This window comes from Rhamphochromis longiceps, linkage group LG20 (assembly GCF_057381845.1).
Source record: "Rhamphochromis longiceps isolate RC_006_pf linkage group LG20, R_longiceps_female_GT1.1, whole genome shotgun sequence".
Taxonomy (NCBI): Eukaryota; Metazoa; Chordata; class Actinopteri; order Cichliformes; family Cichlidae; genus Rhamphochromis; species Rhamphochromis longiceps.
The window spans coordinates 32,977,051-33,048,945 of NC_140576.1; the positions used below are offsets into that span (position 1 = coordinate 32,977,051).

At 39.5% G+C, this 71,895-nt stretch overlaps 3 protein-coding genes and 1 pseudogene across 10 annotated transcripts; 3 read left to right on the top strand and 1 right to left on the bottom strand.

Moving 5' to 3' along the window:
- Window positions 1–5,440: 5,440 nt before the first annotated feature.
- Window positions 5,441–44,684, top strand: bcas1 (brain enriched myelin associated protein 1). Of its 5 annotated transcripts, XM_085395068.1 has the most exons (18): window positions 5,441–5,590; window positions 17,980–18,432; window positions 29,542–29,697; window positions 29,852–29,911; window positions 30,117–30,201; window positions 31,818–32,197; window positions 37,138–37,317; window positions 38,260–38,319; window positions 38,598–38,633; window positions 38,905–39,120; window positions 39,242–39,328; window positions 41,148–41,189; window positions 41,328–41,393; window positions 41,680–41,718; window positions 42,356–42,478; window positions 42,600–42,680; window positions 43,023–43,241; window positions 43,642–44,684. In XM_085395068.1, the coding sequence occupies exons 4-18, from the start codon at window positions 29,870–29,872 to the stop codon at window positions 43,720–43,722; spliced, it is 1,737 nt and encodes a 578-aa protein (XP_085251194.1). In that variant the 5' UTR covers window positions 5,441–5,590; window positions 17,980–18,432; window positions 29,542–29,697; window positions 29,852–29,869; the 3' UTR covers window positions 43,723–44,684. The 5 variants fall into 5 exon arrangements, with proteins under 5 accessions (XP_085251194.1, XP_085251189.1, XP_085251192.1 ...); XM_085395063.1 differs by lacking the exons at window positions 39,242–39,328; window positions 42,600–42,680 and having other exon boundaries at window positions 5,444–5,590; XM_085395065.1 differs by lacking the exons at window positions 39,242–39,328; window positions 42,600–42,680 and having other exon boundaries at window positions 5,489–5,653.
- Window positions 20,750–28,073, bottom strand: pfdn4 (prefoldin subunit 4). The gene is made up of 4 exons (XM_085395069.1): window positions 27,983–28,073; window positions 24,564–24,671; window positions 23,130–23,270; window positions 20,750–21,827 (listed from the first exon to the last, which is right to left on the bottom strand). Exons 1-4 carry the CDS (start codon window positions 28,007–28,009, stop codon window positions 21,696–21,698), a joined length of 408 nt encoding a protein of 135 aa, XP_085251195.1. The 5' UTR covers window positions 28,010–28,073; the 3' UTR covers window positions 20,750–21,695.
- Window positions 33,224–34,908, top strand: LOC146645715 (uncharacterized; annotated as a pseudogene).
- Window positions 44,685–49,929: 5,245 nt separating the features above from the next.
- On the top strand, window positions 49,930–56,720 carry znf217 (zinc finger protein 217). 4 transcript variants are annotated; one of them, XM_085394160.1, is made up of 5 exons: window positions 49,930–50,062; window positions 51,908–53,257; window positions 53,429–53,536; window positions 53,631–54,977; window positions 55,103–56,719. In XM_085394160.1, exons 2-5 carry the CDS (start codon window positions 51,949–51,951, stop codon window positions 55,213–55,215), a joined length of 2,877 nt encoding a protein of 958 aa, XP_085250286.1. In that variant the 5' UTR covers window positions 49,930–50,062; window positions 51,908–51,948; the 3' UTR covers window positions 55,216–56,719. The 4 variants fall into 4 exon arrangements, with proteins under 4 accessions (XP_085250286.1, XP_085250285.1, XP_085250288.1 ...); XM_085394159.1 differs by having other exon boundaries at window positions 49,972–50,188; XM_085394162.1 differs by lacking the exon at window positions 49,930–50,062 and adding an exon at window positions 50,218–50,380 and having other exon boundaries at window positions 55,103–56,720.
- The last annotated feature ends 15,175 nt before the right edge of the window (window positions 56,721–71,895 follow it).

A 71,895-nucleotide genomic window follows, 5' to 3' on the forward strand; every position in this document is an offset into this window, starting at 1 on the left:
TGTTGCAATGTTCATAAAATTATGTCAACCATTGAGCAATGTTGACAATGAAGCTGACCTAAGTGCTTACTGTAAAAACATTTCCAGTAAATGTGCAACTGCAGAAATACTACATGTCTAGCTCCTTTCCATTGCTAGACATGCTCCTGGTTATCCAGGCAAAGATTAGCATCTTTAACTAAGCACAAACACTAACTAGTGACAGTTTTGGTTCTCCAAATTTATATAGCATCCAAATAGGGCTGTGGTATAAATCTGTAGGGATGGGAAAAAATGGGATGCTGTGTAAAATGTAAATGAAAAAATATAACACAAACGTAGAAGACAGTATAGAGTCATAAAGCACAGGTTTTTACAGAACTCTGTTTCCACAGCAGAGAAGAGCATAAGTAGTGGCCAGGTGCTGCTGATCAAAGGCTCTTGATTAATTGATCATTAGCCACTGTGACCACCTCTGTGAAAGTAGTGGCCTATTGGCATTTTACTGGTCTGCAGCATTGAGGTGTGTGTTAACACTATGCCACCATTTTCCCATGAGTGGATGTCCCACTGTAAATTCACCTCAAGTTCAGATGGAAAAATTGTTTTAAAAAAAAACAAAGAGCTAAAGTACACGTCAGACTCCACAGGCCTCAGTCATGTCTTAAATGTTAAGGTTCATGACAGTACAATTAGAAAAAGACGCAACAAATATGACTTATTTGTTTGTACCAAGAGGAAGCCTCTTCTCTTTAAAGAGAGTAGAAATGTTTGACCATAATGTCCATGGATTTGTTTTACAGTTACAGGACCTGAGGAGTATGCTGGCCCCTAAAGAAACCAGGCTTAATTTGAGTTATCTGGCTTGACAAAACCTCAAACCCCCAGTTGGAGAGAGCAAGTATAACAATGAGGGCTATCAACATTCTCTCTTAAGCTAAGCATTCTGCTTCAGGCTCGGTGAGGGTGGACTTTAAAAAAAGGAGTTTTATGCATCACATGACTCTTGTTGACCGACATCACATGACTCACACACAAAACAATCCCTGCAAGTGCCACCTGCTCCAATCGGAGATGTTATCTGATAATGTTGATGATAAAATGGTGACGAAAAGGACATAAAGGAACTGTAAAATGCAACCATGCTGCAAATAAGACGAGGGATTAATGCTGCAGAAAATGTTAATCTGGTGATTTAACACACAGAGCAGTAAACTAAATATTTTAATTCAAGTTAATCATTTCACTGATGAGTGCCCTCTCTGTGCTGCTGTTTATTCATAATGTGACAGCTGCACATTAGCACTGTGAAACTTGAAACTGGAAACATTTAAACATTAAAAGTTACTGCCCCATAGCCTAATCAAGAAGCCACGGAACTCAATTTAGCTTGTTGTGGATCAAAGATAAATTAATTTGATTTACATTTTCTGCATCACCAGCTAAATACAAGCAAATCCCAGTGAGAATGCAATGCAAAGACTGCGGTGCTGTAAACTTACAGTTCGACTTCAGGTTATAATGATAAGGTTATGTGTTCAGCATAAGTTACCATGTTATTTTTTAGCCAGGTAAAAGAGGGCCACTTTTGTGACACAGAAAACCTTCATTTTAAGCTTGACTTAGCTCGTTAAGCCATTAATCGTTCTTCATAGTATAGCCCTCAGGGCACCTTGTAGTCATTGAGTCCACGATTAACTCCGATTTATATGAAAGTACTCTGGAGTCAAATGTGAGTCCATCTGTCTGACAGCTAAATGTGGCCAAAATTAGGTGATGCCGCAGGACAATGATTCCAAGCATAGCAGCAAATCTACAATCGAATGACTGAAAAAGAAAAAGATCAAGGTGTTGCACTGGCCTACTCAGAGTTCAGACCTCAGCCTGATTGAAATGCTGTGGTGGGTCCTGTGCATAAATGAATGACAACAAATCTCAGTGAACTGAAGCAACACTGTAAAGAAGAGTGGGCCAAAATTCCTTCACATTGATGTGAGAGACGGATAAATTCATTTCAGCTGTTTTTGATATGACTGTATCTTGAAACTTAGACATAAATCTCGTTTTAAATAGCTTTAAATAATAGTTTTAAATAAAATTAAATAAATATTAAATAAATACTTATTTAATAAACCAGCAAGATCTTTCAAAGAACTTGAGACATGTCAGAGTATATTTACCACTGAGCTGCAAAATTAAAAACTTTCTGTAAAAATATTAACATTTACATTGTTGTGATGTTTTCAAAAGGTGAAAAGGTGAAAGGTCACCTATGACAGGTCACCCACATTTTTTTTTCTTTGGAGGTATTAATTTGTGATACATACACATACATAGTTTGCATTCTCTTGTTGAAATAAGCAAGGTCCTCCCTGCCCAAACCCCCTATGCTTACATTAGGCATACTTTTTTTTTTTTTTTTTAAAACTTGCACAAAAAAAAGATTCTTCACCTTCAGAAAACACGAGGCAATAATTTTAAGTATAAAAATAAACGTTTATTCACATAAAATGAATACATACCAATCATGTAAATTTGATTTGACCAGATTCTATTAAGTGCAAAATGTTACATTGTGCTTAACAAATGCAACAAAATTTACATATATTTATATTTTGGGGCAGAATTTGTGTTTGTGTGTGTTTCAAACACCAAACTAATTTTTAAACGTGTAAAAAATAATTATGATTCAGCATAAGTTGCCTCATTACAGCGTAACCAGGTTTTACAGTGAATATTATTTCAGGTTTTTGGTTGTTTTTTTAAATCAGAAAACTGTGATATAGAGAGCTGAAGTGAAAAATTGTTGATTATTCAATAGTTATGTTCTTTAGTGACCTTCGGTAAACACAATTTTCCATAAAGGTCAAATGTGTCTGCTCAAAGGGAGAAGCAAGACCTGGAGGGTGTTGAGGGGTTGAAGTTAGTTCACATAGCTTTAATAACAGCTGGACAGCAGGGTCTGAGCACTGTAGAAGCTTTTAAACAGCCGAAATTACAAGGAGATGATTTAAAATAACTTTGATAAGAAACTTAGGAAAATTTATGGATACAGCATTAAACGACTTGCTTTTTGTGTGTTCAGAAATTATGCGACTATTAAAATTACAAAGCTTTTAGTTTGTTAGAGGCACGACTCTTTGTTTAATTTTCCTAATAGTAAATTAAACTTCACCTATTTTTTTTGGTCTATGTTACTTGACAACTGGTTAAATGGTGACAGCAATGTGTTGAAAGCCATGGTTTGGGTGATCAGCTGATCAAACTACAGCACAGTATTAGAGGCTAAACAGCTGTTGGAGACCAGTGGAAAGAGAAATCTGCATGTGTCAAACCATTAGCTTTACAAATGCTAAAAACACATCCTTCCAAGAAGCTGCTCTCTTATGCTATTCATGGAAGTCAGGCATATGTTGTACTTGCATTCAGAGGTGGGACCAAGTCATTGTTTTGCAAGTCTCAAGTAAGTCTCAAGTCTTTATCCTCAAGTCTCAAGTCAAGTCTCAAGTAATGTCAGGCAAGTCAGAGTCGAGTCTCAAGTCACTGGTGTAAAAGTCCGAGTCAAGTCACAAGTCTGAAACTTTGAATTTCAAGTCCTTTCGAGTCTTTAAAAAAAAAACAAACGAAAAAATAATGTTGCAGTTATGCTAAATGTAAATATTAGACCATGTAATTTTAAAATCTGTGTTTTTCTCAACACATGACAAAATAGTGAACTTAGAAAATATACACAAATTGTGAAATTGCACCTCTTTAAAATGCAGCTCAATTAAACCTAGCTCCAAGAATAATTTTCACCGACAGTTCTGAGATAAGCTGCATGTTATTCTTGGATGCGGTTGTAGGACTGGCTTTAAAATCGCATGACAAAAATATCATACACATAAAAAAAAAAACTGTATCACCAACGTAGCCTGGACAACATTTGCTAGTTAGATGAAGTCAGCTATCTCATCGTAGCATATTTATAATCATACGGTTCTTGGAGTGAGTGCATACACTCATGAAGTTTAGTAACTTCAGGGGCCCGTTCTTCGTACCTCGCTAAGTAGGTTAGCTGGATTTGATTGTTGACGATTTCGCCTGATCTTGGATCGTTCGGTTCCCCGAAGCTCATCCGGGACTTGCTGTCATAGCAACAGAGCCGTAAGCGTAAACCTGCTCGGGAGCAGGTTTACTTTATGTAAACAGGATTAGATCGCGGCCACGCAGGTATGTCCGCTTCATTTATACGAAAGCAACAGCGATATTCCACCACTGTTTCACCATAAATAAATAACATCAATGTAACTAAAGACAATGCAGCACCTGATCCATTTATTGATTTCACACAGATACATACAGGTCATTTCCTAAAAAAGGGAAATGTACTATTAACATTCTATCACATGTATGTGATTATTACAGATGTAATTCATATTTCAGAGTAGCAATTGCAAATTACTTTGTGTAATCAAGATGAGAGACCACGGCTATAAAAGCGAAGGTGGATTTGGGAAGCCTGTCGCAGCCATGTCCTGTCCGTATACGCGAGCCACCCATTGCGGAAGGTGCAAGATTGATAAGGAGAGTCCTCAGAATTCAGCGTATATTGCGGGACAGACAGGATCCTTTAGCTCAGCGCGACAGTGTGCTCATAGAGAGATATCGATTTTCCCGTGAGGATATTATTTACTTAACCAACTTGTTGACGAGGGGGTGCAGGACCACCACCTGTCTTTTTTTTGCTCTGCCCTTTTCTTGGTTGCTGTTATAAACAAACAGATTATTTCAGGGTCTCTTTCCAAGAGACGAAAAGCAATATAAGTGATAAATATTACCATTCTGTAGAATATTCTTATATTTCACTTTTACCTGTTCCCATGTTCTAGTGGGTCCTGTTGTGGCTCTAATGTGAAAGGGGATATAATATAACATATTATAATATAATATAATGTAATATAATATTGGATAATATAGTGTGATATGATAAATCTACCCTACCGCCTACTGGTGTTGGCCAGAGGGGCCGATGGCGCGATATGGCAGCCTGGCTTCTGTCAGTCTGCCCCAGGGCAGCTGTGGCTACAACTGTAGCTGCCTCCACCAGTGTGTGAATGTGAGAGTGACTGAATAGTGGCATTGTAAAGCGCTTTGGGTGCCTTGAAAAGCGCTATATAAACCCACTCCATTATTATTGTTATTATTAAATTACTTACGAGTTTAATTTGTCAGCAACTTTCTGCCAGCCCTCTCTCCTTGCTTTTGCAGCCTTTGCAGTGTTCCCTTGCGTTCTGATTAAACTCTGAAACTCCTGAAATCCCTCACTCAAGAGTTCTTGCTCTGCTGCCGAAAAATACCGAGCCGAGCGCGCTCCGTCGACATTTTCGCCGACCAATCAGAGGGTTGCCGATCAATGTTTCCACTATCGATGCGTAGCCCCTTTTACAACACCCAGTGATGTCACATTACTGCGTCCAGCTGTACTAATCGTCAACAGCAGGTGTGTTCGGGGAACCGGATTAGCGAGCTCACGGTTAGCGCGATGGTTTGGTCTTGGATGTGTCATTTGATCTTGGATGTAGTGAGCGACGTACGAAGAACGGGCCCCAGGTCACTGCAACAAGCCCAGGTACAGTTTACCGACGGATGGGTGCAGGACCTTGAAATGCACCGTGTAGAACGAAAGACCATCGTACGTATCATAAGTTTACCAGTCTCACAAATTGTCGTCATAAATACACATTCCTTAACCGTTTATTAATAGGACCTTTGAGCTCAACGGTAATTAATTAGTAGTGGAAATAATTTCTGGTACCCATCACAGAAATGTAGCAGTGACAATAATACTGTATGCTGTAATCGTACTGGGCAATTGGTGATACAAAAAACCTGTTTTATCCTGTGAATAAAAGTATATGTTTTTGTCAATGTACCATAATAACAGAAGCGAAACGCAATATTGTGTCAGGACAATTCACTATTTATGCACAATAAACACAATAAACAAAGGAGCATAGCGCGACAATTTCTGTTCAGCGCCAGACTTGCTTGTAACCTATATCACCAATTATGTTATGAAAATGACGTATTAACTACTAAAAAACACTGACCTTCGTGTAAATGCTTGGAGCAGACTAACCTGTGAGCTGGAGTGTTCTGGGACGTTATATTTGATCTTTGAATGGCTGCAATCCAGTCGCCTCTTTGTTACTTCGGAAACATGGCTGGAACAATTTCTCTTCAATGACGTAATCCGACCGATCTCTTTACCCGTCGGCTTCCCGTGGCTGTCATGCGACCGGCTATTGCAGTTAATAATACAACAGCTTCTTGCCATTTTTGTGTTTCTTTTTATCGCTGTGTGACTGATTTTAATTGAAAGCCTGCGTGCGCTAGTACCGCTTGCCACGAGTTCCCAGAATCCTTTGCGGTTCTACCCGTGAATGACGTCACATTTTCAATCTCTATATAATATGCATGTTAAATTTTATATTTGGGGTAAAATATCAAGTCTTTTCAAGTAAACCGGTTCAAGTCCAATTCAAGTCCCAAGTCATTGGTGTAAAAGTCCAAGTCAAGTCACAAGTCTTAGAACATTTTTTCAAGTCAAGTCTAAAGTCATAAACTTAATGACTCGAGTCTGACTCGAGTCCAAGTCATGTGACTCGAGTCCACACCTCTGCTTGCATTCATATACAGTATGAGTGTATCAGCCAGTTGATTCACCGCAGGGTCAAAGATCCAGCCTCTGAAGTAGCACTGTTATGTGTATCTTTTTCTCTTACTAACATACTTTTAGCTTCAGTAGATAATACTGATAAAATATCTGCATTTACAATCATAGCAGGTACAGTAGCTGGTTTGCAGCTGCTATCCTGCACCAGATCTCCAAAACAGTATCCCCATGCAAAACATTTTCTTCACAGTTTATTAGTTGGGGTAACACCATTACTCTTATAAAACATTTAAATGTCAAACTGTATGTCACTGTCTGAATTAGGCTGTGAAATGTCTGCATGACAAAAACACAAGTTGAAGGATTGTCCACAGTGAATGACGCTTTAATCTTTTCTTTCACTCTTATCAAAGTGCTCGAGATATTATTCTTTAAAACGATGGCATGCCCTGTGCCACCGGATCAGGCTAACTAGAACAGAGCAAAAAGAAAAAAGAGGAAGAACAAAAGAAGGAGTTATGCTACAGCACTTGTTACACTGATAGTGGTAGTTTGACACGTAGAAGGTGCAACCACATTTCAACTATAACCATGAATATATTAAAGGGACTCCATGGTCTTCCATCCTTACAGCTCGTGATACTGGGCGCTCTCTCAGGCCTTCAAACTCTCCAAGGTGCAAGATCAAATCTGTAATGAGCCAGATTTTAGTTTTTATGTTCTCGGATGAGAGAACAGCTTGAAGATGATTTGTTTCATTGTTTCATGTTAGAAAATAAGGGCGGCATGGTGATGAAGTGTTTAGCTATGTCACCCCACAAAAAGAAGGATCTGGGTTTGAATCTCTGTGTAGCATCTGCATGTTCTCACTGTGCTCTATGAATTCCTCCAACAGCCCAGAGACACAAGTGTTAAGTTAGCTGATGGCTGTAATTGGTTGTAGGTGTGAACACGAACCTGTCCAGGTGTATCTTTCCCTTTTCCCAGAATGGGACAAGCAGTTAAGACATGTTGCTGTCTGTTTTATTTGTTGTTGTAATTTCTTGTAAAAAAAAAAAAATTATAAAACATCTTTTTCTTTTACTTAGTTATTTTTCAGTGTTTTAATTCTCATGTTAAATAGTTTTATTCATTTCATTTAAACTTTCCTGTTGTCAGCTGTAAGTCACGTATAAGGGACGAAGGATAACAATGATAAGATTTCCTCATTTCTGTTTAAGTATTGATAAAACAGACTGTCACACACTGTTCACCCTGTAATGACTATAACCTGCTCAGATTAAATGTGCGGAATGATATGGATGGATATAAGCTTCTTTAATTTTAAATTTTTTTTTATTTAGTCATATATTTTTGTTAAAAAATATATATTTTTTTTTTACAATACAATACAATTTTATTTATATAGCACATTTAAAAACCCAAAGGAACACCAAAGAGCTTGACAGTAATATGGAGAGTCAACATAAGTCAATAACAGAGTACAAATGAGGCACTAGCACAGACAGGATAGAGGCACTAACAGACCAGGAGAGTTCGATAAACACAAAATATGCTAAGAAGACAAAAACAGCAGTAAAATTAATAAAAAAAATAATAAATTTTATAAAATCTAATAAAAGATTTAAAAGTTTTAAAATTTAAAAGATTTAAAAGGGTATTAATTGGTCAGGAAAGCCAAGTCAAATAGATATGATTTTAATCTTGATTTAAAGGATTGGATAGAGTCCAATGCTCGAATAGAAGCAGGGAGGCTATTCCAAAGGTTGGGTGCAGCTGAAACAAAGGCACGATCGCCTCTGGTCTTCAGTCTAAACTTAGGTTGGGCCAGGAGTAATTGACCTGATGATCTTAACGCACGACAAGGAGTGTACAAATTGAGGAGGTCAGTGAGGTAGCTGGGCGCAATGTTATTCAGAATTTTAAAAGTGAGTAGCAAGATTTCAAACTCAATTTAAACTCAGTGTAGATCAACAAGAGCCGGAGTAATAGGGTCAAATTTTCTAGTTCCAGTAAGAAGGCGAGCCGCCGCATTCTGAACGAGTTGCAGCCATCGAAGAGAGAAGGCTTGGAGACCACAGTAGAGAGAATTACAATAATCTAACCTGGAGGTCACAAAAGCGTGGATAAGTTTTTCCAGGTCCCTGTGTGGTATATAATGCTTAGCTTTAGAAATCTGGCGCAGTTGAAAAAAAACAGATTTAACTACAGATGATACTTGCTTATCGAGCTTAAAGGAGCTATCCAAATAGACACCCAGGTTACGCAGAGAGAGAGTTAGCTAGGGGCCCCAGCAGGGCAACAAGCTGGTCTCGAGGAATATGGCTATCGAACACCATAACTTCAGTTTTTTTCTCATTTAAAACGAGAGAATTTTCTAACAGCCAATCTTTAACCTCTCTCAGGCAATCGTACAGGGAGTTCAGTGATGCTGACAAATCATCAGTCAGTTGACGATAGATTTGAATGTCATCAGCGTAAATGTGATAAGAAATATTGTATTTTTCAAATATGGAGCCCAAGGGTAGCACATACAAAGAGAATAATAAAGGGCCCAATACAGACCCCTGGGGCACACCACAGCAGAGAGGGGCAACAGAGGAAGAGTATCCTCCCATCACAACAGAGAAGGATCTATCTGTGAGGTACGAATTAAACCAGTTAAGGGCAGAACCCTTGATGCCTACAACATGCTCTAGCCTCCTCAAGAGTATATTATGATCAACCATGTCAAAGGCTGAAGACAGATCCAATAAAACTAAAACAGCAGGGCGACCAGAGTCAGCAAATACAAGAAGATCATCATAGACTCTTAGCAGTGCCGTTTCAGTTTTACGGTGCTTGTATAGAAGGTTCTCAATCAATTAACCTAACAGGGTCAGTCCATATCCTTCTTATAAAACCTACTGTGCAGAAGAAAACAAAAAGAACAATAATATTACCAAATTATTCACACTGTCAATCTTTCAAAATATCTTTGTACTTTTATTTTGAAAAACCAAATCAAATTTCACATTTTTATAGTTATGCATTATTCCATAGTTTAACAATAAAGATTCATTGTGTTTAATTCTCTTTATTGGCTAAATTATGAAACCACTCAAATCATATTTACTTCTGTCCACTGAAAAAATGTGCACAGTTTGAAGTGATTAATAACCCATAATAGTCTGTAAACGTGCTTCCTATATTTTGTGTTGTTAATGACTGAACAAGTACACCAACTCTGTCTGTGAAGGTTCTCAGTCATCCAGGTCATTGTAGTCTAAGGAGCTTGGAAAGAAAAGGGTCTGGACTTCTTTAAGTTGCTTTAAGATGTTTCACCTCTCATCCGAGAAGCTTCTTCAGTTCTAAGGTCAAATGGTGGAGAGTCCCAGATTTAAACCCAGTGGGAGTATCCCCCCAAAGAGGGACAAAAGGACCCCCTGATGATCTGCACTTTACTTGAGATGTATTTTTCTGAGTACTTTTTACTTTTACTCCCTACATTTTTAAGAAAATTTCTGTACTTTTCACTCCTTACATTTTCAAAACAGGCTCGTTAATTTTGGTTTAGTGCATTTGGAGGGAGTTATTATTTCAGCACTGTGAGCCTTCAAACATCAAACCGATTTGAGCCTAAAAAGGAACACATCAAAATCGGGGATTAAAAATGGGTTGGTGTTTTGGGTGACTGGATATGTTTATTAGCTGCGGTACTTCAGCATCTAGCTAGCCCTACTGAAGAGGAGCGAGCATAAAGGGAGTCATATTAGTAAGTGACGGGTGTTTCAAATGTAGCGTTTCTATCAGCATAACAAACATCAACAAACACACAAACTGTTCGTGTGCAGTTTGTCTCACAGTGTGTTGCTAGCTAAAGGACCAGCTGCTGTATTTTATAGGGAGAAACAAGAGAGAGAGCTAACTTCACTCAGAGATGGAGAAAGATAAGAAAAAGGACATGAGAGGAAGAAGAGAGGTTAGATGTAAAGTTAAGGACTGCTCAGTGGGATCTGATAAACTGGAAGTGTAAAGCTTACATGTAAGTTCTCGTGTTTTTAAATTAAATACTGGGTATGTACACGTGACATGTTTTTTCTTATTTTGCAAAACAAACTGATGTAGACTAACTGTTTTTTAAAGGTTGCATGAAAATCCTCTGCAGGTTAGTGCAGGATAAACAGGTTAGTTTGCTGTACTGTGGCTGTGGTTCATGGTCAGTTAGGTTACACAGATCCCTTTGAGCTTGAGATCTGTGGTCTATTTTAAAAAACAGCTAAAAACCCATCTATTACTTACTTTACTTACATCAAGGGTAGCAGAGATTCATCTGAATTTTTAGCTGATGATGCTGAGATTCATTGACTAAATTCCACCTTTATACCAATTTTATAATTTCTAGAAAAACGACACCATAAACAGTGTAATGTCAGTGTAGAGGATGAAATCAGCCAGGCATCTGCTCACATCTGGTTGAATTCAATTGTGTAATTGAACAAAGAGCAGCAGGTCAGCTGATCACAGCCTGTACACTAAGAAAACCTACTGGAGCTCACAATAGAAATTATTATGAGTTATGATTCATTTCCCCACACTGAGCCATTACAACCAATTTTAGGTTTCCCACCTGCTGAATCCACTTTGACCTCTGACATTTAGAGGAAAAGTCGCCCTCTATAATGTAGGCAACAGAAAATAAATTCTCTTTTTTCTTTAGATTCAAGCTGAATATAATTAGAATTTTAAAAAAACAACAACTTACTTTTACTTGAGTAAGAAGGTGAATAAGTTCTTCTATTTAAATACAGACTGTCTGTACTTTTGCCACCTCTGCTCTTAGTTAACTCTGTTAGTATCCACAAAAATGCTCCAGGCCCACAAGTACCCTACATCCAGGACAATTGTGAGATGAAATGACACAATCCAGATTGTTTTTGTTTTTAACCACTGAGCTTCATCCAATTCAACCACTTACACTAAGGCTAGAGTTAATTGTGCTCCAGTATTATGCATCCCTTTTTGATGGTATTCTCCTCTGAGCTGGTCGAGTGGCCTAATTGAATGTATTCAATAGACAATTTATTGGCGGGATGACATTAGCTTACTGGCACACATCAGCATTACATTTGCCAGTTGGAGCTGACTGATGTGTTGAAACCGAAAGTGAAGTGAAAATACAGCACAGCACCTACCGAGGTGTTAATAGCAGAGATTCAGCAGCAGGAGCAAGGTGAACAACACCCACAAACATCACAGTGTCAAGTTTTATAATGGAATTTATAAACCAGATGAATGAGGGTTCAGTCTGTGGGGACTTATAATGGAATTCTATGACACAGATGAACATAATGCTGAAACTTTTATTGCTTGTCTACAATGAACACACTTATTTCTTTTATAATAAAGTGATTCATTCTTCTTTTTCCTTCTTTTATTTTAAATAATTAAGCTATGTTTATATTTCAAAAAAACAAGAAAAGATGAACACCGGAGCGATTCCAGAAATCAGAAATGTCACCCTAAAGCGAGGTTATAAGAATATTTTCTGCTGCTGTTGTACCATAAATTGAAACTAATTAGGTGACAGTGGAGCTGAGTCAGTGCAAAACTAATATGACTGAAGGATCGCTGGTTTAAACGTGTACTTGGGGAAAATGTTCCTGGAGTATATTTGAAGCACTCATCTTTCTTCAGTAAACGTCATTAGAGTAATATTGTGCAAGACACGGAGGCCGCAATCGGTCTGCTGAAGCTGTCCAGTGGTGCATCAGCTCAGCGTAAGGTGGGGTGATCCGCCCACACTTTTATTCTTTGCTTAAGTGGTTCCTATCTAACACTCACACTCAATTTTATTTTTATTTTCATTTTTTTTGTAGAAGGTCTAAACCATGGGTCTCAAACTCAAATGAGCCGCGGGCCAATTCTGGCACTGTCATCTCATTGGAGGGCTACTTTAGTGTTCAAGTAGTGCAAAAAAAAAGAAAGAAAGAAAATCCCCACTAATATTTCCTAAAATGTAGTGTTTTGTTGTTTTATTTAATTAAAAATATTGTATAACAAGAACGCATTTATTTTCCTCACTCTTATCTGAAGCCGTTCATTGAACTACCAAATAAACAAATTGGTACGCCGTGGCAGCACTTTTGCTATAATTTTGCTTGTATTTAACAAAATAAAAATGCAGACATAAGCATACACATTAGCTTTTGACTGTAAGTGAAAATGGTTTTCGTTCCAAATAAATCAGTCACCGAACTAATACAGCCAATCCCTCAACATGTTTGTCCTCTCTTGTTACCTCGGCCAGGTCCGCGGCTCCGAAACATGGTAAGGAGACCTCTGGCTAATACTTCGGGTTTCGTGTCGGGCTTGTATCCGGGAACTAGCTTTACTGTCTGGGTCAACTTTGCTAGAGACAGACAGAGAGAGGCTCTGAAAGGCTGCTCCAATGGAACTTATTGTTTAGGAGGAAAATACGAACACAGTGTAAAGTCGAGTCTTAACAGCTTACTTACAACTGGGCTCGTCAGGCACTCTTTTTGGCTGCAGTGGCTTTTATTATATTTACATGCATCCATCTCCCGTTTCTGGTCGGTAGCACCTCATACTTTTCGACTTTGCTTTTTCTCCATCCACACACACACAGCGGGAGGGGCAGTCCCACACCTTCCCTGCAGCACAGACTACACCGCCCATGAGGCTACAGTCTTAAAGGGCCATGCCTGTAACACTCTGCTCATATTGCCTTCATGTTAAATCATTTTTCGAATAATATTTTTTTTAAAATATTTATTCACATCAATATGCGGGCCGCAAGTAAAGGTGACGTGGGCCACAAATGGCCCGCGGGCCGCGAGTTTGAGACCCCTGGTCTAAACCCTTCTGATTAGTAGATGACCTGCTCCACCTCCTGGGCTACAGGCACCTCTAATGGTGACAGTTTCAGTAAACACAGTCGCTCTGGTTCTCCAAGTGGACTATTTACATACATGCACCCAAAAGCTTGGCCAAATATTAAGAGTCAATACTAAGGCTAAGTCCACATGTATATGGGTACTTTGAAAAAAAAGAGAATTTCTGCTTTATCTTTGAAAGACACATCTGTCCACATGAAAATGTAAAAGATACCATGCTCTCTAAACTGCATACTAAAAACACCTCGCGGTTTTAAAGAAGGCCCAACCGCGTCTCCATGTTCCTGAGAATCCTCAGAAAAACGGACCTGAGAAAGGAGCTGCTGACCGTCTTCAACCGTTATATGACATATGGCATCTCTGTATAGTTCTCCAGCTGCACCACAGCACACAAAAAGGCACTTCAGAAGGTCATTAATATGGCCCAAAAAAATCATTGGACATCTTCTTCCCTCCCTGAAAGACCTGCACAGCACTCGCTGTCTCAAGAAGGCAGGCAGAATCCTACGGGATTGTAAACACCCAGGACAACCGGGTGTTTAAGCTGCTGCCGTCTGGCAGCAGCTGGTTCAGGCTGCTGCGGTCCTGACAAATAGACTCAAGGATAGCTTTACAACAGGGTAATAGCCCTAATCAATGCAAACAGCTGACCTGGACTTTTTTTGTTGGTAACAAGAATAACAATAATAATACTAATAACAATGTGCAATAATTATGTGCAATAAACATACACTCATTCTGCCTTTTATTACTTAAGTTACTGTGTTGTGTTATACAGTTTACCAATTTTATTGTACTATGTATGACTGTCCAATGACAATAAAGATTTTATCTATCTTAAAGAAAGAGTCTGTGTTATATTTGTAAGTGTATAGAAATGTTGGCTAATCAGAAGCCTAAAAACAAAAACACTGCATCCTATCTGATATTTTTAAAAGGACATAAAGGTGCACGCCTTTGACATAGCAACACAAAATCTTCACTTTCCCTGTCTGCATGTCAAATGCAGAATTCGAGTCTCTGAAAGCATTCACCTTGGAGGGACTTTTTTCAAAAGCTCCATTTTCAGTGACCCAAAATGCCTTTTATATGTGGACAAAAGACCTAAAGCGTATAGAGAAAGCTAAATTGACAATAACAATTCAAAACCCACAATCTTGTCCTTGGTCCAAAGATTCTGCATTTTCATACGCTGGTATCCAGACATTAGAGTAAATGTAAAAAGGAGTACAAAAGGAAATTTACTTGATCTTCCGGGAACCTCGAATACCTGAATAAACTATATAAACAACAGTATCTCTTGTAGTTGGTCAATGTGAACCACAGGGGTAGACAAACGCACTGATCCAGATTGTCTAGCCCTTAACGAACACGACTTCCACTGTGACTAAAATGGTTAAAAGAAATCATCCACCCTTCCACAGAGAACACGCCACATATCACACAATGACGATGCAAAAATAACTGTTACCGCTGTGAAATGGGAAGCCCCTACCAATCAGAGTGAAACATATATTGATTGACATATGAGGGTCTGGTAAATACAAAAGAAAGATGCAACCAGAGCCTCGAACATCCAGTGGCAACCAACTGTCAGCTAAATGTGACAAACAAATCCCAGCTGTTATAGTGCAAGAGGTGGGGTATATTAGACACGTTGCTGCATATAACTCAAAATAGTTCTATAAAATCCCTTTAAGAGACAAAACTATAGTAGGTTTTAAACAGTCTGTTCTTTCTTTACATGCCGTGAAGCGTGCATATGTCCGTTTCTTCAAGGTCTTTGCTGTGTAACTGACAAAAATTTTAGGTAATGATATTCATTGATATATTTGGAGTCATTCTACTGTCTTTCATATGGTAAGTTATTGGTCTATTTTTCCATGGTGGATATGGAAATGTATTTCTGAAGTAATATTCTCTGCATATTAGGGGCTTCTGATTAAAGCAGCTAACTGATGGAAAGTTACAGCCTTAGACTCCCACAGATTTTTAGGCATTCTAGGTGGAGGCTTGGTAATACACGGGGTGAAAGTTTTAATTTCCAATTCAGCAATTCATAAATGAAAGATAAACAAATCTTTAAATAAACCACTGGATGTTGGCTCTGAGACACCAATTTGTTTTCGAAGCACTTATAAGTTCTGATTGCTGCACCGATGCCCCCCCCACACACACACACAAATTCTCACTGAGGGATCAGTCCACACACAGACTTGTCTTCATCATTCAGATGATTCATAAGCCGCCGCAGTGGAATTGCGCCTTTATTGTCTCGGCTGATCATCTTGACAGACAGTAATGAAATGAATGACAGAAGATATCCCAACATAGTGCTCAGCCTCCACACATAATGCGGTCCAGAGTCCCTGTCCACAGGAAGTGAAGGAATTCATTACCATCAAATTAATTAGTCTTAAAAGTCTCACAAAAACTTAGCGTGCCGTCTACAGTTTGAGCTGTGTGCCCTACCGCTGCCTCCTAAATGATCTGTGACATTTGTTGACACAGGTGCATACCTGGATTGTGCTTCTCGCAGCCCCCGACACGAGGTCTCTTCACTGCACTCAATCTCGCTTTGTGCTTTTTAGGCCTTCCCTCTTAATCCCCATGATATAGCTTACTTGACATTCTCTCATAATGCATTTCACTGCAGCTGTCAAGGCTAAGGACTCTTATATCCTGTCCCATCATTCAGAAATTCAGTTGGGCTTTCCAATCTACTTGACTGAAACACAACAAAGGCAGAACGGTGTAAGACTAAGGCTGCAACTTGTTACTGTTTTCACTTTGCTTGGTAATTGTTCTGATTGATCAGTTAACTATTTGGCATATAAATTGACCACCGCTATTTCTTTATGCTTCACTGATGTATTCAAATATCCAAACAGTGTGTGTAATGGTGGTTTGCGTGAGATAAACTCTCCTACTTACAGAAATCTTTATCTCATCTAATGAACCTATAAAGAAATTATAATAATTATTGCTATTCTTTAGGGTTCACAGCAGAACCATTGTACTTCCTTCTAATCCCATCATACGTAAATTGCCTCCGACTTGGCCGGGGGGGCAGCAAGCAGCAAATTTGAATGAATGAATTGAACTAAACAGCAGGAATATTTAATAACAGCAGGTTCTGAAAAATGGCCGTGATAATGCGGCAAAACTGAAGTCTTTTTTTTTTTCTTAAAGAAATGACACCAATGCTAGCATTCTGCTGAGGCGTGCCTATTGGTCAATCAAGGATAACATACTGTAGTGACACCACCTTTCTAAATGAAATTACAACAGAAACTTATCTGTGTACAAACAGAGGTGTGGACTACTGTACTACTAAAGTTATTCTGAATGAGAGACAATTTTGTTGTTGCTTTTATAGCCTCATATCAATCCAAGGCTTGTGATTTCCACACATTCAAAGCGAATGTAACTCTTGCTGTTGTATTCAAACTGTCCTCAATTTCCAGAAACCAGTATCTGTGAAAACAGTTCACCGTGCCATTCATAAATCCAGGTTAAAGCTCTATGGTGGAAAGAAGAAGCAATATGTGAACATAATCCAGAAACACCAGCATCTTCTCTGGGCCAAATCTCATTTAGTGCAAGTGGAAAACTGACAAATCTATATTTGAAATTCTTTTTGGAAAACAAGGACACTGCATCCTCTGGACTACAGAGGAGTGGGACCATCTGGCTTGTTATCAGCACTGAGTTTAAAAGCCTGCATCTCTGATGGTATGGCGATGCATTTGTGTCCACAGAACTGGCAGCTTGCATATCTGAAAAGGCACCATCGGTGTTGAAATATACAGGTTTTAGACCAACATCTGCTCCCATCCAGACAGCATCTTTCCAAGGCGATGATAAACCACGTACTGCAGCTATTATAACTGTGTGGCTTTGTAGTAGAAGAGTCCGGTGCTGAACTGGCCTGCCTGCAGTCCCGACCTCTAACTAATTGAAAACATTTGGAGCATCATGAAACGAAAAAAATGACAAAGGAGCCTCAGGACTGTTGAGGTGCTAGAAACCTGTATTAGACAAGAATATGACAACGTTCCTCCCCGAAAGTCGTGCAGCTGGTCGCATCAGTTTCCAGACATTTACAGACTGCTGTTAAAAGAAGAGGGGATGTATCTGCTAACTTGGGCCCTATCCCAACTTTTTTAGAAGCTGATATTAAATTCAAAATAACCTTTTTTGGTGTTTTAATGATACACTTTGTCAGTTTAAACATGAACTATTGTGACTAAAATCATTTGAGATATGCAATTCATTGCATTCCGTTTTTAATTGACATTTTAGAGTAGCCCAGTTTTCTTGCAAAAATGATGTCGAATCTATGATATGAAATTTAAGTTCTCATATTTTTGTGAATTTTTGCCATTGTTACCAAGATATACACTGTTTTCATATTGACTATATTGCCTATGTTTCTGTCCTCAGTCAGTGCTTCTTTACAATACGGCCAAACCATCCATCCATCTTCTTCCGCTTTATCCGGGGCCGGTTCGCGGGGGCAGCAGCCTAAGCAGAGAAGCCCAGACCTCCCTCTCCCCAGCCACCTCCTCCAGCTTATCCGGGGGAACACCAAGGTGTTCCCAGGCCAGCCGAGAGATATAATCTCTCCAGCGTGTCCTGGGTCTGCCCCGGAGCCTCCTCCCGGTGGGACATGCCCGGAACACCTCACCCAGGAGGCGCATCCTTGTCAGATGCCCGAACCACCTCAGCTGGCTCCTTTCGATGTGGAGGAGCAGCGACTCTACTCTGAGCCCCTCCCAGATGGCTGAACTTCTCACCCATACGGCGAAACCACGACACCTTTCTAGGCCTCGTCCAAGTCCGCCACCAGCGTCTACACTTCCAGGATCTTCTCCTAATTCGTACCATCATTTTCAAGTAAGGACTCGGTGTTGGGGTTATATTAGTAGTCGTCTATACAGTTTTGCAGTTGAGTTTGCAAGTTTTGGACACTTTGCTTTTTAATTACTTGCATCCTAGCTTCCAATAGAAATGACTGCATTGAGCTGCTTGTTTATTTTTCTATCTTACCTTTTGGCCATTTAATCTATCATTAACATAATAACACTGTTCTATCCCAGTTAGAAATGTTCATTATACAGGTGCTGCTGTCCCACTCTTTTCTAACCAAAAAAAAAATCTAAACCTAAACTTTTACACAGGTGCTCACATTGCTAGGTCATCATAAAATCCTCAGTTTTACACGTATAGCCTTTCACCTACTTAAAAAAAAACATATACAATCAATTTATTCTGCATGTCTTTTATCCTGTCTTCCTTCTCTCACCCCAACCGGTCGCAGCAGATGGCCCCGCCCCTCCCTGAGCCTGGTTCTGCCAGAGGTTTCTTCCTGTTAAAAGGGAGTTTTTCCTTCCCACTGTTGCCAAAGTGCTTGATCATAGGGGGTCATATGATTGTTGGGTTTTTCTCTGCATGTATTATTGTAGGGTCTACCTTACAATATAAAGCGCCTTGAGGCGACTGTTGTTGTGATTTGGCCCTATATAAATAAAATTGAATTTAACTATTCCTTTAGCACTCCTCCAACAAACTTACTGTGAACGTCTCAAAACCCGAGCCCGTTTAGAGACCCTATGACCACCCAAAATGATCAAAACGCCCTCTACAAAGACGACATCCTTGTATCACCTCTGCAAACCTAATACTCCCCCCCCCCCCCAATCAGGTCTGGCCAAGCATTCTGGTTTCCTGCCATCTTACTCCCTTTCCTTTCACCATTTGCTGTGAATTGTCGCAGAGAAAATAATTCCAGTCTATTAAAAGAGAGGAAAAAAAGCAGACCCGTATGCTAATAACAACAGCAAAATAACAACACGATGTACTGCAGAGTTTTTAATTTTGCAAATTCATGTAATATTGTGTTATTGAACCGCCTGCCATTTGACAAGCAGCACGCTGCATTGTGCTTTCGAGAGGGGCTGGATTGCTCCCCCTTGTAATGAATAAAAGCTGGCTGAGACAGAACAGCTGTAAGTGATGAAGAATGGCTGTAGCTGCTATGGATTTTTCAAACCGTCTGGGTTGACTCTCCTGACATTTAGGCTAACATACAGAGACAGTGAGCAAACACGATTTTTCACTGTAGCACCAGCGCAGAAAATGATATAAAGTGTGCACAAACTCTTCATGGAAAAACAAGGGATACCCACTCAAACAACTATTTCTTTTTATTATTTAGAAAGCAGGCAAATCAAACTGTCGTATATGTAATGCATGCAATTGATTTTTATGGGAAAATGATGTCCCAGGTGCATACTGCTGTTTTTGTTTTGGTTTATTTTACGTTTCATTCATAATTCTTCTGCAGGAGACATGACGTGAGCATGTTTGGACGTATATTTGCAATGCGCAGCTATATTGAGGGATCTCAGAAAGCTCATCTCGATCCTACTTATAGATACGAGCTCACTGAAATTACTGGGGAACTAGAGACACCCACTGGTATGTTTTTGCTGTTACTTTAAATCAAAGGAAGCAGAGCCTACTACATATATGTACCTTATTTAAAGTCACAACTTCAGATCATTTTCCTCCAAATAAAGGAATTAAGATGACAGTGTTTGGTGAATTAAACAACAGACTTCATCCTATTGAAATTGTGTCCAAACACTAATGAATCTAAAGATTCTGGCAGACTATACCCGACCTTGATTGAATATTCACTCCAAATCATGCCACTTTAAAAGCTATCAATCCAGCAGCGCGGTTGATAAATATCAACGTGTGCGTCATTTGAGAGGAAGCGAGGGAATGAGCGGACAGGTAAAAACGAACAGATGCGGGGGGCGAAGGGGCAGAGACTGAGTAAACAAGGCCATGAGGGAAATAACTCAAGTCATTTCCATGCATGTTCCTCTGAGCCTGAGGTTTAACAAGCTGTGCATAAAGACAAGCTTGTGTGGGCAGTGTTCCTCTTAATCATAGCTATGAATGTTCAGCAGGAACCCTACAGGGAGGGGAAACTTGTTAATTGAGATCTCGATTCTCCTGAGGTGTCTCCTATAACTCCAAGCTCTCCATTTCTTTTATTTTTTTTCCATCCCAGACATTTTATTAGCTCACGCAGGCCACACTTGAGGGCACAATTTAATGAGGTTTGTGCATTGTTGATATTTGTGAGAGCCACCAACCATCCAGAACACTGTACATGCTGGATTAAAATGGAGGAAAGACATTAAAGACAACATAATTCATCTTTTAATTCTGCTGAATTGTTACAGATCAATGAAGTGCATTTCAGTTTGAACTGGGTACTAGATTATACTACCCCCGCCCCCCTCCTCCAACAACAAATACACTCACTCTCGTGCAGTCTTCTTGTTCTGATAATGTAATCAGCATTTTCAACATACACCCAAAAATCAAACTTCTGTGTTACCTAGTGAGTGGCTAGTTCCTTTTACCTTTTTAAAAATGACGCCCCACTGAACTGTGTTTTGTGGATGTGGTGGCAGATTTCTTGCATGTTGTTTTAAATTGCATCTAAACCGTATGGCTACTTATTAAAGCAGAGACCTCTATATTCACACACTCGTTCAGCCTGCGACTACGGGTCTCAGCAAAGCGTCATTTGCTGAAAACGCGCTTTTTTTATCGTTTCAAACTCGAAAACTCTCAGACAGAATGAATTAATGATTGATGAGAATGACGTCAAAACTTTGCAAAGAGTACAAATCAGTGTACTCTAAATTATTGATTGACGAGTACACCAGTGTGTCACAAACATTTTGTCCTACCTTTGACATTAGTAAAAAAATGACAAATCCTTTTGCTGCATTTCAGACTCTGTAAAAAGAACAAAGAGCTTTGTAATATTTTAATTTCTAGCAAATTTGTAATCAGTTCAGTGAAGAAAAATTGATTATGCGACCACTTGAAATTCATTAGAAATGAAGTACATTTATTCATTTGCGCAAAACATTTGTTTGATGACCTTGTGATCATGTTTGACAACACAAAACTGCAGACACATTATTGGCATGAATGAAAGATGCTACCAAACGTAAGAAATCTTTTTTTTTTTTTTTTCTTTTTTGGGGGGGGGGGGGTGTTGTGAAGCCGATACAGGAGGTCTGTGGAAAAGTCCAAACTGGGGCAACTGTCAAAGTCCATTTCACTGCTCAGCTTTCATCTGCCTCCAGGTTAATGTTGTTACCAAACTTGGCATAAAGCTGCACCTTCAGATCACTCAACACTTGCTGTATCGCTGACACTTGTTTCTCAAGGTCTTGGACCTCTTGCTCCAGTGTTTCCTGATTACAGAACACAGAAACTCCAATTACAGAACAGCCAGTTCAATTTCCCCACAGCAGGCAAGCAACAGACACAAGACATTTCCCAAACCGATTTCACCAAATGACTCTATTTATGTCATCAAAAGCACATTCCAAACACTAAAAGAGATCATTTTAGGTAAGAAATCATCTAAAATGACTGATATAAATCCACATTAAAATATAATCTGCCGATATAATGACTGAGCTGTCTTCGACACATTTGTCATTCAAGGTTTGCAGCAGACTCCTTTCAATCAATCAGTTCAGGGCTGTGCAGTATGTCCTATTGTGATAAAGTCACAGCAACACAAGGACAAATGGAGACATAATGGAAATTACAGAAGGGAGAAGGTTTAATCTGAAGTCCCTGTTGGTTAACGTCTCTCATGTAGCAGCCACAGAGCACTGCCATTGCTACACGTCTTTCCAAAAGGTGCGTCAGGAAGCTCTCAAACCTAAATTTGAAACTTAGACTTGTACTTTTTGTAAAATGGGAATTTTTGAAAGGGAACTGAATTATGAATACTTGTCAGGCACAGATAACAATGACTGCTTTTTGGACATAACAGCAGGACTGCTAGAAATCCTTTACCCAGTGGAGCATTTCTAAAAATACTCTCAATTAACAAATGCTTTTATTTTAAATTATGTATTATCAGATAAATGTATAAGTCTAAATCAGGTCTGAGTGATGAAAAGACTCAAAATCCTTATTGATTTATGAAGAAATTCTTGGTCTTAAGAGATTTTGGAATTAATACATTAGATTTGACTGACAAAGTTGCCGTTTTTTCATTTTGCAAACAAGATATTCATATCTGCAAAACACATGACACAGTTTTGATGAATTGTGATTCATGGCTAGTAAGCAGTAGGTATAAATGAACAGGCATTTAGCACTGTTTGTCCACGCACTTCTGAAAGTAATTATAAACTACACAACAGGCACATTTGTCAAACTGTGCTCAGTGAGTCTGTTTAGATGAGTTCTGAATGTTGTGCATGCAACGATATTTTCAACTCTGCACAACAACACATTCGAGAAAGCAAAAAGCATGCAAAATTCACTTTTCCCTCAACTTTTTGGGACTGCACTGGCCTCCAGTACTGATAAGCTGACTTACAAAGGAATGACACGACAAGGACAAATCTTTGTGTTTACAGAAAGGAATGTCTTTGAAACAAACCGTGATCGATAAAAGCCGTTGAAATTTGAAAAGAAGCTCACAAGACAGTGATTTAGAAAAGGTATTGAGAAACCGTCTGCGTTACACTTACCTTTGCGGATTCCAGCATCTCTTGCGTTTCGTCCTGGGAGTGATTTATAAAGACGTCGCCGATTTGATAAGGGATAAATAGAGAGTTGTCGTCAAACAGCATTAGGTCATCACTGGCATCCTGAAGGTTCTGAAGAGTTTTCTGCACGAAGACATTCACAGTCAGTCAGTTTGAGGTGGTTGCAAATAAACCTCGGTAGTTTAGGCGTCATTTAGCATCACAGTTCAAGATCGGTTTGTGTAATGCATCATTCAAACAACAAAACTGGATGAACTGTAAATGTTAAATTATCTTGATGTTGCGAATTGGGGGGGGGGTATACACAGCAAATTAGCAGCTCACAGCTGACCACAGCTGATGAGGATGTGGGTAACAACACACAGGGACAACACAGGGGCTGAGAATATGGTGCAAGCCAAACTTTTCACATACATTTCTCTCTAGAATACAAATGTGAAGGATTTGAGGTTTATTCTGCGTTTCTTCAATACTGTAATGATTTACTGAAGTCAAAAGGAATTTGACAACTGCAGGCAAACAACTCATCTACTAATGTTTCTACAAAATCCTGAATGAATCCTTTATTCTGGAATGCCTGAAAGACATCTCGCAAGATTTAAATCTCACAAGAAGAACAACATTAATGCATTACCCTTCAGATCTAGGATGGAGGGACTAACAGCATCTGCAGCTATCTGACAAAGAGCTGCGCATAAAGGTGAAGCTGTCAATTCCCTGGCCAACTGGTTCTTAAACTGACCTATAACAAGATCAGGTACAAGCAACAGAAATGAGCTTCCTCATAACAGCATCTGGTTTCAGCTTTAGAGATTGAGGATGAGGAGCTCAGTTACTCAGGAGGAACTTGGTACAGCTGCTGCTCTGCTGATCATTAGGAGCCAGTTCTGGCATCTGATTAGGATGCCCTCTGCACACCTCCTCGGAGAGGCATTTCAGGCATATCCAACTGGGAGGAGATCCCAGGACATGAGAACATCGATTGAGTCGGTTCTGGGGTAATTTTAAAGTAAGATCATTAGAAACATCTCCATGGATATTCGTCAATCATTCACCAGCAACACAATGTTTAGCTTCCATAATGACAACTAATTAAAGTCACTTTTCCAGCAACTAGGCTAGAAAGTGAAACCAGTGCACAAGTGACAAAGGAATGAGTCTACTTTGTGTTGAATTCAAACACAAGCCCATTCAAATAAAAAGCTAAATAGTCAGACTTCTCCTCCAGTCATTAGCCCAGTTCAAGCTTCCTGATCAGAGTGCCAGTTGTCATTTTGAATTTAATGTAATAATTTTATCTAGATATAAAAACTCACATCTGGGTGTAATTTGACTTTTGTAAATTTAATTGAACGCTAAATCCTTGCTCGGATATAAGACTATAAAACATGTCTTCCCAGCCCCGGTAACACTCACCCTCTTTTCCAATATCTCATTCTTCAGCTCCGTCATCCGATTCGTGTTCCTGGCAAATTTATTGATCTTCTGCTGGTCTTCAAACGTTACATTCACATCTTCAACTGCCTGCAAACAATGAGAAATGACTTGAGGTTGCAGTTCATTTTAGCCTGTTAAACATGACAATCCTAGATGCGCTGACAGAATTTAACTTATTCTGCTATGAGTTATAAGTATTGATCAGCAGCAACTTTTCCAAAGATGAAATCACAAGCATTACAAAGACATGCTGTGTAGGGGTGCAACGATATTCGTATCGATATTGAACCGTTCGATACAGTGCTTTCGGTTCGGTACGCATATGTATCGAACAATACAATTTTTTTTTTTTTTTTTTTTTTTTTTTGTGTCCCGTTTGGCTCTATAGCCATCAGAATTGTTGTCTTGAGGCCAAGAAAGATGCCAAGAGGATTTATTTTAAGTGGATCATCATATTGGTCCATTTGATTGACCTTTATTATAATTATGAATTTATTTTATTTTCAGTTGCAAACGGGACAGACATGACTGTGGGATAGGACAGGGGGAAAGAATGAAAGAAAGAGGGGGAGAGAAAGAAAGAAAACCAAAGGGGAGAAAAAAAAAAAGAACAATACAAAATTTGTAATTTATTTTATCAACTTTCCTTCTGACGATGCTGTCTGTGTTGAGCGCTCAGTGAATCTGCATTTGACTACTCCGCCTAGGCTCGAGAGTGCAGCCTAGGCGGAGTAGTCGAACGCAGATTCACTGAGCACTCAACACAGACAGCATGGTCAGAAGGAAGAGCGCAGGGCAAGCTAGCGAGACAGAAGTGGACCTCCCCACCCTCATTCAGATCTGGCGTTTGGAATTATTTTGGTTTTCATGTGACGTATGACCCTGAAGGTAAGCGAGTCATGGACTAAAGTAAAACAGTATGTTGGATGTGCCATGCAATGCTCAATTACATGGGTGGGAGCTAGTGTGTTAGCGCAGTTAGCTCGTTAACGTGTTGGCCGTCTAGCCCCTCTGTATAGGGTAGCTCGTTAACGGAGATTTGCCGTGTTGTGGCGTTAAGGTTATTTCAACGAGATTAACCTGAAAGCACTAGTGGGAACACAACGAATATGACTGCACATTTACACCGACATCATCCTAGTGCAAAGACAAAAACAACAAGCATGCATGCTACAAACTTTAGCCGAGTCATTTAGACAGCTGTTAGCACAGGATTCTCCTTATGGAGACCTGATATGTTTAATATGCTGCTGAGAATATAGCCCAGAAGAAGCGGATAGTATAGCTTTTATTTTGGAAAGAGACATTTCTCTGTAATAAACTCTCTTTTCCAAAGATGAGTGATTCCTCAATCAGATACAGGGCTCGCAATATCGCTAGCCCGACGTCCCGGGGCTATCTCTGTCGGGCTATTGTAGGAAGGAAAAATATATGTCAATGCTTTTGCATTCTTTCAGAAATGTAGCTGGGTAATTATGTCATTGGCATCGGTGAGCCACTGTCAATATGTGACATATTGAAATCGTGTTTGAATTTGCGCTTGTTTTTTTGCTTTCACTTTGCAATCGCGCGAACTGTGTATAGAGAGCGACAGCACTGATCTGTGAGTGATGATAATTTGTGCACCAATTCCTCTGACATCGTCTTATTAATTGTTAGCTTACTATGCAAACATGACAAGTGAAATCTCCCGCAGCTTAAACATGTGAGAGGTTGATCGCGCAGAGAATCGCTGAGCTTATGTGAGTGCGGCAGGATATATATTTGACTACGATGACCTGGATGACTGAGAACCTTCACAGACAGATATATATTTTAGTTCTGCTGAGCCAAATAAGACAGGTCAGGGTGAAGAAGTGACAGCCAAAGAAAAGCTTACCACAAAACGGAGAAGTTATGACAAATCAGACTATAAGGCAAAAAGAAAGTGCAGCTTTATGGTTTCATGGACAAAAGAATTTCTGTGGCTGCAATATGACGAGCTAAAAAACAACACGCACAAGGGTTAGGGTTAAATTTAAAAACTGTACTTTTGTGTTAAAATATATATTTATAATTTTAATAAATGACAAATTAAAAAGGCATGAACATTTTTTTTGTATCGAAAAAATATCGAACCGTGACACCAAAGTATCGAACCGAACCGAACCGTGAATTTTGTGTATCGTTGCACCCCTAATGCTGTGTTAACTGAAAAAACAAAAAAAAGACCCACCACCTTATGAATGGAGAAGCATTTAGTAAGATTAAAGCAAGCCTTATAAATAAAGAATGTGTGGTGGTGTTGTTTTAAATCAAGCGTAAGGAATAAAACCAAAGAGCTGTATTCAGTTTCATTTAGAGTGACCAAGTGGCCTACTTTATGCAGGATTGCACAATGTTTTTATTTTTCACCTCCTGTCCTACATTTCGAATTGGCTCCAATTCACCACAGCACAGGTCTGGCTTTTGGCTGACTATATAACGAAATCTACCACAAATAAAAGTTATGTGGTGTGTTTTTGCTGGCACTAGACTGCAATTTCCCTTTTGAGAGAGTAGAATCAATAAATAAACTATGCATTTTTCATTTGAACCTCAAATACATGTAATCTGGTTGATTTGTCCAGTGCTAAAATTAATTTATTCAGCGCATCCCTCCTCAACACAAAGATTATTAGGAGGGGAACAGCAGATGAAACACCAGAACAAATATTAAACAAGTACTGCCAACCAAGACCATTGCATTAAAAAAATAAAAAGCAACAGCTGGAAAATTGGTTGTAAAGGTGCATATAGATTTGTACCCGTCAGTTACATCCTCTGCAACCCGCATAGCTTTATCAGACTGCCCTCTTAGCATTAGCGTAACCCACATTGTCCAACACATGAAAACTATTTGCTCCACATTTGGCTTGTTGTGATATGGTCATCCTACTGTGCTGTTGGCCCCTCAGAAACATTTAAATATAAACTGAGTGAGACTGAGCAGGGTATTGGTCATTTATTGGGGACATATACTGCTTTAGCTTGTCGTTTCTTAGACAGTTAACTACAGGCCGATTTTTATTTTGTTTGCTAGCATGCTAGCTTGGGTGTCCCATCACCTGCAGCGGCCACTGCCCTGATCTGGATATTGAGCTCATTGTTTCACCACATAGTTGTTAAGCTCGCACGAACAACAGCTGCAAAATTACAACGTATGTCGAGCTAGTGTTTTAACCCAAGGAGATATCGCTTTACGGTAGCTACACGAGGGTGTGACGGCGCTTTCAAATATCACCGCCGTGAGAAAGCTCGGCGTCTTACTCGCACACATACACGATGCCACCTTCTTTCTGCATCCCCTGTTAAAACAGCGATAGAGTAACGCATATGCAAGACAAAAAAGTGGATTTTTGTTTAAAAATATTGCTTACCACGGATGATTTCATGGTCGCTGCCATCTTTGCTTCTTCGACTGTTCACCCGCAGCGTCGCTCAGCGGGATAAATATCCCGACACTGCCACCTATCAGCAGGCCTGATCTGGAGTTTGACCCCCACAAGTTGGCCAGAAAATGTGTTTACTTCTCTCAAACTGTTTGTTTAGTTCTTTTCCTTCTTTTTGAGTTTTCGTGTGATTGATTTGTTTATTTAGTTGAGTTCATGTTCTGGTAACTATAGTTAGATATGTCGCAAGATGCTTTCCCTTACATTTACATCTAGAAGCTGAAATTTGACTTATTTAAAAAATAATTCAGCCATTTTTTTGTTCTGTTGTAGGTAATTATCTCAATAAATGTGCAATCGTGCTTTACACTGGTTGTGTAAAGCACTTTGGGGTCCTTAGGGACTAGAAAAGCGCTATACAAATACAGGCCATTTACCATTTCAATACGCCAAACAAGTTATTATGCCAACCGGAACTGCTGTTCTGTAAATATTTGCACACAGTACTGCACCCAAGTTCAAATATTTAATGAATACATCTGTAATGGGAGAAGACTAGAAATTCATATTTGTCTAGACCGAATTACAATGCACCACCTGTAGTTTTAAGCATCACTGGCATTTTAGTCTGAGTGAAAAACAAATCATAAATATGCAGGTTTTTCTGTCTCAAAGTCAGCAGTCTTTATCTAACTTTGTAGGAGCCACTAGCATACCTAGTAGGCTGTTACGCGTTGGTGCACCATGAAGAGTTTTCTTGAGGCCCCTCAGCTGCAGGCCTTGCATGAAGTCACCAAACAGGGGAATCCAACTCCCACCTCAGCATGCAGTCTATAGGATACAGTCGAGCCATTGTTTTCATGGATTCCAAGGCTTGCCATAATAAAGTCAATAAATAGTGCACATGTTATAGTCTTTTTTAGTTTGTTTCTTAAGCATGCTTGTTTGTGATAAAACGCTTTCACATACTTTGGTTGACATCTTCCAGGAGTCAAATGACTTCTAGAAGTTAAATCCAATAAACAAAAGCCTTTGTCAGCATTATCATGGCCTAGTTACAAAAAAAAAAACATAAAGATGAGTTCATCTTCAATACCATATTGACATACACTGGTAAACAATAGTATCTAACTTGTTACCCGCCTTGATGACCTCTTTTCTTTTTTTATCACATAATACCAAAACAACATAATGGGTATGTTAAAGCACATCTGTGTGATTAGATTTATTTTTTATCAATCAACTGCATCTTTAAAAACTAAATCAGTAAGAAAAAATGCTTAAAGTGTTATCTTCAAATTAACCAGTGCCAACATAGTTATTTTGGGTTTTGTCAGTGTGGATGCTTGCCAGACCAGTATCCTTAATATACATCCTGTTAGGTCCCCGCCAGATTGGTCAACAAACTGTTTGGACCGCCTTATCACAGCAGGCTTGGACAGATTCACACCTCATTATGATCTCGTCAGGGTATGTTCAGGATGCCACATGGAGATTACTGTGAGTTGATCAAAGTACCAATACAGCGCACTTTCTTTTTTTTCCAGAGGAAATCCAGCTGCCAACTTGAAAACAGACCCACCCATTTTGACACACACATAAAGTGTCCAGTTAACAAAAGTCTATATACATAGTTGGGCAAAAGGAGGAAGTCCATCTCAGACAGACACGCCGTATCCTTAAGAAGGAAGTCAAGTAACAAGGTAAGACATTTCACTGAAAGCAGTATTAAAATGTTTAAATGGCTTTGCAAAAGTCTTAATAGATGTTAACCATTATTTGCAGATTGTCTTTGCTTATCAGTACAACATAACAATATGACATTTCTATTTCATTTAATTCTATTGCAACCTGCAGATCTTAACTGGGAAAAAGATGGGAAACGAGCAGTCAGTAAACATAGAAGAGCTATCCAAGGTAAAACAATGCAAATTACATGGCAGACATTACAGGCTAAAAGTTGCACGTGCCATTTTCTATATTTGTTGACATCAGTCACAAGATGCACACTTTTCCAAAACTCTAGCATGCACAGGTGACAGGTGAAAAAAACTCTGCTTCTCTTTAAAGATAACCCATCTAGACTAGAAAGCACAATGCTGACGTTGTTATTTACTCACAGAATGGGACAATTCCTGAAAAGCATGAGAATGGAACCGTGAATGGCATCTCTATAGAAGTCACGTCTGGCGGACTGGAGATTAATGGTACATGAGTTTTATTTTATAGGATAAATAACATCCAAGCAATCTTTGATGATGTTCTGCCTGATCTACAGTGGTGGTGCCACTGTAAAGCATGAGCAAATCAATGCTCAACACTGGCAAATTAAATTCTTACTTAAGAATGAATTTTATTAATGTCAGACTGTTGTGTTTTACTGTATCACGCTTTATGCTGATATACTTTAAGGTTCTCCTTCAATGAAAAAAAGCAAATTAATTTTACAAATTTATTAGTGGTGATTAATCCTTTAATCCTTTTAATACTCTGCAAACACAGTGACTCCCAGTTGCACGGTGTCTGAGTAAACCACAGGTGTTTTCTCAGGAATTAACAAGGAGCAAGTATTTGACTTGTCAAGGTGTGGTGGTTTGTGTCTTCACTATAAAAATAAAATACTGTGGGAATCCCATGGCTCTTGACTGTTGATTCCTGAGATAACGTTCTCACACTGACTTGCCCGTGTTTACTAGCTCGTGGAAATTTTGCTGAATTTTATGGCAACTGTTGAAATTCTCTTTAAGCTAGAAGTAAAAATCACTCTATGGGCTAATACTAAACAAAATGACACTTATGTTTAAAAATAAATTCCATAAAACCCAGAAATGTTCATTTTGACCCTTTTAAGCTGACTCATTAGGGGGATGTTTGTTAAGGTGGAAGTTCATAGAAAAGGTCCAGAATCAGAATCAGGAAATCGCTTTGTAATAGACATTTAATTAAGGTGTAATAAGGTGTGTCATTCAAGCTGCAAAATATTAAATAAATATTTCAAAGCTAAAAAAAAAACTATGTGCAGTATTTACAAGATTCAACAAATGATGTTGCCAGGTCCAGATGTCGCAGGGAGGAACTGATACATTTTAACAGGAATGATGTGCTTTGACGTTCCATGTTGCATTGCTGTGGTATTAGCCTTTGGTGAATGTGCTCCTATTACTGCCTAGCACATCATGGACGCAAAGTGAAGCATTATCTATGAGTTCACATGACTTTGACATTTTTCGCCAAGCTCCACAATTTCCAGATTTATGGGCCTTGAGGATCACTTTGTTGAGTTTGTCGGTGTCCATAAAGGTGCTTAATGTAGTTTCCTTTAGTTAAAAGTAACAAAACACTTTCCCCAAATTAACTAAAGCTATGACGTGATGCACTTGTTAAGACTTTGGGTTTAAAATCTCTATATATTGTGTTGAAGAGATATCAACTGAAATGGAACTAGAGCTGGGCTGCACTTTCATGCAATGCCAATTTGTACCACTAGGTGGTATAGTAAGTCCATGTAATCTTTATTTAAACAGACAAGTAATTTATTGTTGTTTACAATGGCAGCCTGGCAAAATGCAAAATATCCAAAGAAAGACAGAAAGAAAGAAAGGAAAAGCACCACCACACATCTGAAAACATCTGAACACACCCAGTGGTAAAATGTTGCTGCCTGGTCTTTAAGCATATATGTCCAACTGTTATTTTATAGTAATTTTTTTCCTGAAAAAAAAAAAGAAATTTAGCCTGGGTTTAACAATAGTTTCAGTCCTTTGTTTCAATGTTTTTCCTGTATGTGGCATTTTGCTTATTTTGCCACTTTTTTATTTTTCAGGTAAAAGTGAAACTACAGTCTGCCAAAATGGCAAGGCCCACTCTTTAAACTCTGCCATAAAATCAACTGATGTGATCGTCAAATCAGAGTGTCAACCTGATATTGCCCAAGCTGTTTCTGAAGTTCCTGACACCAAAATCCAAGCCGTTTCTGAAGCCTCTGACACCAAAATCCAAGCCGTTTCTGAAGACCCTGACACCAACACCCAGAAGGAAGAGGTCAAGAAAAGCAAAGGAGAAAGAGGTCGTCGTCATTTTGGCAAATTGTTCAAAAAGAAAACAGAACCTAAAGCTGAAGCTGAGACTGTTGAAGAGAAAGAAAAAGAGACACAGAGTGAAGATCAAGTGGATGTAAGTGTTCCTCCCACTGAGCCACAGCAGGTGAGGGCACTTTTCATGTTTATTCTCATCAGATGAGTCTAGTTGTTTTTTTCTATTTGCCAACAAAACTGTGAAGAGACAAGCAGAGCAAGTCAGGTTACTTTGCATAGCACATTTTACACACAAGGGCAATTCAAAAGGATTTTCTAATGTACGGATGAATGGCCACTGGAATCTATGATGTATGAACTGCAATGAAAGTATGCAAAAACACAAATAAACTCATAGTAGAATTTTAAAGGTAATGGTAATGTTGCCATATCAATTAAAAGCAATGGGAAAAGGAAAAGTCTTTAGCTAAGTTTTAAAAACTGATCAATTATGGTAAATTATGATAATGCTCATCTTGTGCAATAGACCTCCATTGATTCTGAAAAACAACAACAATAATGTAAATACATATAGCAGATACAATGCTTGCCCTTAATTAAAAAAAAATAAAATGGAACCACACACCTTCCTTTATTAGAGCGAGCACACACACTGTGTTGTGTTTCTGAATTATGTTATTTTATCATTCTGCAGCTAACATTAACTAAAACAGAGTAAGCAGGAGTGCATATGCCCAAGGGTATAACCCTTTTTAAAAAAATAAATAAATAAAACAAGATAAATATGTCACACGTTGTTTGTCTTTGACAAAGATTAGTGGGCGTGGGCCTCTGCAGCACTGACGCCGACGCCCACGACAGGAAATTCAGAGAGCACAAAGATGTGCCGCTCACATTGTTAGTTTTGATCTTATCATGGGATTTCCTGAAAATGTCTAAAAAGGGGGGGGCACACTTTTTTATGTTGTGCTGTTTTTGTCAATTATCAGTTGACCAGATAGCCAGAAGACACTTGGCATAATCAAAATTCCCTGATGTCGACTTTTAGCTGTGCAAAGAAAATTATTTTATTTTGTCAGCCTGCCAAACACTCCAAATCATTTTAGCAATGTAATGTAGTCCAACACACCAAGCATTCTATGCATTTAACTATGTTTTTCCTTTTTGTTTTTTTGTTTTTTTAGCTTTGTTTACAATGGGCAACATAATGTAGAATAGCGCTTATTTCAAAAAACAAACAACTAAATAAGCAAGTAAATAAATACAAATGTAAGCATGTTACACTACATGACTAATTTTTCTGATTACTCGTGATCAACCACACGATTATCATGAGTGCCTTGGGAAATAAACACAAGTTGTATGTTGGTTTACATAATTTAATACAAGTGGAGCGGAAGCTGGCATTATAACTCACATTGACCATCAAGACGGAAATGAATGAACATTAAAAAATTGAATTAGCAACATAAAAGCAGATATTTCAACACAAATGGGTGATGGTGACTTTACAGCCACAACTGTGGAGGATACACTGAGTGAACATGCCATTAGCAAAGCTGAGGAGCTTGTTAGAGACCCTTTAAAAGATTAAACATCAACGTTCAGAGCAGAGAGGGTTGAGAAATCTGACTCAAAAGATGATACTGTTGTAGAGGGACAGATGAGAGAGAAAACTCTGGCAAAGGAGTTCACTTCCACCACTCCAAAAGCTGCAGCAAGTTGTGTTGAAGCAGTTTTGGCAGTTGCCTCTGACTGCGCAGTAATTGCGTCAGAGCTGGGAGTAGGTGAAGCAATTACTGAAGACAACAGTAAAGGAGCTGCAGACAAGTCAGCTGATGTAGTGCTGATTGAAACTGCTGAACCCGAATCTAATGCTGTCACTCCTGAGACCGGGGAAGCAAATGACATTACCTCCCTAGACAAAGAGGCTGTGACTGGAGTGACGGAAACAATCTCTGAGGTTGTTCATGAGAACCCAAACTCCGCAGCCGTAAATGAAGACATGCCTGTAAAAGAAGCCGCTGTCCGTTTTCAGAATGGAAATCTAGTTAAGGTGGATCTGGCCCATGAGGAGGTCACTCCTGATGATGCACCACAGCTGAAGATGTGCTACAAATAAGTGAGCAAGACAATATTAGCCTTATAACTACTAATGAGTCTGGAGAAATGTTCGGTAGTTGTCCCAAAGAAGAAATTAATGTTGCAGAAGCCTGAAGCTACTTTAAAATCTCCAGCAACTGAAGTCAATCCACATTGTATTCTAGAGATTATTATAGTAGACATCGAAGTTGAAGAACATGTGATAACTGAGATAGAAACAGAATCAACAATTTGAACCACGCTTCAGGAGCCTGCAGTGGATAACAACAGCACCGTCAAAGAAGAGGATATTGTGGCAACAGCTTTTGTGCTTCTCTCTGGAGAACATGAAGAGCGTCTTTCCCATTCAGAACAAGCTTTTTCAGATCAAGCTTAAACAGTGGCAGACAGTGTTGAGGAGAATACTTCAGTCCAAGGTTTATCTACTGAAGGAGAGGTAGAGGTTGCAAGTTCTGAAAAAGCTGTAGAAGAAAGTGACATAGAAAAGGTTAAGAATCTAAAGATAATGAAAGCCATGACACACCTGAACAAACCCTTGTAATCTTAGAGGAAGCAGGACGAGAACCCAAGCCCTTTGTAAAGAAGATGGTAACAGTGAGGGTTAGGGTTTGTTTTTTTTTTCAGAAATCCTACAAATAATTTAAACAAACTTGAAGAACTAACAACTGAAGGACACCGCAGAAGATTTAGAGCCTTATGTTTTAGTCTAAGAAGAATACTGAGGAGAATACTGCCCTGGAGAATGCTGATCAAGGATAGATGTTGTCATGTGTGATTTATATGTGAGCCTTGGGATTAAATCCTAAAAAGATAATCCAACCTTGTTTTTGTTTTATTTCTCCAAATAGCCTGGGAAAGATAGTAGAGAACAAATAAAAATGAGTCACTATTTCTCATCCTTGAGACAACTGAAAATGAACATTTCACCTCTGAAGATTCTTAAACTGCCATCTGATGAGCCTGTGGCAAAGTGTGGCGATGCACTCCCAGGCCAGAAGTTAAATACACCTCTAGGTGGAGAGTGATACTGAAGAGACGCATGAGAGGCGGTGCAAACCGGATAGATTCAACATGTGATGTACAGAATTTCCTTAAGGCGTCTCAGTCACAAGCTCAAACATTGAACATTTACCTCTTAGGTTTCAGTCACCTATAGCTGTTGAGAAAAACAACAAGCCTGGTGACTGAAAGATAATTTCACCAGTCCTCCGTATTATTGACATCCACGAGTCTTCAAACAAACAAATAAATTATGAATGAGCAGTGATCAATAAGCAGACACGGAAATATTAATTTGAAGTTTCCTTTTCTCATTCATTCATTATTTCAGTTATACTGTGTTTAATGACAAATAATACTTAAAGGGACATATTGTGCTCATTCTGTGCTTTATGTTCTTAGAGATTTTATTCAATTCAATTCAGTTTTAATGGTATAGTGCCAAATAACAACACTTACTCAAAGTGCTTTATATTGTACAGAGAAAACCCAACAAATGAGACGACCCCTTATGGGAAACACCCACTTGATAGAAGTGGGAAGGAAAAACTTGCTTTTAACAAGGAGAAACCTCCTGCAGAACCAGGCTCAGGGAGGGGCAGCCATCTGTTGTGACCGGTTAGGGGTTACAGAGAGAAGCCGGGACAAAAGAAACTCCCTGACAGAGAGCCAGTTTGACAATTAAGATAATAAAGAAGAGAATAAAAAATGATTAAATGCAAAGTGGTGTATAAATATAAAGAGAGTGAAAAGAAATGAGTGAAGATTATCTAACATGTCTAGTCTTCTTACACACAAAGTCTTGGTTTTTTACACTTTCACACATACATATGTATATATATATATATATGACTGCTGGATTCAGTCATTTAATCTGAAGCTGGTTCCTTCATTTACATTTTAAACAAATATCCCTCTATTTACCTGTTCTGTATATAATACAGGAATGTTTAATAGCAGCCACAATACATTTACGGTTACATAAAATTTAGCAGTACTTGCCACAGGGTCCACACAATCCTGATGGTCATCAAAAACATCTTCAGCTTTACCAGAACTAATTATCATCTGCTTAGATATATAACATAGATACAGATTTATTTGTAATTCTTCATTCTGTACATTTTGGTAACTGTTCAGTTATGTGTGGGCAACATTCATTAAGCAAATGCATTCACAGGGCTAGGATGAACTGAACGTTATATACAGTATATGAAAATCAAGAGAACTGGTATTTAGAATAAATCTTTTTAAAAAGCAAATATATGTTAGTAATCACTGCATGGGTTCATACAAAGTCTTGTTCAGACTGCCACATTCGTTTAAGGACGAGATAGGCTGCATGTAGGCATACATACACTTTGATCATTATAGTGCTGAAAATAAGGGCCCTCGTGTTCCTCACTTCATCCGCTACTTAGAGCAAACGTTTATGCTCTCTTTCCTCTGATTTAAACCTTCTTTCTTCTGATTGGCTGCCCCTCGTAAGTAGAAAGTGGGTCTGGCTACTGTGAGCTGACCTGTGTGACCTGTCTATGTTGCTGGTCTCATTAACTGAAACTTTGGCAACATTTATTTTGGTGCTTGTAACAGAAAATATGGAAAAGCAAAATAGGCCACCTCTACAGTTTCTAATGGGATAATAAATTGGGCCAAAATAATGTATCAAGATTGCTGGAAGAAAAGGCAAAAAATGTATAAATGAATTGACATTGGTTCAGTTCACATATTTTATAGACACACACCATACGGGCATAGCTAGGTATTTGGTTTTCCTGACATTTCTCGAGAAATAACTCTCACACATTGTTGAATATCAATGACTGAGGGGTGGGACACACACATTAATAAAAGGGTGATTGTTGACAATGCCCCGAGTAGGCAGAGGCATGGTTGGAATTGTGCTCCCATCTCAATACTGCGATTAAGACACTCACTGCTTACATATCAGCTCCGCTCTGCTCTAACATAATTCTCAAAGGCGAATTCTTTTGTCATGGTGTACAGGAGACGGCTAACCTAAACCACGAGCCTGAATCATTAAAGGAGCCAGAGAGGGTGACTCCAGTCTCCAGTCCCAAGGAAGAAAACGTCCCTGAAACTGACAACGGAGACAGTGAGCCCGTGGAAAGCAAAGAGGAGAGTAACCCAGAAGAGAATCCAGTTATGAACTTCTTCAAAACCCTAGTAAGTGGCATCATTTGGCAATTTAAGGTGACTTTTTATGCTCCTGCTATTCCTGTTTATCATGTCAAATTAGACTATTTGGGGGAAAAGGGAAAGAACATATGTGCTTTTTTTATCTGCTTCTTTTTCTGAAGAGAAACAGGCAAAAAAATTAAAAATAAATAAAATGAGGTTAATGCGTCTTCCAGTTGTGCCCCAGTCAAAGTGAGATGTGTGGTCTTTTTTCCAATCATTTAGCAGTAATAAGTAGTAATACATTGAAAATGTTTCATTAGTTTGTGTGTATTTTTGATTTTTTTTGTTCTATGTAGTGATGTGGGAAGGCGGTATAACTGTATATGACATTAAGTGTAACCGTAGCGAAATCTGCCATCATGACAGTGCCAGATGGAAAAGTTGCAACAAGCAGCTATTGTATTTCCTCTTCATCATGCTGTCTTTTGGATTCATGCCGTTTTAAAGAGTTGCCATTGCCCTAGCCCCATGCTAATCAAGTCTTTGAACATGCGGGAATGTGGTGGCCTATTGTTCATCCCATAGTGTGAGCTCACAAGGGAGGCCTGTGCGGTTGGAAGTCGAGATTTGTGAAGATAGAGCGAGGGCAGGCCTACGCCATCTCCGGAGCACAATGGCTGTCACAATGGCAGCGCATGTACTGTATGTGCTCTGTCAGGGACCTCTGTGGGCCTCAGTTAGCTTACCATAAAGGCCTATGTCTGCATTCATGAAAGGCTTCTGTTTTATCCAAATAATTATTTTTCTGTCTCATCAACTGTATCCCCTGGCATTTTGCTTTTCACACTGCTTAACCGCCACATACATAGTGCTCCACAATGCTTACACAGTTCACATTTAAAGATTAAGATTTTTTTCTCTTGTGTTTTTATGTGGATCACGGCACAAAAAATAAAGACGGTTCATTTTTATTCCTCTGTTGCACAGGTGACCCCTACTAAAACGTCCAAAAAGGAAACGGCTACTCCCGATGCCGCTAAAGACAAGGTGAACAGAGGTTCATTTTAACCTATCACTCTCTGCTGCTTTTATCAAACCATATCTCTGATTATCTAATACAGACAGCTATACAATGAGCTGTCACACCCTCATCTGTTCTGTTTCTGTTGCTTGAACTAAGGATGTTCCTGAATTTAAAAAGTAACATTTATTTTTAAAAGGTGATTTATTTTTGCAGAATTTGTGCATAAAGCTTTTTTTTTGCATCCTTTGTTTGCTTCAGTTTAACCTTTTTTATAAGTGCTTTCTTTTCTGTTGCAAAATAGTCCCAGAAGGAGACCCAACCAGCGGCAACCACTACTGTGAGCATATAACCCATAAGTTTTGATTCCCATAACCATTGCACTTCACGTTAAATGTATATATTTACTGCACATGGTGAGTTTATTTAATTTCCGGATATGATGCCTTATTTGCTCATTTTACATAGCAATGCATTTTTATTGGGTGAAACTGGAAGGAAATACAGTTGCTGATGTCATATCTGACAAAACTGCTACATCAAAAATGTCTTTGCAGTTTAAGAGGGCTGTGTAAACCATTGCTTTAACAGCCCCTCTCTTTCTTCAATAGGTTGCACAAATATCTGAACCGCCTGCAGCACCCAAAGGAATGTCTGTCCCACCACCCCCACCTCCAGAGCCACCGAAAGTGGAAATCAAAGGAGAGCCAACTGCCAAACCTGTAAAGGCCTCTGCGAAAGAAGAACCTAAAGCTGCTGGAAAGGAGCCTGTGTCCTCGAAAGGAAAATCAGCCAAAGATACTCTGAGCAAATTTTTCCGCCAGAAGGTAAACAAACAGCTTTAACTGCAGATTACAAGATCCAATCACTATTTTAAGGAATAGCTATTCATATAGACACTCACTGCATGTTCAATGAGAACACAGTGTGAAACATACTGTATGTCAGTTTGAGGTATTGCTAGGAGTCAAGACCTCCAAAAGCAATGGTGCTTCAGCAAGTGGAGCCAAAGCCCCGGGCAAGACTGCAGCAGTGGTACAGTAAATGATCATATTCTCAAACTGACCATGGCTCATCAGTTACTAACCGAACAAGAGCTCATTTGTCCAGAGGCACCAGAAATTTGCAATTTACTGTTTCCTAATCGGAGCTATAGTTTTGTGAAGTAGCATTAGTCCTGTGCTGAAACCTTTTCTCTTGGGAGAATCAGGTTTTCTTATTTGTTGAGAATAAGATAAGAAGAATGACGTCGTCCTTACGTTTTTGCATAATACATAAAGATCATAGCTTCAGCATAAGGAGCAGAAGCAGGGACAAAGGGCTAACAAGGCTCATCAGCACCCACCAGCACCACAAATGCTCACCCACAACACTGCATCTCCTTTCTTTTAACCGCACTGACTGTTAAGTCACATTTGCATCACTGTGAGCTCAACGAGAAGCCATTACATTTAGCTGCTGCCCAGAGAAGGTGTTATAGGGCATAACTACAACAGATTTCTTTTTTTAATTTTAGTTTCCGTAGAGCCAAAATAAACAACATGTGTATTTTAAAATAAAAAGGCTTTAATTTACAAGATCAAATCGTTATGTTGTTACATTTTTGAGCATCCATGTTTTTTTTTCTTTTTTCTTGCTGGATTTTGTCCCATATTTAAACACAGATCAACCAATTCAACCCAACACCTTTCATTTACATACTGAAGAATTACAAGCTGCCAAGACAGCAATAAACAAAAAATAAATAAATAAAAAGTTAAAATGAACAGACAAACAACATGAAGAGGGTAAAATTTCCAACATACATGCGCTAACAGTAAGTGGAGGAAAAAATTAACTGCTATCTGAAATAATTAAAAAGACAAAATTTCATGAAAAAGAATCACATTTACAACAATCAAACTAAACATAAGTGAGTAAAATAGATTACAACACACACACACACACACACACACACACAAAACAACAACAAACTTCTACTTAGTAAAATAAACTAAAACAAGTAATATCCCTGATGAATATTTTAAGATTCTCCCAGATTCGATCAAAGTGGTTTGGAGTACACAATCTATAAACTGGTTTTGTCCTGCACTTTGGACTCATGCCAGAGGAGCTGTGGGGCTGTGCCATGGGCGTAACTATGTGCTGAACATTGGGGGGGTCAAGATCTCTGTCTAAATAAATAAATAAATCTGGGTAAATTCCCAGATGATTAAACATGCAACTATTTTGCTGGTAATAATGGAAATGAGTAAAGAGAATCAACAGCCTATTTATGCAAGATAATTCATAATTTCATTGGGGGAGTTATATTGGCTGGGTCTGATTATTGGGGGGGGGGGGGTCATAACCTCCCTAACCCCCCTGGAAATTACACCTCTGGGTTGTGCTGACATTACAGTGTGGAGCTCTTTCTGACTCTTCTAATGCATTTGAACTTCCTTAACCAGTTGATACAAGTCACCATTCATTGTCATGTTAACATAGTGAGTAGTCCATAAATACAACTTTTCATCTGTTTTGAGGTTCTGAAGTCCTTTTGCATTTCGCTGTCCTGCAGACAATCAGTCATGTGCAACAGTCAGCTGTAGGAGCAGAGGTACAGCCAGGTGTAAACTTACATGTGAACTCGAGCCTGTTTAATCTTCCCAGCTGCATTCAGGGAATGTTACATTAATGTATTAAGATGTGAACATGAATCTTCCGCACACAAGCCTTGCTGGAGACGACTGGATAATTACAAACCATCTTGCCTGAGTTACATAACAAACATGCTTTATGGTTAATTACAGGGTTTGAAATGTTCATCGCAATTTGCATCTGTGCAGAATAAAATAACAGTTTTGCTCTACAGGAGACACCAGTGGATGTGCCAGCGCCTGTTGTAGAAGTGCAGGTAAATGAAAGGCAACTTCTCACTCTTGGGGCTTTGTACTCTTTTAGGGAGTGGAATGGTCTTTTGAGCCTCTGATTACACCACGTACCCTCTTCCAAAGCTGTTTTTGTATGTAAAGATTCATTTCTATTTGCTTAGATTCAAAATGAGGTTGAACCTCAGGAGGCAGCAGCAGTGGGGGAAGAGCCTGTTGTAGAAGTGCAGGTAAATGAGCAAGAAGTGCTTAGGAATATTAATTCCTGATTTTCTTCACTCTGCAGGCACCTCTGCAATAATGTTGCCACACTTATATGGTACCATAACATTTCCCACATTTACTCTTTGTAATTCATCCATTTTTTTAAATAATTGTATCGCATCACATCCCAAACTGTACAGATTAAACAACCCCCATTATGGCACAAAATGAGTACGATATAAGATTTAATGACTATCACTATTTACGCTCTTCCAATTCAGGATATAACAAATAACTCTCCCTTTTCTGTAGATAAAGGAAGAGGTACCACAACCAGTGGTAGAAACTGAGGTAAATTAGTGGTGTTTAATGTTCTGGGAAAGCTTTTTTTCTTTTCTTATGTTTCTTTTAATAGTTAGGGGAGATGAGTGGCTATAAAATAACCATATGAGTCACATTGATAATCACACTATGTGTGAGGCCAAAGTACCAAGATGGCTGACTGAGCTTTAGCAGAAAGACTACAAGTACGAGGAAGCAGCCTTGCAGCCTTGCACTGTTCAACCGTGACACAATCAACCCAGATATCTGGGGTTATGTGACTCTTCTTTTCTTACTTTCTTGAAGAATTAAAGTTTTCCCAAAATGTTTAACTAGCTGTTTCTTTAAAAGTGGACATCTTTGAAATGTAAAGTGAATATTGATGGGCTTTGCCTTTTTCCTCTTTCTTCCTCTTTACAGATTTTGGCTTTTGCGCTTGACAATGTGGGCTTCCTCACTAGTTCTTATCTTGATCTGATTATACGCTGTCTCTCTACTCTGATCACAGATATCTTTTTACTGCTTTACCTCCTCTTTCATGTCACAGATGGAAGCTCCTACTCTCACTCTGTCACCTAAATCGATGAGCATCCCTTTGATTTTTTTCCCTTTTTTTTTTAGTAAATATTCATGATACATATTTTTCTTTTTCCTGCTTTGGTTAAAGACGGTGGATTCCTCAAAAGCTGGCACCCAGGAGGCTGCTGCAAAACCAGAGCCGCCACCACCTGCTCAGGAAGAAAAGAAAAGCGCCTCAAAATCCCCATTCCTTTCTTTCTTCAAGCCCCAAGTAAGAACCTATTCCCATAAACATTTATAAGATCTCTGAAAAGAAACAACTCTGAAATACATTAGGTATGAATTGTGGTGAAATTACAGAATGGTAAGTAACAGGTTAATGTGAATTTGAGGTGCTATTAGATCACATGACCACAAAAGTCCAGGCAGCCTCCACAAGTGGAGCTCGGCTCCTCAGGAAAACTACTGGACTGGTAAATACATGAAAATACGTTGCCTCTTGCAAACAGATGCATTATTAACCAGAGTAATTTCATCAATTACGTCTGGTATTAAAACATGCTCTAAACAACTTCTTTGCCAGAAGCATTTTTCTCCATTTGCTGTTATCTTTGAGCATATGTCACCGTCCCTCGTGATGTTGCGCATGATGTCGTATCCTAACAGCAGATGTACATTTTAATCCCACTTCATGTGCCACCTCAAAGTCCATCTGCACTTAACGAGTGAAGTGTATGAGCCACCGGTGTGTGAATCTCAAGCCTGTCAAGGACTAAAATAATTGAATGCTTCATTATGTGCCGCAACACTTTTAGGCTGCTGAGCCCAAGAAGGTGACCCCAACCCCACCTGCAGCAGCGGAGGCAGCTCAAGCAGTGAAAGCCAAGGAGGAACCTAAAGTGGCAGCCAAGTCTTCAGAGCAAGCTGCAGATAACAAACCAGCCTCTGTGCCTTCCCAAGCTGGCGATGATGCAGCCAGTGTGCCCAAAAAACTGGAAAAGAGGAACTCCATTCAGCTATTCTTTAAAAATCTGGTAAGAAGAACATTACTTTCCCCAAATATTAACATTAGAAACATGCACAATATCCTTATCACTGCATAGTGCAAAGTATTTTTGTATTATCCCCACTAGATGGCAGCAGACACTTAAGGTGTAGGCTCCACATTACTGAAAACCAAGCGGACTGATATAACACATCTGGAAATGCAGTTTAGTTATAGGACAGTTACCGTTACTTAAATGTAACAAATTTAGTCAGAGTCCAATTTAATACATTTGATGCCTGTGAAAGAAATTAATAAAGTTTTTGTTTAACTAAAAAAACAATTAAAGCTTATAAAAGACAAAAATTAAATAAAAATAGATATTGAACGAGTTGCATTTTCTAAAGACACTGCAACAAAATGTACCATTTTTTCCCTGCAAACTGTAGACTCAGAAACGTCCTTCTACAGACGCCGGAGTCCAGACAGAGCCACTGACCGCTGCTCAAGGAGCTGAGAAAGCCAAATGAGACCAGAAGCAACCCTTACGTTTTCCTGTACAGTCTCCTTCCCTCCTTCTCACTTGTACTCAGTCCTTCTTTTTCTCTCTTATCACCTTCTTGAATCCCCTGAGTTACTTTGATTACTTTGTTTTTTAATTGTTACTGCTTAAAAGTCACAATAGCAAAGGTAAGGTTTTGGAAGAATAAAGGAAAGTGGACAGAACAGTTAGCAGGGAGTTGAACTTGTGGAGATTTAAAATGGTCAGAGGTTGTTTGGACATATTTTTTGTCACATAAATGTGACATTTTCTACAGACGTTTAAAATGACTTTTCTCTGTTTTGCAATCTAACATACTGGGCTTATGCAATATATAGTGCCATGCTTTGCCTTGAACAACTATTTTGTGTTAAATCGATAAAACTCAATGTCATATAGGTTCTATTTTTACACTTCACACCAGAGAATTCACGCAGTTAAGGTAATGCAGTGGTTAACATGAAGGACGTAGATATGAGTCATAGAAATGCTCTTAATGGAGCTGGTCTAAGGAGTATTAAAGTTTATATAGCAGAGTGTGCTTGCAGATTTTTGAACTCTATGCAAGTTATATGTGGACTAAAACAAAAAGGTACATGCCAGAACAGCTATCTTTTAGCTTATATGGGACATCACAATCTCTACTGATCTTTGGGGAACTGATTGTAAATACTCAACAAATGCTTAAAAATGCATCCGAGGTATTGAAACTGTGTCTTTGTGCAAATGTGTCCTTGTGGTATGCTCTGCATTACTCATAAATCACAACCGAGAAGCTTTTATTTTGATTTTAGCACTTTGTGTCGTGTCAACTAACAAAAGTTTTCCGGTGTAAGTAAACTGTGTCAGGCGTATGTGCAATTAATGTGACGCTGTAGTTTGTCGTTATGTAGTGTGTATGTGAAACTTGAGCTATCCTGAAGACAATAAATGCAAATAAATATACCACATGCCTGTTTTGCTTCAGAGTTTTCATTTTTAATGTAAGCTATAAAAGCATGAGGAGTGTTATCAAGAATAATTGGATGTTCCAGCAATTTAAAAAACAAAGAAGAAGATGACCAGGCAAGTCTGGCCAAAAAATAAATAAATAAAAGATGCCTCTATTCATGAGCAATGTCATAGCAACCATTTTTATGCATATAAGAGTGCAGCAAAGGTGTAGCGTATCCCGCTACACCCAATCTGGGTGTTAAGCCAAATACTGTAAGTCTGACTCATGTTCATAAAGATCTCTGACAAATCAAAGGAAAAACCTGATCCAATGACCCCTTTGGTGAGAGGATCTGGTGGTTGCATGGCAACATTTTTATATAGGGCAGAGACAGTGCAAATCATTATAAGATTATGGGGAGCCATCTTGACCCTTTATTATGATTAAATGCTTCTGTTGGGAGTGGCCTCTCCCAAGATGGCACCTCGAGCCACAAGTATGTACAAGAATTCAAATCGCATTCTGTGGCCTTCGCAGTCAACAGATCGTTTTCCATTTGAATGAGTGGTCTAACATGCTAGACAGCTGGCTAACGCGCTGCCATGGTCAAAAAAACAAGTTAGGGAGTGTGTTTTGGAAATGGTTTTCCTTTTTTGTTTGTTTTTCCTTTAATTTGTCACACACTTGTATATATTTGTAATGCCAACAAATAAATGTTTGTTGACTGGAGAAAAAGCAAATTAACCAGAGTAGAGGTCATATTTTTTATTTTAGACAGACAGATGGCTGTTGGACATTACTGCTGAATTTTAGTGTCTGTGAGGTGTACCTTGGAGATAAAAAATGTAAAATAAGATCTAAGGAATTTGATATTTCAGGTAAAGGAAGACCTCAAATCATCTTCTCCTTTTATGATGTAATTTCTATGATTGATGGCGTAGTGTGCAGTCTCTGGAAGGATGTGTTTTAGATAGAAGTGTCTGAGAACCACTATTCACCCACCATTAAGTGATGAGTCGCAGCCCCCGAAGGCATAACTCACACTGCTCCTTTGTTATCAATGAGGCACACTATTCTTGTATTACTGTCTATAATAGGTGTGATCATTTTAAATTGTGCATCAAAGTAATTGCCACGGCACTGAGGGAGAAAAAGTGAGGTACTGCTGCTTGCACAGCTTAAGACATGTGCTCCATTGTCTCTCCTTTCCCTGGAGGAATGTCTCAATTAAGATACACTGTGACGACTTTGCCAGCAGTTTTGTTTATGTGTGAAGAGCTCATTTTCATTAGCAAACAGAGTATAGTGTTGATGAATCTGGGAGTGAGGAATTCTGACTGAGTTTTAATGAGACGGAAGTGAAGGAGAAAGCAAAACTACTCACACATCTCGCTTAGATTACTAAAACTAATTGGAAGAGTGACTAAAAAGATGCCCTTACACAACACTTTAACTGGAAATCACGAGCAACTTTGTGGCCTTGCTAACAGTTCCAGATGTTTTAAACTTCCGTGTGCAGTTATTTAGAAATCTGCTCAGCCTTTTCTGTATTTAGTGACTTGTCAAATAACAGTGAAGACGATGATAACAGCTGCATGCCCCTACACGCAGCGTTCCAGGAGTGAGAGTTAAGGGAACTCTTTTTCCATACAGTTGGGAAAGTGATTGTGCGTCACAAGGACTAGTCGCTCCCTTTTTTTCTTTTTTTTTTTGCACAATCACATACGATAATGACCTAAAAAGGCTTATTAATAAAGAGATAGTTCCCATATGGATTTAACAATGCATGGACTGTACACAGTGCAGCAGATTTTCTCAGCCACCATGTTGCTGCAGTTCATCCTAGGACAATGCATGTGACTGTGTGAATGCACTGAGCTCAGAGGGGGTGAAACAGGGGAATAGTGGGAGGAGAGGCCTGATAGGAGACCTCCTGTCAGCACTAATGTGCATCATGGCAGTGCTTGCTAGTAATATGGAATATGAGAGGTTAAAACTATTCTGGGTACTAATGAAAAGAAAAAAGAAAACCGTCATAACCGGTTCTGATCCCTTCACAAACTGATGGAATTTTTTTTTTTTTTACCTATAAGGAAAAAGCAAGCTAAATATCTCAATGTGTTCCCCCTGCAGTGCTTACGGGGACAACACATGCATGTGCGTGTCTGTTAGGGAAGTTTTGTAACGCGGATGCTACCAACTGTGTCTTTACATTTTTTGTTTGTTTGTTTTAGTCTTTTGAACGGAAAATTAGATTATACTGCTGTAGGGATGCAAATGAGTGACGTAATCATGATCTGCCTTCAACTGATAGATAAGTGTTCATCTTAAGAACAAGTATACAGGCATACATTTAGACAAAAACACTTTAGCTTCTGTTTTTACACTTGGATACATCAAACTTTGTTCTAAGTTGGTAGAATCTGAGCACATTGTTACAGCTTTGGGATCATTTTGAGAGTAGAGATAATAAAAGATGCATGTTACATGTTATTATGTGTGCTTAACTTGCTAGAATCTTGGGAATGTGCGCAAATACCACAGCTGTTGTATGTCCAGGCTGCTAAGCTGGTTTTGCTTAGTTTTGTAAACAGAACAAATCAGTTTCAGTTTTAGGTGTGGTGCTCATAACGTATAATTTTATAGAAGAGATCAAGCATTGCAGTCTGAATGACAAGAGACTGCCATCATTATAACTAATAACAAGAGAGTGTTACGTTTGCAAATACATACGTCACTACTACCATAATTTAAAAAGATAAAATTCTTTGCTTTTTTTTATCATTTGTATATATTTTTCCTGCACAGTTAATCAACAAATAATGTATATCCTTTGTGTCTTTTATATGTGTAACTGTCATTTATGCACTTCACTGAGAGGTCATAGTGAAACAAAGAAAGGTCAGGAAAAAAAAAGTCGTCAAAAGAGGTCACGCAGACAGCGAGGCACTAGCAGCAGGACAAAGAGACACTTCCTTCACCCAGTTTCTACAGTTTCTACACAGAAAAGACGGGTACTGTTTTCAGTATGAACTGTGAGAATTTCTGTTTGGCCACTGATACTTCTATGATCAACAGAACACAACAGCTGGTAGAACTGAATAAACGTTCGGAGTGATAAAGAAGCTTACGTATTATCAGTGTCTTTCAGAAGCGACACCAGGATTATGAAAGAACTCAGGCTGTGAATCTGAAGGAGAACAATGCGGTCAGCTGCTCCTGACACGTCAAGACAAAAAACAAGCCATCACAGCCTTCCCCGAGTCGCTGATCCAATTCCTGTTAGGATGTCTGCCCGCAGAATACATTATAATTCTCTAAAGTACTGAGCTTTTTTCTTACAGATACCCCTTCTTTAATTAGATTTAACTGCTTTTAGCTAAATGTTTTAATAAAGAAACTATCTGAGATAATGACTTCAAAAAAATCTATTAGCATAATGTCAAACAATAGCACAGAGTTAATTAAATCAGTTAAAAGTAAACAATGCTCGGCCACTTGTTGCTGTCATTGCCACTACAGATGATGAATGCTATTTAAATTATCATATTACTATGATAAAAGATACAATGATACAATGATAAAAGTTGCAGCCAGCTAAAGATATATTTGTAGGATTAGACACAAACAACCACTGCCTTAAGATAAAAGGCATTTCCCGTGATGGGCTACAACATCTTTTGGCAATTTCATCATCCTGAGGAATGATACTGCTGCTTCAGACTGATAGCTTTTCACAGAGGCTTTGTGGTTGCTGAACAATAGGAAATGACCGGGAGGCCTCGATGTGTCACATGTGGTGGCTTTGATTAACATACTAGCCTTGTTTGCAACAGGATCTCGGGGGAAGGCACGAGTACCTATAACTGAATCGTAGCACTGCGAGGGGAGAAAGTGTTTTTAGTTTAGGGTAAGCTGCCTATGTAAATGAGTCTTACTAAAGAAAAAAATATGTGTTTTTTAAATCAGTGAGCTGAGTTATTTATTAAGACAAAATAGAAATAAAAAAAGTTCATTGGTATCCTTGGAATGAGTGCAATTATCAAATCCACTGTTCAAACCAAATATTTTTATTAAGCATGTTTGCTAGGCTGGAAAACCACATGTTTATTTCATTATGAGAACAATATTGGTTCAACCTGTTTGGTGACAGCAAATGCTTGACAACAGCTTGAAATATAGGCAAAAGAGCAGGCTGCTTACAGCCAATCCTTGGCTCATGTAAGAGCCATAGCTTAAGCAAATCGAGCACTCCAGTCTTTGTTCACTGTTTTTCAACTGGGAGTGGTTACTGATAAAGTTTTGTTTTCTTCCAGACATAGCTGCCATTCTGGGGGGGGGGGGGGATATTCTTCATTGACTGATTAAGTACCCATCAGTGTCTCTGCTTTTAAGAGTGGAGGAGGGGTTGATTTTACATAGGAGGGTGTGGAGGCTACTGTAGGTGAAGGTCTTTATCTCACAAGCACCAGTCTATTAATCTTAGGTGATTACACAATCCAACAGTAAATGTGTGCTGATTCTCTATTATTATTAACAGCAATATAGTATGTAACTAAAAGTTAAGGTTTTTCCTTCCATTTTTCTGTAAGATCAAATGTGTTTACACGCACCATCTCATGGCTTTGTCAGAGGTATGTTTTGGGTGGCAACAACTCATATGGGATATAAAAGTGGGCCTTGGTACGTTTTTGTGTCACCATATAGGAAGAACTTGAAATTTCTCATGACTCAACCAACCTGCTTCTGCAAAAAGAAAAAAAAAAGCCTCATGTAACTGTGAAAAGTTTGAGGCACCCCTCCCCCAGCTCCACATGGTAGCTGGTGCATGACGTGCTGACTGGCTGCACTTTTAGGTAACTTCTTAAAATGCAGCGTACACATCAAAGAGTGTTATATGGCGTCTATTCAGCGCACTCACTCTTACTCCGTGGAAGTTTAAAGCATCGTTAGAGAGATGATTGAACCGCTCGAAAAGCAAAGCGTGACAACAGACTTCACTGTAAGCGAATACGACTCTAATATTGGCCGTTTGAAGCACAAATGAAGCAGCTTACACATCTAATAGTGAAAACATTGGGAATAAAAATAAAAAATAAAAACCTCACATGTGATAACGTGTAAGAAGCTCATTGTGGGCTAGAACAGTCAAATAAAATATGCCCCCATGCTTTATTGGCGTGTATGAGATAAGATGATTATCTGCACTAATCCCTCTCTGTTATACGTGACCACGTGATTGCCCTTTTTTGGGGGGGGGGGGGGGGCTGCCGTGCACGCGCCCCATCTTCCCCTTGAGAAAAAGTTGAGAGCGCGCGCCCCGGATTTCAACAGCTGCAGCAGGGAGGACTCGCCAAGTCGAACAAATATGATTCAAATTCAAACAATTGAATAGGTGAGCTGTCCACCAGCGGCAACGCGTTGTGTGAAATGAAGAAGCAAACTCGAGCAAACACCCGAATTCCCTGAATTCAGTCGCTCGTAGTATCAGTATCAATATTAATCCGGAAATTCTGAGTTGGTAGGTATTGTTTGGTGAGTTTCTACAGTTTGCTCGAAGTCGAGGCAACAGAAAGTGTTGTTTGCTAACGTTGCTGTCGTTAAGAATGACCGAGGCTATGGGAGTAAAACTAGTTAGCGTTTTGTTATGCCACTCTCTCAATCTGGGTGAACTTTTGAAAGTGGCGTTGGAAAACAAACCGTAGGGGACAGCGTAAGTAGACACACACATTAAAAAAAAGTCAGGTCGATAATGTTCTTTTTGTACCACAGTGTTGTCATGAAATAACGTCGTCGCCACTCGAGACGGGTTTGTGTCTGGATGTATTGATTTAAAATTCAGTCTTCCTCAGTCACAGACGCGGACAGGGCTGATAATTGATCTGAGTGTTTCCAAAATGAGTAACGAAGCCCTCGTGCTCGGCTTATGATGCACATATAGAAACGTAATAGCCAGTCTGTTAAATGCACCGACTTTTATTGACGTTAGCTGGAAGTTCTCAACTGTTAACTTCGAGCATCGCCTCCGAGGTAAAATTACGTTCAAACCGGAGCTTTGCTTTCTTGAATAAGAAGGTGGCTAACGTTAACGCTTGCCTCCCGAAGCATGTGTGTACTTCAGAAAACCACACAGGATCATTAAGAGTTTCCTGTGCTCACCTGGTCTAAAGCAAAAGTACCACACAGCAAACTAATTCCAGATAAATTGGTTATGAATAGCGTTGATGTATAAAAACTATATATATGTGTGTGCATGTATTATATAAAACTGAAAATAAAACCATTTATCATTGGTTTGAATGACTTGAAACCTACAGTTGGGACTTCCCCTTTATCCACTCATTTGTGGGTTTTTTGTTTTGTAGCCATATACTGAAAACTTGATTTAAAGGTAACAGTTAAAAATGTGTGAAAAGGGGGAGGGTCTTTGATGCTACAGTAGACAGCTATAGGTATTGCTGGTGCCACAGCCTTGATTAGCATTTTGCATGGGCCTTGAGCATTTTGTCCTTGCTGAACCAGTTACTCCACTTCTCCACCAATCAAAGCGCTAAGCAGTTCGAGCCTTCCCCAATATAAGCAGTTCAGTATACAAGCTGAAACCACTACACAGAGAAAAACCACAGTGTCTTTTGTCACTGATGCCTGGAGAAAAGGATATGCTGGGATTTGTGAGTAAAGGTTTTAGAGTTTTCAAAAATAGTTTAACAACTTGAAATTCTTAGACTTTTGCTGGGATGTTGCTTTTTATGTTGTTGACTATAAGTTAATCTATGTCTGTAGATTGTATTTTAACACTACATGTTTAGTATGATTAGTTAAAGTAGTTGTCGTGTTTAGTTAGAAACAAAAGAGAAGCAAAGGTTTGTTATATTTAGGGGAAAAAATGGAAAAAAAAACAATGACCTTACTTAATCATCTTACTTTCTAGAAGTATATATTCTAAGTTAATGTTAGTCATATTAAGCTTAGACACAGAGGCATAAATTCTAAATTAATTTAAATAATGTTTGCGAGCACAAAAAAAGACTGTTTTGTCATTGGCCTGCACATAGAGGAAATGACTTGTCTGTGTAGTTGATTGCTAAAAAAGATACATTTCCTGTTTCAGTGTAAGGAAAGGCAATTCTCTGGTGTTTTTTCAAACAGATTTTATGATAACTTAGGTGTTTCAGTTACCTGATCCTGTTTTGATTTTTGAGCAAAGCCTAAAAAAACCCACTTTTCCCATTCTTTCCAGGCTCCTAATAATCTGGACCGCTTGTAAAACATTAGGAGAAAATGCCGACTCATTCATTGCTGCCGTTTGTAAATAGCCCAGATGGACTCGCCCAAGATTTTCTTATTAGTAAAGATGCAAGCATCCCAGGGTTGGGCTCTAGCATGACGCCACACACTACTTACCCAGAAAAGACTGAGTTGGAAAATGAAGAAAGTGCACCGCTGTACTGTATGTTCTGCGAGGAGACTTTCGCTCATCAGGATGAGCTTGGCCCCCACGTGTTAACACAGCACCCCACCACATTCTCCGAGCCAACTGTGCTTCGGGTTGAAGCAGAATTCAGGATCCCAGGAGAGAGACCCCGGGCCAAACAAAGCAGCCTTCCTGCCGAAAAAGACGAGGTTCACAGCTGTATCCTGTGTGGTCACTTATCCCAAGATGGCAGCGAGCTTGAGGCCCACATGAGAAAGCACAAGGACTACTTTACTTATTGTTGCAATTTTTGTGGGCGTCGGTTTAGAGAGCACTGGTTCCTCAAGAACCACATGAAGATGCATGTAAAAGCAGGAGCAAAGAACAAGACCCAGCAAGACCCAGAGAGCCCAATCACAATTAATGGTATCATCCAAGAGCCTCCATCAGAGCCTGTAGGCACCGCATACAAAATGTGCATGGTTTGTGGGTTTTTCTTCCCTGACCATGATAGTTTGGTTGAACACAGTAAAATGCATAATCGAGAGGCACAGCCTGGAAAAGATAAAAGCAAGGATAAGATGGGTGATACTAATGAACCAACTGCCAACCAGGATTCATTTCTTCAGTTCCTAAACCTTCAGCCTCGCCCCGCAGGAAAGGATGTGGAACCTGTGAGATCATCAAAATGGATTCCCCAGCTAGATCCTGTCAACACATATCAGGCTTGGCAGCTTGCTACGAAAGGCAAGATCGCAGTTGGGCCTAATAATACAAAAGATGTTGGCCAGGAAAACAGCACGGACAATGACGAATCTGGCTCTGACAAGGATGAGTTGAATAATATTTGGACTGAGGGCCAAGGAGACAAGGCCGTGAAAGAAGTTGGGAGAGAGCTCCGGTCTCAGCAACAGGCCCCTGTTAAAAGCCCAGACCCACAGCGAAGGTCTCCAGTTCAGAAAGATAAGGACAAACAAAGGCCAACGACTTGTGAGGAATGTCAAAGAAATTTCAGGACCTACCACCAGCTGGTGCTCCACTCCAGGGTCCACAAGCGTGAGAGAGGAGGTGAAGAAAGTCCAACCTCTTCTGTTGATGGCAAGCTTTCAAGAGCAGGCTCACTGGAAAATACAGAGGAAGGGTCTGAGGAGGGCATAGAGGAAAACTTGGGTTCAGGTAAGTCTGTTTTTCTGTATACACTCAGATTATCTTATCTGTGGTGTAGTAATTGTTTGTTACCAAGGGCTCCCTCTGCTGAGGGGACGGATAATAACACATGCCTTTTGTGGCCATTGTTCTGTCCTTTGTGTGTTGTGTTAATATTTAGATTTTTGTTTGTTTTCAAAGGTGAAGATGGATTTGACCGATCCAATGGCAGATCAAAAGACTGCAGTTACTGTGGCAAAACCTTCAGATCCAGCTACTACCTCACCGTTCATTTGAGGACTCACACAGGTAAATTCACGACAAATGATTATAAATTATCCTAAAAATAAACTGACCTTAAACTCTGACTTATGTTATGTTTATGCAAAACTATTTGTTCCAGGTGAGAAACCATTTAAGTGTGCTTACTGCGAGTACGCTGCGGCCCAGAAAACTTCGCTGAAGTATCACCTGGATCGACGCCACAAGGATAAGCCCTACGTCGAGATCCCCAGCAGACCTGTGCCTTTAGTGCCCTCACCCAGTGATGGAAAAAATGAAAACAATGCTGAAAATTCTGTGCCAAAGAAATCCTGTGTCCCTCCAGCCAGGCCGTGCATCGATGAAACACTAGAAAGCGGACTGGATAGTGTCGATGGCAAGCTTGGCAAGCCACTTGTCCAAGTAAATGCTGTGCCTGCCTGCTCTCCGGAAGATGATGCGCTCGCCAATTGCTCTGTGCCTGTTAACCTGAAGAAAAAAAGGGAGGAGGTTCAAGAAGAGAACTGTGAGGCCCCATTAAATCTGTCCATAAAAGTCTCTGTCTCTACACCTGTCAGTGTTGAACCAAGGAATGGTATTGTTCCAATTGCCTGCCCATTTTGTGCTTATAAAACCATCTACCCAGAAGTTCTGATTATGCATAAAAAGCTCTCTCACAAAGACAAGTCAAACAGCACCAAAAAGAATGGGTTTGGAGGCAATTTAAGTGAAAGTCGTCATACGGGTTGCCCGCCTGCCCTCAATGGGAAAGATGTTTCCTCAGTTCTGATCACTGAGAGGATCTTCCCTCGCCGAACCAAATCTCCACCTCCCCAACCTGCAAAACCTCAAGAAAAAACACCTGTTAACCTACCGCACGTTCCTAAGCCATCCCCTGTCCATGCACCCATAAAAGATGTCCAGGAGACCCAGCGTTACAGGCAGAGCACCGACTCACATCCCAGTCAGGAATCCTCCAGGTATACAGAGCTAATGAGAAAAAACAGCACAACCAACAAATATATCATGGACAGAGTGGGCATCGGCGATCGGAGCTACCCAGTACGAAGCGGTGTCCTTTGGCACACAGATGCCGCCAGGCTCTGCCTATCCAGCCGATTTGGAAGCCTCCCCCAGATGGACTTTGGTGAGCCATCCAGCAAGCGATTAAAGTTTTCTGTGCCTACAAACAGGGATGCTGAGGCTGGCGAGAAGGCTGCTTTTAGAGGGCCACCAGCAGATGGATCTAACAGGATGTTTACTAAAAGAACTGTGAAACCCACACAGCAAGGGTCATGTCCACCCACAGCTTCTGAGGTTTCTGTTTTGGGTCCGGCAAAGAATGCACCTACGACTATTGGAGGCAGTTTGGAGTCTGAGTGGAGCATGATGAACCTTCTCCGCTCCTATCCACCCCATGACCTGGCATCTTTCTATCACACCAACCCAGCAAACCCCAGTCATGTAGGACTAGTCAACCCAGGAGCAGGTAAGCATTAGACTTGCAGTTTCAGTAGAGTGACATATAAATTTCTTTGGATATTTGGCTATTTTGTATCTGCATATTCTGATACTTTGAAGAGTTAAAGTTTTTTTGTTTGTTTGTTTTCTCAGGGGGCAGAAGTGTGCTGTTCCAACATCTGCCCAGTCTACCCAGCCTGCAAAGAAGAGATGTTTCAGGCCCATTCCCCAGTCAACGCTGTGGGGCCACTGACAAAAGCGCCTAAAATAAAAAGAAACAAAGAAAAGGTTGAAAACTTTCATTTAAAATAAACCTGATGAGAATTTTTGAAAATGACATTGAACTTCATATAGTTGAATCAAATCATTTTTTTGTCCTTCTCGATGTAAACAGTGCTGCTGCCTTATTTTGGACAATTTCTAGAAACGTTGTTTAATGTACATATTTAGAAAGAGAGGTAGTTTATGCTCACAGTGTGCTTATCCTCTCTTAATTTAATGTTTCTTTTTCAACAGAAAAACATTTGTGTTATATGGACGTTTCAGGGCTACAGTTTCAGCAGAAGTTCTTTTTTGAATGCAAAGATGCAGATAACCTTTGGGGTTTTCTTGTATATAGTCCACTGGTGTGCACTGTAATATTTCTTTTTGAGACTGTTGATAAATCTGTACATGACCCACACTAATATTCCAGAGTCTGTCTTAGCTGTAAAAGTTGTGTGTGTGTGTGGGATGGCAAAATCTCTCTACATAAACTGTGTTAAGCTAAAACCTAAGAAAAACCTGTGTGGGGAAAAAAAAATGCTGCTCTGTGTAATTGCTGCACTGCACTGGATGGTGGGGAGTTTCTGTCGGATAACTTGATGGCTTCGGCCCAGTTGTTTACAAACAGGCCACAGCAGCGAGCTCTGCTGTGTGTTTCAAGTTCTACCTCAAGTTGTGCTCTGAAGGCTTATTTTTGTAAAGCCTTTGAAGCTATCATGTTAGCTGAGCCTATATACCTACTTCGACCAGAGACTGGTGTTTTGAGTTGTAGTAATAGTAGTAGTACATGGACAAGTGACCCATGACGTTTGACATCTATAAAACACCACAGGAAGCTCAAGCTCATTTGGTGACACTGGACTACTACTGCTGCTACTGTTTTTTTTTAACCTATACCACAATTTGGGCTGTACATTAATTTTGATGAACCCGCTATCTACAAGTATTGTTATTTTCCTTCTTGAAAAGCAAAAAGGTGCTTAAGTGGTGCCTCACATCCGTCAGCTGTAAAATGTACCAGATTGTGTGTAATTGTCTGGGTTTGTGTGAAATAGTCATTCAGTGTTATTTGGTTACTGCACATTTAGCCGCTCGCATGTTCGGGAGTTTGCTTTTGCTATGCAAAGTCTTGAAAGTGTTTCTTTTGTCAAGGGGCAGCAGTCACTGCCAACTGGATGTCAAGGAGCGTTTAAGGTGTCGTGATTGTGCAGTTTTAGGGGAGACAAAAAATGCAAAAGCAGCGATGTTGATTGCTCCAATTAACTTAATGCTAAAGAGGGAAGAAAGACTAAAGACTCAGGTTAATTCAATTTTACATGCTGGGTAGTGTTTGGTATAATTTTGAAAAACCTTTTTTAAATTATTTCTTTTTTTCTTTTTTTTTGGTGTTCACATTATTGGTGTGTTTATATATTGTTAAGTATTGTTTTGAAATTTTTGATGGCACGTTTCAACAATAAAGTGAGAGGCGAAGAACGAAAGTATATAGGTGTTGTATTTAAGCTGAACCATAATGAACCTAGGATCACCTTTCTTAACCTCCTGAGACCCGTTTTTCTAATCTCTCCTAGCTATTTAGGATTAGTTGGACCTGATTAGACTTGTCCCCATAGAGGACAATGGTTTTATATTACAGCATAACATGGCATGGTCGCAATTGATTAAAAAATATAAAAACGCAGAATATAAAGTAAGGTGCAAAGCAAAATGTAATGTTGCCATATGAGGACACAAAGTTAAGAAATAAAGTCATACTTGGTTACAGTGTAGCACATTGTTCACGGACTCAAGGCACCAGTTATACAGCTATGTTCATAACATCTGGGGGATGTAGGGTAAGGACCTCCAGCTATATTATAAAATATATATATGCTTATATATACATATATTTAGCAATATACCGAAACCAAGAGATGCAGTGGTTCACGGTCATAACAATAATCTGCTTTCTTTAACTTGCACCTGGGGTTCTAGCTTCCTTTAATGAAATCTTTAATACCTGATTACACAGACACAGAGAAAGATAAATTCGGTAATATCTGTTCTAATTAAATCATCAGTGGACTGTAATATTCCAATAACTCGATTACCATTTCAGGCTATTAGTCCTCCAGAATCTCCAAATATAGGCAACAAGTATTGGTTTTCTTATGTTATATTACAACATAAGAAAATAATTTTTTGTTGGAGTATTTGTGATTAGTAAACTGTGTTTAGTTTTTGCATTTGACAGCAGATTATGTAGGCTATACTCGACTTTTCAATCAATTACTCCAATCGACCACTAGAGAGCAGTATTTACAAAGTCAAGATTATAGACTCGTTAGATTCAGGTTTCACAGCCTTAAAACGTCCAGACCTTTGTAGTGCATTTACCTTTTATAAAACTTCACACCTTGACCACACTGAGAATAGAATTAATAAAATCATACTGTCAGTTACATACTGCTATAAACCCTAATACTAAATAGTTCTTAAAATAGACGATATTGTATTCACTTTAAATGTTTACATAAAAAAATAAATAAAAACACATGCACTCCTCTGTTTAGCTGTAAACCTGTAGTGAGAAGAATGTCACGCTTGGGGATACACCTGTAATTGATGATGTCACACAGGTGTTGCACATTAGTTATCAAACACAACACATCTGCCATGACATCATTGATTGTAATTGAATGACTCAAACAGCAGTGCACCCAGATTATATTCCCCGAACATCAAGTCCTTAAGAAAAGAAAACTGCTTCAGAGAAGTTGGTTAATAGCTTCTACATCTGCAGAGACATCAGCGCACTATTGTTTCACATCTATAAAAGCAGAAGACTGACAAAACCTATCGCTGCTTTTCATTCTGTAAACAACAAATTGCAAAGGACAATCTTCAGCACATTGAACACTTTAAACTTTGATTTTTTATTTTTTTTTTGCCCCCCTCCTCCCCTTTTGAGTAGACCACATCTGTTTGCTGTCTGTTCCCCTGGGCCAGCACTGTGTAATCTATTGCATTAGCTCACATTAGTGCATATCGCCCATGGGCCTTGGTAATCACAAACGCAAAATGAGCATTTCACTTAGCATCACCCTCATATTCCCTCACACTGTGGCAAACTTAGTGCAAACGCTTGGCAGAGAACGCAAGTCGACAACAGCTTATGACATCCATCCCGTTACACTCGATCCCCGTGTCCAGAATGCTGCGAGGGCTTTCATGTCAAAAGCTCCTTTAATAGGCAAAGATACATGTTGAATTTTCCTTCTGTTTACTTCCTCTTCTGTATTGTTTCTTTGTGATTTGGAGCCCTCGAGAAACGTCATTTCTGAGTGTTCCTGCCAGAATTTTTGTCTTTACCATAACATATGTGTTCGTGTTTTGCAGGCCTTTCATGATACTGCACCCTTTGTATGGTCTACATTAAAGATGCAATGATGCAGTGTCACGAAAGAAGGTCTAAAGGCCTAAAATAATGTTGCTTTAATTTAGGAGAGTAACAGAGATCAAGGACACAATGCTTCACTCAGGTTAGTTGCAGAAAACAGATTTCAGTGAAGTTATTAGAACACAGGCTTTTATTTAATCCACAAACGCTGCGATTTTTCCAGTTATGCACAGACCCAAGAAAATACCCACGTTTCAGGCAAATTCACCCGGGATTGCTCTGGTTCATAATTCTTTGGCATAAAACACCTGATGTCTTCACGGCTTCTTATCAAGTTTTTTTCATCACATTAGCTTTTGTGTGATAAGGATTCCCACAGCAGCCATTTTATTGCACAAGTCAACACACAAATGGCATTTTATGCTTGCATTGCTCCTCATTCATCTGTTCAGAGTGTTTGGTTTTACAAGAGGTGATGTTTAAGACTTGGATACGTTCATCTGTGACTGACTATGTGCCGAGCAATTCAAACCCTTTTCTCTCCAGTTTTCTCTCTAGACTATCAAATTTCCTACCTCCCTCCATTCTTGCAAAGTAAACTTCATGTTTTTATCCCCCTTAAGTGCTCTCTCCTCTTATTTTCACTCCTTTCATCACTCATAATTGTTGCCTCCAGATTGTCAACTTGCATGAATTAGCAATTGGGCCAACAAAGCAGATATGGTCAATTGTTGAGTATCCTGTCAGAATTTCAGGCTGAAAGTCTGCTCTCGCTGTGATCGCTCATCATCGTCACCCCATTCCTCTGAGGAAGAGGAGCAATGTAATGGTTCCCACAAAAACAGCCCCTGGCCTAAGGAAAGGGATTTGGGTGTCTAGAGACAACAGGGGCCATATGGAGCGGGCTGAGATAGCAAGGCACATGTACAGAATAATGGATGATGTGTCATGTTTCATGTTGCAGGGAAGCCATCAAGAGAGTTGGGTTTGGGAAATCAAAAGGCTCACGTACAGGAAAAGCGACTGTTGGACCATTTAGCATTTTTGTTTATTTTCTGAACGTGTAGGCTTGAAAAATGCGGTGTTCTATTTCCAATGCCTGTGGTCTGCTGATGTTATTTATAACTAAAATAATAATCGTGATTTTTTGGGGGGGCTATATGTAGCCCTGTATGCAATATTAAAGCAGATGACCTTACGAGTATAATGAGCCAACCACCTGTTTACTAAAACTAAGAAATATACTCTCTGAAGCAGCGATTCAATTAAGACTAGATTTGTAAAACAGATGAAACCAAATTTGTACACATTGTATTTATCCTGCTTAGTGGGTGGCAATATCAGACAGGCACTTAATGCTGACAGGAATATTTAATCAAATCATGGTCTCCTGAGGATAAATCACATATACTTTAGTGATCCCTTTACTTTTCATCTAGCGCCACCAGGAGGCTGATGAGCAGTATTTTGGTTCGGTCTGGACAAAATACCTGCAAATTTGACAAGACCACCAATCTGGGAGCACAGACTGTATATAAATGATGGATGCAATTACTGTGGCAGCACCTTTTGATTGTTTTAAAGTTTAAACATTATGTGTCATGTTGCTATTTTAAAGCCAGGCAAACAGGAGCCACAAGTGATCATATTTGGGGCCCCAAAAGCCTCTAATATGATTTCAGGTAGCTAATGTTAACTTAGCACTGCTCCAATAAGGTGCATCGGTAAACTGAATGATTTCACCATACAGAGACACATACCTAGTAAAAATAAGAGAATTAAAATTTCACTGACCAAATCTGAATGTTCTTGACGAGCTGTTAGTATAATCTATCACACAAAAAACCATGTTATTTGTCAAATACATGACACAGAGATCATACCACAACAAGGGTCAAGCTATCATTTTTATTGGTGGAAGTGAAGCTAGCAGACAGCTGTCTGTTACAGCAGTTTGCATCCTCAACCACCTGTTAGTCAAAGTAGCCACGCCCCTAACGTTAACGCTGTAAGTTGTATAATTTACTGGCAGGTGCATAACCTCAGTGAGTTACTATAAAATATAATTTATTACTATAAACAGTGTTTACAGTAACTTTTATTTCATTTTATTTTGCAAGAATAGAAATCTTGATGTAACTTTATTCAAGGTAAAGTTACTGTAGGTGAAATTACAGTAAGATTAATGTTACTGTAAATGAAACTGCAACTTTTTTTACTATAATTACTGTAAAGTTACAGTAACTTATAGGCATCCATTACTGGCTAATTACTGTATTTTCATTTATGTTGTTATAGTTTTATAATAGATTTTTTGTAGTTAGCAATAGAAGTGTTTCTTTTTTATGTGCATCTCCACCTGTAGGAAAAGACGCTGAAGTTAAGCACTATAAGCCAGCGGTCCCCAACCTTTTTTGCGCTACGGGTCCGTGAGTGGTTTGGTATTGGCCCACGAGAGTTGAGGCTCGGGTGTGAAATTTATGGTTTTTATCATTATTTTTTTTATCGTTTTTATCATTAACTTGGTTTCCCTAGGTGTTTTCCCGTGTGTTATGAATAAATCTTTTTTTTTTTGGTACCGGTACTGGTTTTATTTTGTTGTATTTATCCACGACACCATAAAGGCCGGTCCATGAAAATATTGTCGGACATAAACCGGTCCGTGGTGCAAAAAAGGTTAGGGAACGCTGCTATAAGCCATATTTCAAATGAAATAAATGAATAAAAACAGTTGTTGAACATTTGAATGCAAGGGCCTACAGAGATTAACCTGCTATTTTGAGCCTTCAGGGACATTCAAAGTTTTTGACCTTTCTGGGAACACATCAGGTGATTTAGTCAAATGTAGTCAAACTTAAGATATTCATTATATATATGTATATATATTCTTTCTTTTGCTTGCCATATGAACTGTTTCCTTCCATGCAAGCAAAGCCTGTAAATGTAATTGGTCAACAAAGCCCAGACTACAGCCAGGCTGCTAACAGAAACCAGAAATCTTGCAGAATCAAAAATCCCGCCCCTTCCCCTGAATTCTGTCTCTCCTTTCATAGGTATCTATTTATAGAGATTCATAGCCTTATTATCAGATATTCTTTATGTTTGGTGCTAATGAGTGAAATTCATTAATTAACACGAATAGGAATCCAAGATGTTGAACACGTCTGCTAAAATTAAAAATATTACCATTGTTCCTGGGATTAAATATAGTTTCACAGATCCAGCTGCTCGGCTGTAGATCCTTCAGTGTTGTTTTAGTTTCATTTCATTGGAAATAACTCTAATAGTGAGGACAAAGTGAATATACAAAAGAGGAAAGGAAAAGAAATCCTCCACTGTTGTGTAGATAAAAACTCCTTTGTCCAAGCTCCACCGCTACGGGGGCACTGTATACTTAGATCCTCCCTCCCCTCTTATCTGCTCTACCTGCATGTGGAATAAGCAGAGCACCTCATCTCTGTTTTTCTCCCAGTGTCAGAACTACACTTAAGTGCTGTTTCCGATACCCATGAGTAAGCCCCATAAAAGCTGCCCCATCGCCACAGCGTTATTGTTTCTTGCGGATGATTGATTGATGGATGAGGGCTGACACTTCAATGAAGCCATTTCCACTGGCATCTCTATCCGATGATGTGCAGCGTATATTTTCCATCCACGCCTCATTGCTCGCCTGTGTCATTCCTGGAACTTCATTTACACCATGTTCCCTGAAGGACCTTTTTTAGCCCCATCTCCCTTTTTCTCTCTCTGGCTCCTCTTTTTATCTCTTTCTTTTTCTATGCCATAAAATAATGCTATTTCTTGTACACTCTGGAGGGGCTTGGAATCATTTGCGGGGAATGATAAAACCAAAGGCATGAAGGGGTTATTTACAGGAAGTGTAACACTGACAGGGTCCCACTGTTCTGCTTTTTTCACTGTCAGATGCCAAGTCCATGCTGAGGCAGGGCAGGGATATGATATACATTTCAGGCGCACTCGACCTACACTGTCTGCACACACGATCATTTACTGTTATCTCCACAAGCAAAATAGGCACTTCCAGCTTTGCACATTGTAACAGGATGATGTCCAAAGCTACCCAAAATACATGTTAAAGTATAGTTTGATGGCAACGTGATTGAGGTGCCTTCTCTGAGACAATTGCCTGTTTTTGCTCATATGGGGAGCAGATGGTAAGCAGGCATCAGAGCGGCAGGCTTTCTGGGATGACAGCCATGAGATTCCCCCTCAGGTGCCATTGGAGCCCCTTTAGAAGGGGAGAGTGATTGGTAGGACATGGCACCCCTAAGCAAGTGTTTTTTTTCTTTCCTCCCTCGAGTTTCCTGATTTTACAGTTCTCATCAACAAGCCACAGTGCCGGAAATAGATGTACAATGTCACCTATGACATTGTCTAATTTAGGAGCCTACATCACATATGGAGAACTTTATATTTAGCACCAACAACAATGTGTTTCCAAGACTTCACCATTATTTCTTAGATGCAAAATGCCAGTTTTAATTCTGGATTTCTGTCTGCCCATGTTGTACAATATGTAGTGGGGCTCTATTTAACACCTCTTACCATTTTCACATTAAAGATATGGTCCCTGTGTGGGGTTTAGTTGTGAGAAAATAGGAGATTTTTGTTTATTAAATTTTGACAACACAGTAGCCTTAACCAGGTGACAATAATACAAACAAAAACCTTAATCGCTGACCCCTAACTCTCATGGCTCTGTTATGCTGTGAGGTGCATGGTTTTGTATCACCGCCAATCGATACAAAGTTGCTCCCACCAATCGCTTTCATACTGTGACGAAACATTTCTGATGGGAGCAGTCTCTTCATAGTGTACGAGGTGACGCTAAGCAGCTTAATGTCAACAGATCTCACTCTAATTGAAGACCTATGTGAAATTTATACAGACATCTTCACCACCATCCCTGAAAACAGCAGATGAGGAAATCTCATTTGGAAAAAAAAATAGTATCCCATCTCTATAGATGAGTTGTAAGAGACTTGTGGAATCTTTGCCAAGATGAATTCAAGCTGTTCTGGCGGCACGTCACCAGCACACAGCTTTCCAGTTTTTTCCTTTAATTTGTCACTCAGCACTATAATGTTCAGCAAAATTCTGGGTTATAATTCAAACTTATTTCAAAATATTCTAACCAGATCTTTGAACATCTATATATGAATGACACACCTTCATGTAACTAAAAGATAATTGGATACAACGTATAAAATTGTATGACTTCAGTTGCATATAGGCAAAACTGCTATATGATAGGATCACACAAAGCTGTGCTGTTTGAGATCATATGGCTGTTAGCCATGCATGTTAGATTAATGGGTAATTCTAAATAGGCCATGCATGTGAGGTAGATAAAATGCTTGAAGTGTATAGAATAAAGTGCTATGTGGTTAAAATGTGACTTTTAGTTTCAAGTGAGCGGCCTGTACGACTACAAAGGCGCTGTATAAATGCGAGTCTAGAACACAGATAACCATATTAAGCTTCATAAACTTAGCATTGTTATCTGTGCAGGATTTTTTTTCCCACAAATGCTGAAATGATCCTTATTTCAGCTTCACCGTGGATATATGTGCCCCAAAAGTACACAAAGCTTCATGTTCCCCGTGATAGTTTTTCTAGCTATCCCGTTAGTACAAATACTAACGTATAAAAATCTGATGAAAAACATAATAATGAATGCCTCATAAGATGAGTTGCTGTTATAGTGATAAATACTCCATACTACAGAACAGCATGTTGTGATACATGATATGAATTGGTTACATACTGCGTGATATTAGATGCTATTATGTGACAAACAGTTTAGAACTGCCTGTAGGCTATATTAAGATGTTAATGTGTTATTTCTTGTCACCGTTTTGTTCAAAAAACATCTTTTGAAGTGTCTTCCTTTCAGCACCTTGAGATCAAAACCTTCCCTGTTGTAGACTACGGGGGGGGGGGGACAATAACGGACACAATGCACAGTTGAACATATGATGCATTCACTGTAGCTGTTTCTGTCTGTGTGCGTCTGTGTGTGTACTTGACCTTGGCGGCTACAGGACATTTTGGTTCATCAGGAAAGATGATTGTTTCCTTTAAAAGATATTAGGAGGACTGTGTCTAAAGGAAACTGACATGCCTCCCTGCATCCCTGATGGTTTCCACTTCATTTCTTTTATAGTCACTCAGTAGGTAAGGGAATAGTGTCCCACCTCAGTATTTATACATTAAGCAAGGTCTCCTTGTCCAGAAACAAGAGATGAGCAGTGATTGGGCCCAGAGAATAATTTCTTCTGTGTCTACACTGGGGATCAACCTTAATCAATAATCACCTTGGAGGGAAGTGATGCTCTAGTTTAAGGTGAATTGACCTCAGTGGTGATGAGTCTGTAGACAGTGGTCATCCGTTACCACAATACTGGACCCTAATATCTGCAAATGGGGAGGGTGGGAGTCCTGGAGCAGGGCAGATCTTTATTGTCTGTGCAGGAATTAGTGTGGGATCACGAACATTTGGTGTCCCACCCATCCAGAACTGTCACCACTCCGGTAAACCCATCTCAGAGTTGTCGCTTTCACCACATGTCATGGTAAGAAAGAAGAGGGCAAATGGTTTTGCTTTCAAAAAGATAAAAGGAGAATGAGTCTGGACAATGTGGCCTTTATTTAAATCCTTTTAAGACATTATATGTTTGCGGTACATGTACTTAAAAAAAAAGAAAAACATGTAAACTAATGAACATCTCCGTGTGGGAAAGGAAGAGCGAGGAAGTTACGTATCCATTCCAAAAAGCAATAGCCCTCATCCTCTAATGCAATGTGACATTGAATACTACACACAGAGAAACAAGTAACCCCAAATTGGGTTATTCCTCCTACCTGCCAGTAATCCAGTTGATAAGCACTATACATGTAGATTTCTGGGGAGCAGAGAAATCAGATTACCCTGAGCTGAACTGGGATTTTCAGTCTAAATTGGCTGTTCTTCCTCGGGTCTCTCATTCTAACAGGATGAATGAGGGGAAATAAATGATTTGACTTTGCACCAGATAAATTATCTGTGCAGGAGCACACAGCAAAGTAAAGAAAAGGATGCTCGGGTTATTGAGCTTACAAAAATGAACCATGTTCATACATTTAAAACAATAACACAAGTTTAAAAATACAAAATAGTTGCATGACTTCTTGATATTTAGGGATGTAAAGTTATAAAGAAACGACAATTTTGCAAAACAAACGCAGGCAAAGCATCTCAACTTGTAACTGCTTAGTTTTCCATAGGGCACCAGTTGTACATCAACTGAAATTAACTTTTACCTGGGCCTTTATTGGACATGGAAGACTTATTGGTGTCATGGATGACCAGAGGGGTGTTTCTGTGTTTCATAAAGGTGTCTCAGGAAAGCAGGGGGTTATTGTGCAAAATCCCATCTTGAACAGATATAAGGAACCAAAACTAATAAAGACAAATCCTGATAACGTGACAGATAATATGAATTAGCCGCAGCTTACATAGACTGTATGTAAAAGATGGCCACTATGACTTTTTTTTTTTTGTGAAGTCTCATTTTGAAGTGATTTTAGCCTCTTTATGACCACTTCTGTATTTTTGAGTAACTATAATGTGATAATAGGATGGCTGGCTGTGCTATTGCTAAACTAGCTTGCTAAACTAGCTAAACAAACTTGGTAAGCTAGCTGAAGCCTAACTGACACTAGAATTTCACTCTCCAAAACTCAAACCTCAAAAATTCTTGGATGGTTTCTTTCTACATTTAATGCCACAGCATACTATACTATCTGTTATAAATGTATAAGCATGTACCAAAATGCAGCAACACCACAAGCACACCTGAGAGGTCTAGTTCAGTGACGTGCACACCATGCATTGAGCTAGCTACCACGCCCTGTACAGTTGGTATGTAGAAAGGTAGTTATAGAGACCTTTATTTGTTGTTGTTTCTTTGGTACTCATTCATTGGACAAGTAAAGTCTTTGGGCACTCACTCACTGGCTTTTGGAGCCACCCTTGAGGAACAGCAACTCTTGCATGTTGCTATTTGAATTGTACTAGCAGTCTTCGAAGAAGTCTGTGACCCAGTTTTTTTGGTGAGAATTTTTTTTATTGCTACAAATAGTTACCAGGTGTCGGCGCCTGTGGATTTACCTTCACCTTATCTTAGCATCCCAGGTTTAATCCAAATATAGTCACCGCTAGCTCCAAAACAAATCCCAAAAACAAGACAGCAATATAGAAAACTCAAGGTTGCAAGACGATAGCCCTCAAAAATCACAGTGGCTTTGTTCATCTTTGATTTAAAGTCAGTACAGACCTATTTGAACCTTCATAGCACTGATTGAAAATGAATTCTCCCATGAAAAGAGGATGCATTTTTCCTTTAGCACTTATTTCTTGCTTTTGGTTACGGTGCAGTTAATATTCCGAAAGCACAGTTTAAGCAAGAACATTAGAATTCAAGCATTTATGTGGCCCTTGCATCCGTGCATGTGTGACTTGCATGCAACGCCTCGGCATGATTTATGTCCCGAGCAGCTTTTTCTTGCATTGCAAATAGGTAGAGGCTCAGCGTCTCTTCTGCTGTTTTTGTATTTTCTAACATGACACATGAATCCCCGGTGGCCCTGAGAATCAGACAACCCAGGTGCAACACTAATATCCTCCCAGTATCCAAACATTTCCTTTAAAAGTAACTGGCACATTGGGGCCCATAAATTAGAAGTGAATGCTGCTCAAGATGTCTGGCTTCCAATAAGACCGTACCCAGAGCAATAAACTTTGACATTGCTGCTTGAAAAATGCCTGCCCTTTTTCATTGTCAAGTGTTACAAATTGATGAAATGAGTTCATCGATGTTCCCTGGTCATTATCTCTCCAGTGGCACTTTGTTTTACAGACAGTGGGAAAAGGGACAGTGCAGATTAGAGGCCCAGGCACAGTTTATCAAACAAAATCTAATATCATCCATAAGAGAGGAATCTGGAAATCAATACTTCATTACTAAATTGTTAGTGGGGATGAAGAGTAATTGTGTGAGTTCAGAGATGTGTCTCGGCGGCCGGGGCATAGGAAGTTCAATGTCACCCGGGAAGTGATAAGTAAAGGCACTGATGGGAAGAAACATTTCTGTAATGGGGGGTGCTGTAGGAGGGCAGTGGCCTGAGCACAGAACAGACAATAGACACTGGTTTGCCATTGATTGGCTCAGCTATAAAGATGGAATAGTTTAAAGAGCTGTAGAGAGATAGAGGGGGGAGACAGTGTGAGACAGGAAAAAAGAGTTAAATTGAGCACCACCTCCTGAATTTACCCTTGTCTTGTCACCAGTTTTTGTGCATTGCGTAAAGTCTTCGGCTGTGGTCACTCCGATCAATCGTCCGGTACATTTGCATCCTGACAGAGATAAGTGCAATGATAAAACAGTTCCTCTGCAAAAATGGAAGACCGCTTGATGACACGGCCATTACTGCTGGCTGAAGGTTCGGCGCTGAAATGGCTTTGTGTTAATGAACGCTAATAAATATCTTTGATGAATAATCAAAGCCGTCGCAGTGGATTCTGTAATGTTTACAGTATTGTACATTCATCTGTTAGGTGTGATCTTAGCAGGGCCCTGTAGCTCCTCTTTTGTTCGCCATGTGTAAGGTCACATCAGTGGAATGAGCACATCACCTCTGTGCAGCCTGGCATGGCCTCATCCCTCTAAAAGCTTGTGTCTGGAGTCCCTCTGACCTGTTCCCCTGCCTCACCATGCTCAGCCATGCAAATCGGAGTGCCTTCAATTTCAACATTCATAAGCCAAAACCTGCAGCTTGCGTTTGAAGCCAGAGGGAGCTTAGAGGAAGCACAGCGCTTCCTGACATACAATAGGGGACTTTTATGTTTTGGCAAAAGGACAAAAAGCAAGGCAATGGTAGAGAAAGTCTTTGTTCTGTGCTAAACCAAACTGTTTACCTGTGTGTGTTTACTTCATTTAGAGACACTTGGGGGTAATCTGAAAATGTCACTCAGTCTGTTCACCACTTTGTTCAGACATGGTCCTGAGAGGATGATTTTTGTCCAGCACCACAATGAGGTTGACATTTTTGTTTTGAGTGAAATATCTTGACATCTATTGGATACACTGACATTAAATTTGCTCCATATATTTCAGTTCTATCCATCCATTTTCTTCCATCTATAAAATTCAGGGTTGCAGGAAGGGGTTGGAGCCTATCCCAGTCGTCATAGGACCAGAGGCAGGATACACAACGACAGGTTGCCAGTCTGTCGCACATTGAGACAGACAAGCATTCACGCTCATACCTAAAGTCAATTTAAATATCACCAAATAATCCAAGGTGGGTTCTTTAAAATAGGTGGGTTCCCTATCAGAGAATCTGCAAAGAACCATGCACACTCCACACAGAAAGGCCCCAGGCTAGATCAGTACAGTGTTGCCAACTCCTCAGTAAGGAAAATCACTATTGGTTGTCCTAAAAGTCGCTAAATGACATCATCGTCTAATTTCCATAATTCGTCATGCTAATGTAATTGTAACCTACCTTGTTGGAGAGAGAAATAACATCGTGGAAGAGCCATAAATTGAGTAAAAAATGTCCTAAATGCATTTAGAGTTTATTTAGAACTACAAATTAAATTTCTTTTAGCAATTATTGTTTTTTTTTTAATGTCACAATTCCAACCCTGCTCCTTTACCCGGGCTTGGACCGGCAAAAGTGACCCAAAATAGGCACTCTGGTGGAGTTACTTTGTGTGTGTGTGTGTTTATAAGTAGTTTTAAACCTTGTGATCCACAAAACAGCATAAGAGTAAAAGAAGAACTGACTGCGTTACAGTCAGTGCGGGAGCAGCGGCTTCACTCATGCGCGATTCATTTGCAGTTTGGATGCTTAAACATCTTCTGCCCTGATAGCAGCTGGGGGAGGACTATCCTCCGCCCGTGAGCGCTTTGGAACGGGCGAGGTGCCCACAGCAGCACCCGCTGTTTGTTGAGAGTAAAAGCGATACGCGCTTTCACGTCAAAAAGCCGTCATAAATAAGTCTCCAATAACACCAGAAAAAGTCGCCAGATTTGTCGCTAGTGGCTTTTTAGAAAAAAAAGTCGCTAAGGGGGTCTGAAAACTTGCTAAATATAGTGACAAAGTCGCTAAGTTGGCAACACTGGATCAGTAGCCGGGTGCTAACAGCATACCATTGTGTTACCCCAAATATCTGGTACCAAGTATATTTATTCTAGTTACCCCAATTATTGGCTGAAATATTGGCTAGCATATTTGATGAGTCAAACTTGTCCACTTCTTTGTTTCCTGGCAAAAATCTCAGCAAAAATAATGACATTCTCTAATAAGCTAATGCTAATATGCTAATAGGGTTAGCTTACACTATTAGCTATCTTGCACATTGTCACCTTGTATGCTTCCTATTTTAGAAGCCCCAGGGAGCTCTCGGCATAGCTTTAAGAGAGTTTAGTGTTTATCAAAAATGTGGACCAGGAAACCAAAATAATGACCTCAGAGACATCTTTATAACACAAAGGAGAGCGCTTCAGAATCAGGTGACAGTTCTCACGTTTGTCACAACTTCTTCAAAAGATATTTAAAAAATCTGATCGATTATTGATGAGGAGACACTCATTATAGCAGCTTTAGGTCTACAGACTCCTAAAACCTTTATTAAAAATGTAAATAATTATAATAAAGATAGGCTAATAACAATTAATATTGGAACAAAAAGTTTATTGTTACGCGTCTCATGTGGCGTAGATATCTACCACTGCAGATTCTACAGATGGAGTAGCTTTTCTAATTAACAAAAAACACCGCCTCGCTTACACATCAAAAACTAGTGGTGGGAGTGATATAACAAGCTGTTAGAATCCAGATACTCTCATTTCGTGAGCACATGTTTGACTGTTCAGCAAGTATACTGTTCCATTTTAAAAAGGAGGCTTCCCCCGTTGTTGACAGAGATAATCATTTTTTTATCGTGGTGCTTTGACGTCGGTGAAGTGAGGCTGACAGTCCAGTAACAGGGGCCGTTTGCTAATGATTTTTGAGCAGCCCCCAACTGAGTCCTAAATGTCTGCAATATCCATAAACAACTCTATACTGTCCAATTAGGCAGACAGAGATGTACTGGGCTGTCAGACAGATTTGCATGGCTAAGCACCTGAGATCCAGAGGATGATGAGGGGGATGGTTCACCGGCCAGGGAAAGAATGTGCACAATGGATGACTTTCATTACAGCATTACCGCTTTACATACACACTCATCCAATTACTGCTTGGATTAATTGATCATCGTACTTTTCTTTCCCCAGCACCCTAGTCGGAGCTGGTGTGTTTTTCTCCCTTCTGTACCGACTACACAACCTGCTGCTTTTCTTCCTTTTGCTCTATAGCCCCTGTCCCAGGTTTATAGCCAGGGCTCTTCATAAAAAGTCTGAGGGGACATTTTGAGCAGGGTGGGAGGGTTGAGAGGGGGGGATTGTTAGAGGAAACCGTCACTGGCCACCACTGTGAGGATGGCCATTTGCAGGATCGCATACATTGGGAATAATTAGAATTTATGTGTGCTCGTCAATCCCGCCTCATCCTCTTCCCTGCTGTAGACCCATCAGTGGTCAGAAGGGTTCACCGGAGCATGACTCATCCCTGAGTGCGTTTGATCAGAATGAATTATGCCTTTTAGATTCATTATGGCACTTTATTTCTCCTCTCTGTCCTCCTCCCTTGTCCGTTCAGCACAGGGAATGAAATGTACAAGACAGGGTACATATTTTATTGTATGCATGCTGTCATGCACGCACGGTTAAGGATAAGAAGTAGACAGTGGTGGTTTAAGCTAGCTACCCAGTGCTGCACATTTTACAGAACACTTTTTCCAAAGAGGCAGTGCAGAAAAAGAAAAGCACCAGTATGGACATACTGGAATGTTTATAATATCAGCTCCCAAGCTTGGAACCTTAATGCATGAGAAACATTTGTCAGAGCAAAAAGATTTTCAAAGTGGCATCGCAAAACCACTTTAATATGACAAAAAATCTAATTGAACTCACGCTGTTTAGTGTACAGGACTATGACAAGTGCTAATGGGATCATTTAAGATCATTTAAAATACAAACGAGTCTTTTCTTTCTCTTCATTAATTACTTCTAATTATACGAACAGCTAGCCTTGTCGGGGCAGTGCATTTGGCTGTCTCCGAGTTGTGAACATCAGGTCTGAACAAGAGGATGTCCCATTTCCCTCCTGGATGGCTGGCTGATAATGTGTG

Excerpts from the sequence above, each read along its gene's own strand:
- pfdn4 (XM_085395069.1), bottom strand. The coding sequence starts at position 28,009 with ATGGCAGCGACCATGAAATCATCCGTG. Across the intron at positions 23,271-24,563 it reads ATGAGATATTGGAAAAGAGG|AAAACTCTTCAGAACCTTCA; the intron begins GTGAGTGTTACC and ends GTCTTCGTGCAG. Across the intron at positions 21,828-23,129 it reads AGATGCTGGAATCCGCAAAG|GAAACACTGGAGCAAGAGGT; the intron begins GTAAGTGTAACG and ends TTCTGTAATCAG.
- bcas1 (XM_085395068.1), top strand. The coding sequence starts at position 29,870 with ATGGGAAACGAGCAGTCAGTAAACATAGAAGAGCTATCCAAG. Across the intron at positions 30,202-31,817 it reads TGGCGGACTGGAGATTAATG|GTAAAAGTGAAACTACAGTC; the intron begins GTACATGAGTTT and ends TTTATTTTTCAG. Across the intron at positions 42,479-42,599 it reads TTTCTTTCTTCAAGCCCCAA|GTGCTATTAGATCACATGAC; the intron begins GTAAGAACCTAT and ends TGTGAATTTGAG.
- znf217 (XM_085394160.1), top strand. The coding sequence starts at position 51,949 with ATGCCGACTCATTCATTGCTGCCGTTTGTAAATAGCCCAGATGGACTC. Across the intron at positions 53,258-53,428 it reads AGAGGAAAACTTGGGTTCAG|GTGAAGATGGATTTGACCGA; the intron begins GTAAGTCTGTTT and ends TTGTTTTCAAAG. Across the intron at positions 54,978-55,102 it reads ACTAGTCAACCCAGGAGCAG|GGGGCAGAAGTGTGCTGTTC; the intron begins GTAAGCATTAGA and ends TTGTTTTCTCAG.